Below are 72,089 nucleotides of genomic sequence, written 5' to 3'. Positions count from 1 at the left end.
GATAGGCTACAATCTGACCTTTATCAAAGTCGGAAACGTGATGGTACACACTTCTCCTCCTTACACAAGGCATCACAACAACGTTTCACCAGGCAACGCCGGTCCACTGCTGTTTGTGCATGAGAAATCGGTTGTAAACTTTCCTTATGCCAGCACGTTGTAGGTGTCGCCACTGGCGCCAACCTTGTGTGAATGCTCTGAAAAGCTAATCATTTGCGTATCACAGCATCTTCTTCCTGTCGGTTAAATTTCGCGTCTGTAGCACGTCATCTTCGTGGTGTAGCAATTTTAATGGCCAGTAGTGTAGTTATCAGGAGTAATGTATTTATAGTTTGGTTAATACCTCCAAGTATATGTGGCAAGAGCAAATCATTAATGCTTATTTTCCTCTGGGCAGCACGCCAGGTGTTGAAGTGTGGACGCGTCGATGCAAAACAGTTAGTCTATAGTAACTGATGAAGTCCACTTCGTGGCGAAATTACCACTGTGCATGAAACATCATATAGTAAATTATGTGATGTGTTTGGGTGGAGACTGTTAGGCGCAGAAAAAAACAAGTAACACAGTGAACCAGATCCATATTAAGGTACCAGTGATCACAATATCTGTACTTATAGCCCTAACACCAATTCTCTGCCGGCCGCGGTGGTCTAGCGGTTCTAGGCGCGCAGTCCGGAACCGCGCGACTGCTACGGTCGCAGGTTCGAATCCTGCCTCGGGCATGGATGTGTGTGATGTCCTTAGGTTAGTTTGGTTTAAGTAGTTCTAAGTTCTAGGGGACTGATGACCACAGATGTTAAGTCCCATAGTGCTCAGAGCCATCTGAACCATTTTTGAACCAATTCTCTCTCTCTGTCTCTCTCGTTTTATACACACGCACACCCACCCATCCACCCACCCACCCACCCACCCACCCACACACACACACACACACACACACACACACACACACACACAACATCAAATCACATCACATAAGTTCTTCCCCAGCAGAGAACGGCACAATAGTTCTCACGAAACAATCAAAATTAGCGCCACGCTAAATATATGACAAACGATGAACAAGTGAGCAGCGACATCGACATAGCACCCCTCAATGAGTGGAAAAGGTGAGAGTGAAATTATATAAAATACCGGTGTGCAGTGTTCTCAGTAGCAAGACAAAGAGGTATCCACTAGAGATACGCAACAGGACGGAAAATGTTAAGTTCAGTAACACACATAACCACTACCCACGAAAAAGTACTTCAAAATGCACAAATTTTCCTCGCGAATACTTTGCAGAGGACGTACTGCCAAAACTACAAAGAAAGGGCACAAAAACCGATCTGTAAGAATGCATTTTCACAAGGAATGTAATTTTTGGGTGAGTATTCGAAACAAACCAAACGAAATGCACGTGTTGTAATTTTTGGGCATACAGTAAGTAATGGATTAAAAATTTGTATTATACTTTACGGAAATCAATTTGACTCACATAAGATGACACATAAATGTCGAAATCTGTCTGGGTGAATAGAAAGAAATAAACAGCGTTTTGCCCAAGGTGGATTTTTAAAAAACCCAGATTTTAAATCGCAAACATAGCAAAGCGTCTAGAGGAGCTTCCAACCTGAGCAAGATGATTCTTTCAACCAAGTATTGTTGGTAAGCTTAGCGAAGTAGGATTCTTAAGGCGGTCAGTAAGACCTGCACACTTTAAAACTCGAATATCGTGCTCTGTCTGTTGTTAGTCATAGAATAATTTTCTGGGGAAATAGCTGTGGATCTCACTCCATTTTAAATCACTCAAGCAACCAGTGACAATTTTATCATTTTAGAAAAAATATGAACACTGTAAGCCACTACTCAAACAATTTAAATTTTCACCCTAGTGTGCATCGCAATGGAGCATTTACAGACCTAACACAGAAACTCTGATCACCAATTCTCTAACAGAGAAAAGCCAATTAGACGTCTCACTGGGCAACAACATTTTAAAGTGCTTTGGAATCAAAATGTACAATAATGTGATAGTTCCATTAATGAAAAACACATCGTAATACTGTCATTCATGCAATGGCAATTATACGGTCCACCACTCCTTTTTAAATTTACGATAGTTGCGATCCAGAAAAGACTATTAAATGCGAAGAAAATCTTTTAAAAAAATCTGGAACTGAACCTCAAGTGGGATTAATATTGTTAGTAAAATAACAATAAAATGTCTCATACAACTTTTTCTCGTTAAGGCCGACTGATAAAAGAAGCTTGTGAAAGTCTTAAATCTCGCATCAACTTTAACAGAGATCGAGTTTACCGAGTGGAGCAACGAAGTGCACTATCTGATCAAAAGTGTCAGCACACACCTTTAGTGAACATTAATATAGAAAGTGCCCACCATTCTCATTTATGGCGGCTTTAATTCTGCTGCAGGCATTTTCAGTGAGGTGTCCGAATGTCTGAGGAATGGTAGCCCGTACTTCCTCAAGAACCGAAATAAGAGAATCTAGTGATGGATGCTGAGGCCTAAGGCGAAGTCGACGTTCCAACTCATGCCAGAAGTGTTTCGCTGGGCTCAGGTTGGGACTCTGAGGAGGCTAGTCCATTTCAGTTATGTTATTGCCCACACACTATTGCCTCAGAGATGCTGCGTTATGAAAGTACACTTTTTATACTGAAACGATCATCGTGTCCGAATGAGGCGTACAGTACACTGTACACAATGCTTTAAAACGTGTCCGTATCCTTCCACATTTAGCGTTTTCTTAAACACGGGAACACACACTAACCACGGAAAACAGCCCCATACTGTAAAACCACCTCCTCCGTACTTCACTGCTGGCGCTACCTGACGAAACGCAACATTTCAGGGCATTCGTCAGACCCAAACACAAACTCTTCCATAGAATTTCCACATGGTATAGCGTGATTCATAACTCCAAACAACTCATTTCCAGTCATCCACTGTCCATTGGAGCCGTTCTTTGCACCATTTCAAGCATCACTTAGTACTGACTACAGAAATGTGTGGCTTATGAGGCGCAGTTCGACCATCGTACCCCATTCTTTTTAACGCATTATGTACAGCGCTCTTAGAAAAAAGTGTTCCGAGACTGTTACCTGAAATGCTCCTCCATGATACTGACAAGAGGGAGATTGAGTTAATAATTAAATCACTAAAGACCAAGAACTCTCATGGATATGACGGGGTATTTAGCAGAATACTGAAGTATTGTTCTATGTATGTTAGCCCAGTACTTAGCCATATCTGTAACTTTTCCTTTAGGAGTGGTCGGTTTCCTGACCGATTAAAGTACTCGATAGTGAAGCCACTTTATAAAAAGGGAGACAGGGATAATGTTGACAATTTTAGACCTATTTCTATGCCATCGGTGTTTGCTAAAGTTATCGAGAAGGTTGTATATACAAGGTTACTGGAGAATTTAAATTCACATAATTTGCTGTCAAATGTTCAGTTTGGGTTTAGAAATGGTTTAACAACTGAAAATGCTATATTCTCTTTTCTCTGTGAGGTTTTGGACGAATGAAATAAAAGGTTGCGAACGCTAGGTGTTTTCTTTGATTTAACGAAGGCTTTTGACTGTGTTGACCACAAAATATTACTGCAGAAGTTGGACCATTATGGAGTAGGGGGAGTAGCTTACAATTGGTTCGCCTCTTACTTTAAGAACAGAAAGCAGAAGGTAATTCTCCGCAATATTGAGAGTGGTAGTGATGTTCAGTCCCAATAGGGCACTGTTAAGTGGGTCGTTCCCCAAGGGTCGGTGCTGGGGCCACTGCTGTTTCTTATTTATATAAATGATGTGCCTTCTAGTATTACAGGTGATTCAAAAATATTTCTGTTTGCTGATGACACCAGCTTGGTAGTGAAGGATCTTGTGTGTAATATTGAAATAGTATCAAATAATGTAGTTCATGAAATAAGTTCGTGGCTTGTGGAAAATAATTTGATGCTAAATCACAGTAAGACTCAGTTTTTACAGTTTCTAACTCACAATTCAACACGAACCGATATTTTGATCAGACAGAATGGGCATATTATAAGCGAGACGGAACAGTTCAAGTTCCTAGGCGTTCGGATAGATAGTAAGCTGTTGTGGAAAGCCCATGTCCAGGTTCTTGTTCAGAAACTAAATGCTGCTTTATTTACCATTAGAACAGTATCTGAAATAAGTGACAGTTCTACGCGAAAAGTAGTCTACCTCGCATATTTTCATACGCTTATGTCGTATGGTATTATTTTTTGGGGTAATTCTTCTGATTCAAAAAGGGTATTATTGGCTCAAAAACGGGCAGTTAGAGCTATATGTGGTTCGAGAACCTCTTGTCGACCCCTATTCAATAGTCTGGGAATTTGACATTACCCTCACAGTATATATTTTCTTTAATGTCGTTTGTTGTTAGCAATATTAGCCTATTCCCAAGAGTTAGCAGCTTTCACTCAGTTAATACTAGGCAAAAATCAAATCTGCGCGTGGAATGCACTTTCTTGGCTCTTGTGCAGAAGTATTCTGCTGCATTCATTTTCAATAAGCTACCACAAGAACTCAAAAATCTTAGCAGTAGCCCAAACTCTTTTAAGTCCAAACTGAAGAGCTTCCTCATGGCTCACTCCTTCTATTCTGTCGAGGAGCTCCTGGAAGAACTAAAAAATTTAACAAATTCCAGTGTTACATTGTTGATTTTCTTTATTTAAACTTACGACTTGTCGCCTCAATATGTTTTTTATATTTCATTTTATATTTCATTTTATATTTCATTTTATAACTCGTGTTATAATTTCATGTATTGACTCGTTCCATGACCATGCAGACTAGTCCTTAATTTGGTCCCATGGAACAATAAATAAATAAATAAATAAACAGCTACTGTGGGCAACGGCTTTGCCGCAGTGGATAGACCGGTTTCCGTGAGATCACCGAAGTTAAGCGCTGTCGGGCATGGCCCTCGTAATGCCAACTGAGGAACTACTCGACCTATTAGTAGCGGCTCCGGTCAAAGAGAACCATGATAACGACCGGGAGAGCGGTGTGCTGACCACACGCCCCTCCTATCCGCATCCTCATCTGAGGATGACACGGCGGTCGGATGGTCCCGATGGGCTACTTGTGGCCTGAAGACGGAGTGCTTGCTTATGTACAGTCACTGTGCTAGCTGGACTACTGGTAGCACTTTGGAACTCACGAATGGTTCCCTCCGCTGGTTTCATGCAATTTTTTGCAACCATTCTCTGCAATGCTCGATTTTACCTGTCTGCCAGTACGTGAAGTCTGTCTGGCATTGAGCGAGCGAGATGGCGCAGTGGTTAGCACACTGGACTCGCATTCAAGAGGACTACAGGCTCAATCCCACGTCCTGTCATCCTGATTTAGGTTTTCCGTGATTTCCATAAATCGCTCCATGCAAATGCCAGGATGGTTCCGTTGAAAGGGCACGGCCGAATTCCTTCCCCATCCTTCCCTAATCCGATGAGACCCATGACCTCGCTGTCTGGTCTCCTCTCCCAAACAACCCAACTCTGCCTGACGCTGGCTTAACTGAAGTTGTTCCTCCGCATTTCCCCCTCACAATCACATCACTAACAGTCGACTTGGCAGCTTTAGAAGGGTAGAAATAACGCTGATGGGTTTTGTGGTGACTATACTTCGTTCATCGTAAGAATTAACCGGGTGTAAACAAACACAAACGGGATGATTTGTCAGAAGCCGTAGCACACGTTCACTGCTGTTGTTATGCTCTTGGAAGTAGGTCCTACTTATGTGCCGTCGGAAGTAGATTACTGGAAATTGTGTACATATCTAGAGGTATTAACTGCTGAGTCAATACCACAGACAATATAAGCTTATTTAGTGTAAATCTGAGTCAACTGAGACACTGATGGCCTTCTCAGGTATTCAGCGATGGGTCTCGCTTTTGTTTGTAGCGGTCAAATCGACGCCAACAAGCCTGTAGATGTGTAAGATCACAGGAAGCAGCAATTCTCGAGCCCCTCCACATGCTGCGTTCTGTTTGCTAGAATCTCTTCAGTCCAGTCGCACAGTTGGTCTGATATTCCACACACTCGCATTTCATTCATTAGGCGGCAGTGCGGAACTGTATCGAACTTCTTTCGTAAGACAAGAAACACGGTACCTGCGCCTGTATCTACTGCTCTCTGTGTCTTGTGGACGAGCAGAGCGAACTGGCTTCCACACGATCGCTGCTTTCAGGACTTATGTTGGTTCCTACAGGGCAAATTTTCGGTCTCCAGAAACGTCATAATACGCATGAAACACGTTCCAAATTCTACAACAGACCGAGGTCAGAGGTATAGACCTATCTCGACGACGCTTCCACTTACACATAGTGTTACAATCGATAAATTCGCGCTAACATGATGAAGTACCGAGTGTCGTTCGTACCGCGCGCCATCCACAATTCCCTGCACCAAGCGTCGGTCATCTGCAGGTCTTCCTTCATTGCGCTATAATTTTCTAACGTTGCAACTCCTCTGTATCACCAGCAAAAGGCCTGATGGAACTTCTGTCGTTATCTACTAGGTCACGTCTGCTAGGGAATGGGAAAGGTGGTGTACAATGATATTCGTACATTATGTACTATCCTGTAGGCATTATACGAGGCATTTTCAGAAAGTAAGTATACTAGATTTTTATATTCTTTAAAAGAAGTGTACCTAAAAAAAAGAACTGTAAGATATTGTTAGTACACTTACTGACTATTTTTCCACATAATCAGCATCCCGTTCAGTGCACGATGTGAGCCGTTCCACAGGCTTTTTTATGCCCTCCTCGAGGACCCTCCCGCAGGCTCCTTCCCCCACTTCAGAACCTCTATCTGCATTTGCGCGTCAAGTGCATATTTAATTCCACTCATGTGTGCCTTCAGAGAAGTGTAAAGATGATAACTGAAGGCACTAGCTCAGGGGAATGCGGGGCGTGGTTCAAAACATCTGAACCAAACGAGTCCAAGAGCTTTTTGGTGGCTAAGCCTGTGTGAGGACGAGCTTTGTCGTCCAACAAACATGCTCCTCTCTTCAGCATACCTCTCCTTTTGTTTTGAATGGCCGTTTAGGAGGCAGAAATTCGACCAAAATGATATCTTTTGGATCCCAAACCACTGAAGCCATGACCATTTTGCGCGAAACTGTGCTTCTGAATTTTTTGGCCGATGGAGAATTGGTGTGATGCCACTGCGACGACTGTCTTTTTGTCTCAGGTGTGTAATGAGCCACCATGTTTCATCTCCAGTCACAGCAGAGCTCAGAAAGTCCTGACTGTCGAGTTCAAGTAGCTCAAGAAACATGCGGGTGCTACTGACTCAAAAAAAAAAAAAAGTTCAAATGTGTGTGAAATCTTATGGGACTTAACTGCTAAGGTCATCAGTCCCGAAGTTTACAAACTACTTAACCTAAATTATCCTACGGACAAACACACACGTCCATGCCCGAGGGAGGACTCGAACCTCCGCCGGGACCAGCCGCACAGTCCATGACTGCAGCGCTGAGATCGCTCGGCTAATCCCGCACGGCGCTACTGACTCGACTTTTCTTGTGCTGCTCTGTCAGATGTTTCGGAACCCATCTTACCCACAGTTTCCAGTATCCCAGCGTCTCTGTGAGTGCATCGTGAGGGAATTCTGGAGAGTTGTGAAAATATCGCAGAAATTTCATCCACTATCAATCATCGGTCTTCACGAACAGTTTCCTCTATTTTTTGCACCAATTCATGAGTGAAAATGGAAGGTCTTCCACGTCTCAGTTCGTAATGAAATTTGTTCGGCCTCCACTTAACTTCTTACACCATTTAAGCACAACCGTTCTGTTGATAACACCTTCGCTGTAAACAGTTTTGATTCTCCAAAAAATGTGGTAAGTGTTGCTCCTTCTGCGAGTAGAAAGCGGATCCCAGCAAATGGCTTGTTCTTGGTGGGATTTCTCACTGACATCTTTCAGGCATTTGGACAGCACAACGAGTGTTTATGTACTATCGTGTTCCTGCGATGCTCACTCTGGTCAGGGGATCCACCTCTACCATCCGTTGCTGCCAACCTTCAAAAAATTAGAAACCATAGCCCATTATGGTCACAGTACACTTACTTTCTGAATGTGCCTCGTACTGTGGTTGCGGCGAAAGATTTGTACGAGGGTTGAAACTTTAAGAGTGGCAACTATTTATTTACAGTTCGTACAAAATATATACTTGTTTCAAAGTTTTACTAACCTTCAAAGTAGTCAACAATAGTGTGTAAAACCTGTTGCCAGCGATGTGGAAGTCGTAGGATACTCTTAGCAGTGCCAGTTGTGTTGACTGTTCGAGTGGCGCGGTCTAGTGCCCGAGGAACTTGTAGCAGCTCTGAAGCGAATGCCGTGAAGTGTTTCCTTCAGTTTAACAATAGAGTTGAATTTACGAGGGCTTACGTCAGGAGAGTACAGTAGGTGGTATAGCACTTAGCAGTCCCATGAGTGAAACAAATCAGTAACAGCTCGCACTGTACGTGCTTGAGCATTGTCCTGCAAAATGATGGTCAGGTCCTGCAGAAAGTGTCATCACTTCTGTCTCTGTGCTGTTCATTTTTGGAACACAACCTACGACCAGCTTAGAGACAAAAGTGGCGACACTTTCTGCAGGACCTGACCATCATTTTGCAGGACAATGCTGAAGCACGTACAGTGCAATCTGTTACTGATTTGTTTGACTGATGGGGCTGCTAAGTGCTGTACCACCTATTGCACTCTCCTGACTTAAGCCCTCGTAAGTTCAACTCTATTTTTAAGCTGAAGGAAACACTTCACGACATTCGCTTCAGAGCTGCTACAAATTCCTCGGGCACTAGACCGCGCCGCTCGAACTGCCAACACAACTGCTAAGAGTACCCTACGACTTTCACATAGCTGGCAATGGGTTATACACAATGCTGGTGACTACTTTGAAGGTCAGTAAAACTTTTAAATACGTATCTATTTTGTACGAGCTGTAAATAAATAGTTGCCACTATTAAAGTTCCAACCCTCTTATATGAATGCTGCTAAGTGGCAAGGCTTGTCTCACTAGGGGTAAGATAGATACTGCCTACAGGAAAATTGGAGAGACCTTTGGAGAGAAGAGAACCACTTGTATGAATATCAAGAGCTCAGATCGAAACCCAGTTCTAAGCAAAGAAGGGAAATCAGAGAGGTGGAAGGAGTATATAGAGGATCTATACAAGGGCGATGTACTTGAGGACAATATTATGGAAATGGAAGAGGATGTAGATGAAGATGAAATGGGCGATACGATACTGCGTGAAGAGTTTGACAGAGCACTGAAAGACCTGAGTCGAAACAAGGCCCCGGGAGTAGACAACATTCCATTAGAACTACTGACGGCCATGGGAGAGCCAGTCCTGACAAAACTCTACCATCTGGTGAGTAAGATGTATGATACAGGAGAAATACCCTCAGACTTCAAGAAGAATGTAATAATTCCAGTCCCAAAGCAAGTAGGTGTTGAAAGATGTGAAAATTACCGAACCATCAGTTTAATAAGTCACAGCTGCAAAATACTAACACGAATTCTTTACAGACGAATGGAAAAACTGGTAGAAGCCGACCTCGGCGAAGATCAGTTTGGATTCCGTAGAAATATTGGAACACGTGAGACAATACTGACCTTACGACTTATCTTAGAAGAAAGATTAAGGAAAGGCAAACCTACGTTTCCAGCATTTGAAGACTTAAAGAAAGCTTTTGACAATGTTGACTGGAATACTCTCTTTCAAATTCTAAAGGTGGCAGGGGTAAAATATAGGGAGCGAAAGGCTACTTACAATTTGTACAGAAACCAGATGGCAGTTATAAAAGTCGAGGGGCACGAAAGGGAAGCAGTGGTTGGGAAGGGAGTGAGACAGGGTTGTAGCCTCTCCCAGATGTTATTCAATCTGTATATTGAGCAAGAAGTAAAGGGAACAAAAGAAAAATTAGGAGTAGGTATTAAAATCCATGGAGAAGAAATAAAAACTTTGAGGTTCGCCGATGACATTGTAATTCTATCAGAGACAGCAAAGGACTTGGAAGAGCAGCTGAATGGAATGGATAGTGTCTTGAAAGGAGGACTTAAGATGAACATCAACAAAAGCAAAACGAGGATAATGGAATGTAGTCGAATTAAGTCGGGTGATGCTGAGGGAATTAGATTAGGAAATGAGACGCTTAAAGTAGTAAAGGAGTTTTGCTATTTGGGGAGGAAAATAACTGATGATGGTGGAAGTAGAGAAGGTATAAAATGTAGACTGGCAATGGCAAGGAAAGCGTTTCTGAAGAAGAGAAATTTGTTAACATCGAGTATAGATTTAAGTGTCAGGAAGTCGTTTCTGAAAGTATTTGTATGGAGTGTAACCATGTATGGAGGTGAAACATGGACGATAAATAGTTTGGACAAGAAGAGAATAGAAGCTTTCGAAATGTGGTGCTACGGAAGAATGCTGAAGATTAGATGGGTAGATCACATAACTAATGAGGAGGTATTGAATAGAATTGGGGAGAAGAGGAGTTTGTGGCACAACTTGACGAGGAGATGGGACCGGTTGGTAGGACGTGTTCTGAGGCATTAAGGGATCACAAATTTAGCATTGGAGGGCGGCGTGGAGGGAGACCAAGTGATGAATAAACTAAGCAGATTCAGAAGGATGTAGGTTGCAGCAAGTACTGGGAGATGAAGAAGTTTGGACAGGATAGTGTAGCATGGAGAGTTGCATCAAATCAGTCTGAGGACTGAAGACCACAACAACAACAACAACAAGCGGCAAAATGATCTTCACTGTTATATGTCCCACAGCGCTCGTCTAATGAGCCGGCCGGTGTGGCCGTGCGGTTCTAGGCGCTTCAGTCTGGAACCGCGTGACCGCTACGGTTGCAGGTTCGAATCCTGCCTCGGGCATGGATGTGTGTGATGTCCTTACGTTAGTTAGGTTTAAGTAGTTCTAAGTTCTAGGGGACTGATGATCACAGATCTTTAAGTCCCATAGTGCTCAGAGCCATTTGAACCACTTCGTCTATTGATGTGCAAGTGGAAAATATGTGTATCTCATGCACAGTGAATAGCCATAGGGCGAGGATTGAGCGTGGCTCATGAAGGCATGACGTGAGAGAGCATAGTGGAGCCACTGCACGTTGCAGGTCGGCCTCGACCGGTCTATCCGCAACGCTCGCGTAGCCGCCGAGAAATGCGGGTGGGCGCGTGGCCGGGCTGCCTTCCTTAGCGAGCTAGCTGGAGGGTCCCAAGGCGGCCCACACCTGTCTACTTTCTCCTGGCACGCCCGCCGATTAACGAACAGACCACGGCCGGCCTGGCGGTAGGTCACAAACCGTTGATTAGTTCAACCTCGAGCGTTCAACGAGAACTCTTTACGCTCGCTATTTAGATTGATCAAAAGAATCAGGGGAAGATGACTCCGCCACACTCCACTGAGCAGTAATTGAGGACAAGATACATTTGTCGGATTACACTTTTGTCTTTCAAAAATGAAGTACACGACAAAACACGATTACATCTTCGATCGGTTATATAAAAAAACTGAAAACAAGGTGCAAAGAATCATACATCCCGCCGTCCTGGGTGCTTTTCATTGGAGCTTCTATAACGTGTATGCCCTCCGTGAGCGTTTGTCACTGCCTGACACCTACGTCATGTACTCTGTAAATGTCTGCGGAAGTCACCCTGTGTGAGAGCCAATAAGAGTTCTAGGGGAGCCTGTGGTGGAACAAGACGACCCCAAACACGTCTGTCACGCTTGTCCCACAAATGCGCTATGGGGTTTAGGTCGGGAATCACCGCCGGGCATTCTATTACTTCTATGTCCAGGCTTCGCAAGACATTCTTACTGACGCCTGCCACAAAGAGGTTGGCATTAGAAGTAATTCAGGTCCATCACCGTATGCAGCAGCCAGTACAAGGTCCAACAGGATCTGTTCGTTGTACTGGCTGGTGGTAAGACGACCCTGGACTACTAAAAGCCGGCCGAAGTGGCCGTGCGGTTAAAGGCGCTGCAGTCTGGAACCGCAAGACCGCTACGGTCGCAGGTTCGAATCCTGCCTCGGGCATGGATGTTTGTGATGTCCTTAGGTTAGTTAGGTTTAACTAGTTCTAAGTTCTAGGGGTCTAATGACCTCAGCAGTTGAGTCCCATAGTACTCAGAGCCATTTGAACCATTTGACTACTAAAAGATCCGTATGGCTGTCAAAACTAAAGCCTCCCGACAAAATCAAAGAACCTTGGAAATCGATTTCCTGGACGACATTTGGCTGGTACTCTCACCATGAGTCTCCTCACACGAACACAGCCATCGCCTTCCGTCACATGATATCTGGACTCGTCTGTGAATAACACGTATCGTCAGTGGTGAAGTTGCCAGTTGTAATGGGAATGGCAGAATTGAAGACGGCTACAAGATGTTGTCATGTCAAGTGAGGCACTCGAACAGGACATCTGGGTCTTAAGGTCCTTTCCCGTAATCTGTTCATTACAGTCCGATCGGCCATAGCGGCTCCAGTGGCCCTTCTGAGATCTTCTTGCAGTGATCTGGTGGTGTCGGTATGAGGCTGCAACCTAGATATGGCGAGATATCGGTCTTCACGTGGGATTTCAATGTTTCAACAACCTTGTCCATCTCGCCTTGTGTACTGACTTGTCTCCCTGTAACATCTCCACATCCTATGTATGCAGCAACACGACCGTGTTCATCCATTTTGAAGCAAACAGACTGCCCTTGCAACTTGCATTGCATTAAGATGTCGCACTGCATGTGCTTGGTTGGTTGAGTTGAGGGGAGGGGACCAAACAGTGAGGCCATCGGTCCCATCGGTTTAGGGAAGGATGGGGTGTGAAGTCGACCGTACCCTTTCAAAAGAGCCATCCCGGCATTTGCCTGAAGCGATTTAGGGAAATCACGGAAAACCTAAATCAGGATGGCCGGACGGGGGTTTGAACCATCGTCCTCCCACTGCGCCACCTCGCTCGGTGAGTGTGCTTGACTGAATACAATACGAAGTCCACACTGGAACACCAACAATCACTTCCTTCCGAGGGATCACCCAACGCTGTAATGCACAAGACAGCCAATAGATGGTGAATGATTTTAATTGCTGCCTACATTGAAAGCGTGTATCTCAAGCCACGTAATAAGACCATCCCCTGTATCAAAATAGATTTAACATACCGGACGGCGATACTTCTGTTCCCGCAATTCTTTTGAACATCGTACGGGCATATTACTAAGTGGCTATTCCGAGAGACTGAATTCATACCCAGTTGCAGGTATCTAGCAACAAAAATTTGATTTTCGAGATTTCATATAAATAGTGACAGAAGTAAAAAGTGTAAAACGTTGTCAGACTTTACTCATTAAGAAGTACAAACTTGTCTGAAAGCATCGGCATAGTAAGACAAGTATTACCGATAAAAACTGTGTGTATGCATTGAGGTAGCGTAACTCACTGCACGCGAATACGCAGACTGTATTCAGCAAGTAATTGAGAATGAGAGCACTTAGTGACTTCCAACAAACTTTACACATAATTTCTATTTTTTGCGAAACTTTTACTCGCTAACAACCCCCACAAACTGACTAAAGGGAAAAAGTTAATCACTTACCGTATTTTCGTTGTTCGACAATGAAACTGCCGCATCAGCCATTACTTTCCAATTTATTCTTTATTCTAATTTATTGCTTCTTTACAACACAATGCTGGTGTACGCACAAGTGGTCCAGAGCACACCGTTCATTGTACATTGTTGAACATCGGGTCCGCAGGAACCACCCCTACATGTTCACATTTTGACCCAATGACATTGTCAATTACGACTGCAGTGGGCACAGGACCATCGGGTTTCGACCGTCGATCAATGGAAACGTGTCAGTTCTTCGGGTGGATCACATTTTTGTCACACTAGGTCGATGGTCATTTACACAAACGCCGTCATCGAAGTGAACGGCGCTTCGAAACGTGCATCTTGCCGCGGACACTGACTGGTGGGAGCAGTATTATGCTGTGGGAGACATTCTCTTGTGCTTACGTTGAACCTGTGGTAGTAATCGAAGACACGTTGACAGCTGCGAACAACCTGCATCTCTTTACGCCTGATGTCTTCCCTGACTGCGATGTCATTTTTCAGCAGTGTAATTGTTCCAGTATCGGAGCCTGAACCGGGCTACAGTGGTTTGAGGAGCATTATAGTGAACTCACGTTGATGTATCGGCCACCAAATCCGCCTGATGTAAATGCTCTGGAATCCATCTGGGTCGCTAACAGGCGGCGTCACCGTTCACGCAAATCAGCGGCCCGTTATTTACGCAAATTACGTGACCTATACGTAGATACCTAATGCCACAAACCTCCACAAACCTGCCTTGCGAGTTCAGTGATGTATTTCGATCCAAAGACGGCCAGACAAGCTATTAAGCAGGTTCAGATCCAAATGGCTCCACGCACTATGAAACTTAACAGCTGAGGTCATCAGTCTCCTAAACTTAGAACTACTTAAACCTAACTAACCTAAGGACATCACGCACATCCATGCCCGAGGCGGGATTCGAACCTGCGACCGTAGCACTAGCGCGGTTCCGGACTGAAGCGCCTAGAAACGCTCGTCCACAGGGGCCAGCTATATTTAGCAGATGGTCATCATGTTTTAGCTCATCAGTGTATAACATATTAACTCATTTGCAAAGACGTCAGAAAGTTGAAGCTCTTTTACACAAGGGGTCCGATTCTTTAAATAATCGAGAGCTGCTGGCGTAGGCATAATGTGTTATCAAAATAAACTGCTATTCTGCCGCTATTCATGACGAGAATCTGCAGAGGAAATGTATAAGATAGGAGGATAGGATTTAACGTTAAGTCGACATCGTTATAATTTTATAGGTGTTATTATCAGGTGCGACTGTACCCCACTCGATAGCGAAAAGATCTCATTTTTTCTCCATGTGTTCTTTCTTTCTTCAGTCTATTTTGGTCCGGTGTCTTCGCAGTATTGACTTGCCAGTGTGTCAAATCTGGTCTGTACGAGTTTCTGTCTAAGATTTTTGAGGAATTTGGTGTCTTCCAAAATATTTTTTGACTTCTTGAATCCAGATACCATTTTCGCTCGTTCACTGTATATTAACATTTCTTGAGGGGGTCTTGTTGCTGGGAGTCAGTAGGTGTAGCAATAGTACTATCATGTCAGATGCCTGCCGCAAGGTTGGATAATTCTTATGTTGTTTTCTGGGATTTTAGTCAGTAGTCATCTTCCATTTACTGCGAAAATCTTTCTCAGAATTTTGTGTTACCTTTTCAGGATGTCTGTCTGCCGCGAGGCTGTTGTTTTCAGGAAATTAAGTCTGAGCCGTCTTTTGTTTTCTTTGAGGAGAAAACCTTTGCTGTTATATTGCGTTCCTCTTTCAGGATGTTTTACATGTCACCTTTTATGTAAAGTGTGAATGTTTTGCTGGCGGACAAGCTTTTGATCTGATAACCTTGTTATAGTATCTCATTTTTACTTTTTCAGAGAGACATTTTTTGTTGTAGATGTGGTGAGTTCTTCCACAAGCTCTCTTGAGTTTCCATAGGTGAATTCTCCATTCTGTTTTTTCATCCAGTAGACCTGAGATCAAGCCTAGGTACTTAAAGTGAATGACTCTCTCGAGTGAACCATGTCCGACGGAATAGACGCACATATACATAGCACAATTATCTGTAAGCTTGACTGCTATGATATCTTCTGTGCAGATGCACAACAGGGTACGTGACTCTTGCGGGGATACAAGAAACGCTGCGAGAAAATGCGGTAAATGGACAGTGGATGCTTCTAGTCTGTGACGAGTTTAGAATTTTTGTGTGGATGGCCGAGGGGGTTAAGGCGACTGCTCACGTAAAGTTTCGAGACCCAGTCCGGCACAGTTTTCAACTTTCACCATTGGATTATTTCAAATAATAAGGAAATATTTATTTTATTTAGTGTATTTAGTTTGCTATAGAATACGGAGTTTTCATTGGGTTACACCTTCATCAAATGGTTCAAATGGTTCTGAGCACTATGGGACTCAACTGCTGTGGTCATCAGTCCCCTAGAACTTAGAACTAATTAAACCTAACTAACCTAAGGACATCACACACATCCATGCCCGAGGCAGGATTCGAACCTGCGACCGTAGCAGCAGCGCGGCTCCGGACTGGAGCGCCTAGAACCGCACGACCACCGCGGCCGGCACACCTTCATCCTAAGCAGGGAGGGATTCATGATAATTCTTTTCTCCTTGGTAGAATCGAAAATGGTATTAAAAGATGTTATTATGAGCATCGTGGTCTTAGACGTATGTGAAGAAAGAGGTAATTAAGACTCAACGAGTGGAAAATGAAATCTTATTCTCACAGCAACCGCACATTCTTCTCACGAACCAGAGGTCGCTAAAACTCACAGCTGACGTCTGGGAGGCAAGAAATGAAGTTCGCCGATTACATGGTATGTTCATAGACTTAAATACTGAAGCAATCAAAGAGGAATTCTAATGGATATACAGACTGAATATAAGGAATTGAAGTTTTCCTACGAGAAACTAAGCGCTCAATTGCAACTACTGACAGGGATGATTCCTGAGTCACTAGTGCGAAAGAAGAGATGTTATTTAGACGCTGGTGGAAATGGTTCAAATGGCTCTGAGCACTATGCGACTTAACTTCTGAGGTCATCAGTCGCCTAGAACTTAGAACTAATTAAAGTAATTAACCTAAGGACATCACATACATCCATGCCCGAGGCAGGATTCGAACCTGCGACCGTAGCGGTCGCTCGGCTCCAGACTGTAGCGCCTAGAACCACACGGCCACTCCGCTGGTGGAAAGCTGTTGAAAATAATATTTGGGACATCAGATAATAAGGATGTCGTGAATTCAAATAATTTGGACAGTTAAGTATAACAGTATTAATACTACAGCAGTTTTTACTAGGATTACACCAAGCAGAAAAAGAATTTCCGTCAGGGTAATGACATGTTGTACCTCTAGTAAAAAGTAATACAGCATTTTCCTATCACGTTTATTCGGTTAAGGTTTACTCAGATCGGATTAGAGCATACATTAACATACAATTTCGAGTAGCGGGTTTAATCTCTCGATGCGAGTGTTTAACGAGTGAAGCGTAACCAATGAAATGGATGCGTATTAATAAGCGGTTATAGGTTACTAGCGATGTATTACTTGTTTCTGAATAGAGGAATATGCGTGTTGTTACGTCAATAAGACAGCAGTTGTATCAAGGTGTCAGTCAGTATTCGTCCAGCTTAGGTGTTGCGAACCGACAAGCGATCGTGTGAAACTCAGTTAGTCCTAGGAAAAATGGAAGCACCAGAATGCAGTAGGATAGTCTCAATGCGAGAACCACACTTTCAGCCGTTTGGCAATCATTGTACTTATTCCACGTTCTCGCCACAGACAGTAGTTGTTAACTGCAATATCAATAGAACATTTAAGGGTATGATAAAATTAGAACTGCGACTGTGTGGCTTACTGAATAACTGAAACACAGTTTTATCTTCCTGCTACAATTAGAGGCATAACGGTAACTACAAGAAATCGACGAATGTTGTATCGGCTGGAGAAATCTCGAAGCGTGTTACCCATGCTAAACCTAACCTTGCTGAAAAGTACCTTGGATCTCACTTTGCTTCAGGCGATAGGTGAATTAATTATTTCAGAAAAAGGAGAAATTTCGATAGATAAAATGATACAGAATGTAACGCAATATCAAGAGAAACGTAGACGGAATATCATCATGTTCAACGTATCAACCACTAGTGCTATCGGGATACTAGCATACCTGAGCAGTTTACTTTTGTCTAAGACGGAAAATCACTGTTCATGAGATTCCCATGGAACGGGTTCTTACTAGAAAGTAAGTCATTCTGGAATACGTAATGTACAAAGAAACAAATTAGGAAGATAATGTTAAACTAGGGCAAGATCTCTGTTACGATTAAAACAACCAAAGATTCAGAGTAAACGTTAATATGCGAGACAGGTAACCACAGGACAAAAGCAGTGTGTCTTCAAGCCACAAGTGGCCCATCGGGACCATCCGACCGCCGTGTCATCCTCAGTGAGGATGCGGATAGGAGGGGCGTGTGGTCAGCACACCGCTCTCCCGGCCCTTACGATGGTTTCCTTTGACGACTACCGGACAACATAAGAGTAAAATTCAGGACGAATTTTATTAAAGTGGGGGAGAGTATTACGCGTCAAGATAGCAAGGGAACGGAAGAAAGAAAATTTTTTTAACTCCCTACCTCCATTATTCAAACACACAGAAGTATCAACACAAGCCAGGCACTAGGCGTAAACAATTCGACATGGTTGGTTGGTCACCAAGGGTGCGACACCAACATTTTTGTGTGCGAGCAACTCCAACAGGAAAATGTAAGACTAGTGCAGACCAACTTGTTCCCGTTACTCTCGTAACATTTTGTAAGAAGCACTAGGTAGGACGCAACAACATCTATTATGGATTTGACAAAGCAATTATGATACTGAAACAAACTGACTAAACGAATACAGAAAAACCGTAGACGCCGACAACTCGTAACGAGCGAGACCGATTTGTCCATTGCAAGTGACGTTGCACAACAAAATCGCTCCTTCAAGCTAAATACTGCACCACGCTTGCCTAGGGGCAATCGATAACATAACGTTATGCGTATGTAGGCGAGCGATTTGGCCACTGGAAGTGGCATGACGGAAGATGAAATTGTTGTCTAGCTGAACGCTAGCCATCCCAAGGCTCAGGGCACCCCATGGCAAGTTCGGCTAGATGACCAGTACGGGCGGGCCCAGGTACAAAGACGAGCAGCGTCGCCAGAAATGCGTAAATCCCAAAGCTGGGAACCTGGACGGCTGTTGTTTTCATGGACTTTGTGCAGAAGATGCACCAGGAAATGGCGGAGCGTCAGACAAGCTGAAAGATGGCTTCTTGCAGCTCTTTGAGAATCTATAATAATTTATAGTCAAATATTAAAGCAAATTTTCGATCTCAGAAAAATGAGGTGCATCCAGTGACACGACAATGTTTTCAATATTTTTAAAACTACAGAAGTTAAATTTCATAGTGGCTAAACATTGTCAGGATGAACCTCAGAATTAACGACATTTAAACGTTTCATGCGATTTCAACAAATGATATCTCAGATGATAACATTGCACTGTAGCTATCATCCCTGAAACACAATCTCCTCTATTTGTTTTATTTATTGACTTACAACGCCTTTTATATCTTTTTTATTACGCAAATGTTTGTAAGAACATCGTGTCCTCCACCATTGCACAGCAAATAAATACAGTATGATTACCTCACATGTTGTCATACTTCTGTAATCATTTAATGAACTGTTTACTATTTTTCCAGTAACTTTCCCGGCGGGGTCAGGAATTTTCACCTGCCTCGAGATGACTGGGTGTTTGTGTTGTCCTCATCATTTCATCATCATCCAGGAAAGTGGCGAAATTGGGCTGAGCAAAGGTTGGGAAATTGTACGGGCGCTGATAACCGCGCAGTTGAGCGCCCTCCAAACCAAACATCATCATCATCATCATCCAGTAACTTTATTTAAATGATGATTCTAAGTGCTATTAAAAACTCATGGTAATTTAAGAAGAGGTCAATTGCATGTGTTAGGTGACACCACTATTGAAAAGAGTAACAAAAGACGCTTCTAACAAGCTGGCCAAAATAATTATTTGAATAACATTTGATCACAATACGTTGTCATTTAAAGTGAGTTCACTTGTGTATGAATACTAGCTTATTTATTTATGAACAAACGTTTATTAGCAATTATTCTGAATAAACTGAGTGTGTGTGGATATTTATAGCATTATATGGGATGGCGTTTTGAAGAGCAATTACACTAGCAGTAACCGCCAGGTATTGACATAATCAGTCAAATAAATGGCATTCATGCATTTCACTTCGATTCTCTGATTATCATTTTGTTACATCTTGTGTGATATTGACCCAATTTTGGGCATACTCTTGCTACCTGATGTGATGACCACCAGTCTATAGCCACATATGAATATGAACCAGCTTCAAGTACTGAAGCTGCCACTGATGGGTAGTCTACAAGACTACCAACACCGTTATAGTTCAGGGCACCATCTGATCTGAATTTTTAGCATAGTTCAGGTCAGATGGCCTACCAAAGGGATAGCCCAGGATCAACATTCATCACGACATCAGTCTAATGGAAAACACGGGCAGTGACGTGAGAGGGACAGAGTACTCTCAGGGGTGTCGTGGGGTTTCCTACCGTGGTGTCGTGGGGTTTCCTTCCGTGGAGTTTCCTACGCTTAGTGTCGCACTAACCTGTCAGAGGGCCCGGCCGTCAAAACAAATTGAGGCTCCCCTTGCTGCCCCCTCCCACCCTCCTAACCACACAGGAGTTCTCCGAGAGTTTCAAACGCAAACGGAAGGTAGTCCCACATTACTTATCTCCTTCATTTTGTGTCGTGATAATTTACAAGGTATAACGTTACTTCACGTAACACTGAAAGCGACTGCTCTCGTAATCTCGTTGCTATTATTTTATAGCTATGTTGCCCCTTATACGACAGAAATCATTACATGATTCGAACAACAGAGTGCACGTAGTACATGGACATGTTTAAATTTTTTTTATTTTTTATTTTATTTATTTTTATTTATTCTTTGTTGTTATTGTTGTTGTTCAACATTACAGAAGCAAATTGATAACCTTTTTTTCTTATCAATCGTAATTTCTTATTCAATTGTTTGTAAAATGGCTAGAGATTTGAAACACCTTTTCAAGTCTCCAGAGCCTTTCATGTTTTCATAATGTCTTTTAATCTTTTGTCAAGATCTATGTACCGTATCTTTCTGTTTTGAAGAGCTAGGCCAATGGAATCTTTTTTAATTTCAAAAACAGCATTGACTGCCTCCTCCTTCAGCTTTGGAATCAGAAAGTACACATTTGGATGTTTCTGATTTATTGAGGAGTTCAGTTTTCTATGCCAACCTTCGACAGCATTCGTCGTTCTGTGTCGTTGGTTAAAAACATTCCACATTTCAATAGGTATATTAGGATTTTCCATCCACTGATCAACCATATAGTTTGCAAATGCTGTGATCCTCTCTCCACTGGGCATTTGTTCCATTATTAAAATCCATGCTTCATCGACAGTGTTAAGTGGAAGATGTCCCACTGCAGCACACATGCGACAGAACAATCGGACTTCATCCCTATGCCTGTTGTCTTCCATTGATCCAAGTTCCTGTATCTTCTTCCAGAGACATTGGTTAAAGTGAAAATTACAACAGGAAAGTTGTGTTTCAGGGAACACTGAATTCATTGTTTTTATTTTAGCCATTTCAAAATCTAGCACTGCAGTTATGGTGACCACCCAGCCATCTTAGATTTCAATCCAGAAAAAAAGTCTTTTATATGAATTTTGGCTTTTGTCTGGCAGCAAAGCAAATAAAACAAGAAATATCTTAGTTGCCTCTTCTGTACTTCCGATGTTGACATGGATTGTGTACAATTGTTTGAACTGTTTCGAACAGCTTTCAAATGTCCCATCCATAAGCCAGTTCCATTGTCACAAAGGATTTTCTCTGCTTCTTCACAAGCAAACACAAGAAGTCTCTAGCCTGGAACACAGCCATCATCAGTCTTCAAAAACTATTACCTTCCGTTAATTTCAAAACGTCTTCGCTAAGGTGAATTTCCGAACTAGAGCCAGGGTTCTGGGTTGTCCCAATAGTTCCTCTTCTTGCCTTACACAATTGAGTCTTGGAGCTGTAATAATTCGGAATATATGCCACGAATTCTAATCTGTTATCTTACAAATCTTGAAATTCCTGCTTAAAAATTTGGGTTACAGGCACTGTCTTTTCTTCACGAACTATTGAAAGGTGGCTACACTGAGCCACAGCGCCAGAGATCGCGCCAGAGAGTATTATTCAGCCGCCTCCACTGGCAGTACTTGTCGAGAAGTCGTAGAGGGCAGTGTTTTGTTGAGATGTGGTAGTAGGCAGTGCTTGTTGAGATGTAGCAGTGGTGAGTCGTTGTTGAGAAGTTCCCATGGAGAGTGCTTGTTCAGATGTTGTCATATTGTTTTGATGGGCTAGACACCAGATATTGTTGGATTGGGGATGCTGTAATAATCAGAGTGTGCTTTTCGTCAATATATATGAAGGTAAAAAAATTCCTTTTTTTTTCATTATTTTAATGTCTTAAACAATAATGCCTCTTGGTCACAGGTTCAGTCAACAAAGCATCTGGCTCGTGTTCTTGTATTAGACTGTATTTCTGGTTTCTATGTGCAATTATAGTGTACGTTGAATCACACTTCCACACACAGAACAGCTACACTTGTGTTTTGTTGTTTCCTAGGTTTTATAGTTGCTGGGGACTTAATTAATGAATTGTGTTAACGGAAATTTTCTTTCATTCTTTGTTGTTGTTCTATGCAGTCAGATTGCGTACAAATACTAATCAGGGCCAACCGTTTACGAGACTGCGTAACCGGACAGACAGCGACTAAAATTAAAAAGTATTTGCATTCTAAAAAGATAATTAAGCTCCCATGCACTATTTTTCTGCAATTATGTAGTTTTTTCCTTAATCTCCACATCTGTTTTGTCAGGTGGATAAGAATGTTGCTGTTGAGCAACGATTTCACAATTTGCAATTTTTAAACGGTCTTTGCGCCAACTCGGATCGTATTTGACGCACATCTAGTTCGTATATTCTTTCATTTTTTCCTATAAATCCTTGAAAAGACACGGCCTCCGTTTCGTTGTTGTTATCACTTCCATTGTGTACATTGCATAGAACAGAAGTCGTTTAGGAAAACACACGGAACGAAAACTATCGACGACGATACTGTCTGAGAAACGGTGACAACACTTGCACTGAGAGTGAGCGACTGGGATAGACAAGCAAAATGGCTCTGAGCACTATGCGACTTAACTTCTGAGTTCATCAGTCGCCTAGAGCTTAGAACTAATTAAACCTAACTAACCTAAGGACATCACACACATCCATGTCTGAGGCAGGATTCGAACCTGCGACCGTAGCGGTCGCTCGGTTCCAGACTGTTGCGCCCAGAACCGCACGGCCAATTCGGTCGGCATAGACAAGCAGTGGGGGAGGCTCAATTCGCAAACACATCATTAGGGAACCGGTTGCTCGGGACAGCTTCGATACCTGCTGCACCCTTCTAGGAAACCTCACGATAGGAAACCCCACGAAGCTCGAGCAACTGGCTAGTTACAATACACCAGTCACTACTCTTGATGAACTGTGGTATCTTGTTGAAGCTGAATGGGCAGCTCTACATCTACACACCATCCAAGCTCTGTTTGACTCAATGCCCAGGCATATCAAGGCCGTTATTACGGCTAGAGGTGGTTGTTCTGTGTACTGATTTCTCAAGGTCTATGGACCCAAATTGCATGAAAATGTTATCACATGTCAGTTCTAGTGTAATATCTTTGTCCAATGAATACCTGTTTATCATCTGCATTTCTTCTTGGTGTAGCAATTTTAATGGCCAGTAGTGTATAATTATTAGCCTGGAAATGACTTGCTCTTGCCACATATACTTGGAGGTATTAAACAAACCATAAACACACTACTCCTGATAACTATAATTATTAGTCTGGAAATGAAGTAAACACCGATTTATTGTCGTTCAGTACACTGTCCTCAGCCACCAATAAAAACATCTGCACTTAGGGTGTTAGGACACCCCGTATATACTCTGTACAGGGTAAGGCACCTAAGACAGGCCACCCAAAATATATCCAGAATGCACTTATGGGCCTGACACCCTCTATATACTAGGTAGACGGCGTGGAAACTAAGACAGGCCACCCCAAATACACTGAAGAGCCAAAAAAAACTGGTACACCTGCCGAGCACGCCGAAATGCCGCAACACGACATGGCATGGACTCGACTAATGCCTGAAGTAGTGCTGGAGGGAGCTGTCCATAAATCCCTAAGAGTTCGAGGGAGTGGAGATCTCTTCTGAACAACATGTTGCAAGGCAACCCAGGTATGCGCAATGAAGTTCATGTGTACGGAGTTTGGTGGCCAGCAGAAGTGTTTAAACTCAGAATAATGTTCCTGGAGCCACTCAGTAGCAATTCTGGACGTGCGCGGCGCCGCATTTTCCTGCTGGAATTCCCAAAGTCCGTTGGAACACACAATCTCCATGAATGGATGCAGGTGATGGGATAGGATGCTTACGTACGTGTCTCCTGTCAGAGTCGTATCTAGGCGTATCAGGGATCCCATATCACACCAACTGCTCTCGCCACACACCATTACAGAGCCTCCACCAGCTTGAACAGTCTCCTGTTGACATGGCAGGGTCCATGACGTTGTCTCCATATCTGTACATGTCCACCCGCTCAATATCATTTGAAACAAGACTCGTCCGACCAGGCAACATGTTTCTAGTCATCAACAGTCCAGTGTCGGTGTTGACGGGCCCAGGCGAGGCATAAAGCCTTGTGTCGTGCAGTCATCAAGGGTACACGAGTGGGCCTCCGGCTCCGAAAGCCCATATGGACGATGTTTCGTTGAATGATTCGCACGCTGATACTTGTTGATGGCCCAGCATGGAAATCTGCAGTAATTTGCGGAAGGGTTGCACTTGTGTCACGATGAACCATTCTCTTCAGTCGTCGTTGGTCCCGTTTTTGCAAGATCTTTTTCGTGCCGCTGCGATGTCGGAGATTTTACGTTTTACCGGATTCCTGATATTCAGGTTACACTCGTGAAATGGTCAAATGGAAAAATCCGCACTTCATCTCTACCTCCCAGATGCTGTGTCCCATCACTCGTGAGCAGACTATAGCACCACGTTTAAACTGACATAAATCTTTGTAACCTGCCATTGTAGCAGCAGTAACGGATCTAACAACTGCAGCAGACACTTTTTGTCTTATATAGGCGTTACCGACCGCTTTGTGTGTTTACTTATCTCTGTATTTGAATACACATGCCTATACCAGTTTCTCTGGCGCTTCAGTGTATATCCAGAATGAATAAATATATTGGTGTGCGGTTTTCGGTAAGCTATTGCTGGCAATATTGTGAATTTCCTGACGTTCACAGGTATTTTTCATCGTTTACAGTCACCTAATTACAACATGGACTTCGTTTTTCCAATGGAACTATGTTCTTTTTTCCGTGGCATTTGAAAGAACTTTCTAAGAGACCTCCAGTGACATAACATGTGTGTGCCTTGATCAAATAGTATCAAGACAACAGCGCCACAAACCACTGCCCTACTGTCAGGAGAAAAGGTTCCACAAACAGGGCCCTACCAAATGTAAGCAAGCATGCAACTCAGATACGGTTCCTTTGTTTATTATCACGGCTGTCATACCATGCACTCAGAGTGTTCACCTTGCATTGCTACACGCTAAAAAGTGGCTCTGGAGAGACGGTACTGGACGTTGAATTTCATCTGGAGTTAACATAACGGCAGCACAGGCCTGTGTTGCAAGGCATTTCATACCCTAGAGAGTCGTCGCTGTTTCCTAACAGGCCTTTTGTTTCAGTTTTCGCCAAAGGAAAAAGTACAGAATTGTTAGGTTTGCTGAGTGTGCAGACCCTTTTGCGTTTCAACAACGGCCGTTCCTGTGCTCTCCAAATGTTTTCTTAAGAGGGTCTTTTGATACAGGTGCGGCATGTGAGGGACATCCGTCAGGTTGTTGCCACACTGTTTGCATTATGTCCAGTGGGATGTCTTCCAATAACTGCAACAGCAGCATACCGTAGGAACTCGAGACACTTCAGTGTATCTAGATTCCCATCAGTAAAACAGGGACCAATGATGCGAGTCTTCAAAAACACGCACCAAACGTTGATAGCGGAAGAGTGTTGTTTTTATCCACTTCTCTGAGCCAATTTGGATTACCAACTGAAGATTAATGCATGTTTCGAGAATTGATTTGCCCATGGTTTGTAAACGATGCCTCTTCCTCAGATAAAATTTAGCATAGATATACCGCATCACTTTGTACTTTTCGTAGATATTCGGATAACTGTAACCAATTTTGGAAGTCACTATCATGAGGCTATAGATGCACTGAAATGTGAAGAGGATGAAATGCTATGGAATGTAGCGTTCGAAATGGTTCAAATGGCTCTGAGCACTATGGGACTTAACGTCGGAAGTCATCAGTCCCCTAGACTTAGAACTACTTAAACCTAACTAACATAAGGACATCACACACACATCCATGCCTTAGGCAGGATTCGAAGCTGTGACCGTAGCAGCAGCGCGGTTCTGGACTGAAGCGTCTAGAACCGCTCATCCACAACGGCCGGCTGTAGCGTTCGGGGAACACTCGTTTTGTTGGTCCCTCTCGTACTTCCGCGATGTCTCTTAGTGGAATTTGCATCACGTGTAACTACTGAATCCCATCGCTCGTGCGCCGACTATAACACCACGGTCAAACTCACTTATGATAGCCTGCCATTGTAGCAGCAGTAACCGATCTAACAACTGCACCAGACACTTGTCTCATATAGGCGTCGACGACCGCAGTGCCGGCTTTGCCTGTTTACATATCTCTGTGTTTGAATACGCATGCCCATACCAGTTTCTTTGGGTCTTCAGTATATTTGATCAAGCCCCATACATATGTCGCTGAAGTTGTCGTAGAAGCTTCTTTCAAAAACTACAGAAAAAGTATACAGTGCCATTAGAAACTACAATTCAATGTCGTAATTCGACGACTATGAACGATAAAAATTACTTGCGACCGTTAGGAAATTCATCGTATTGCCCGCTATAACTTGGCGAAAACCGCACCTCAATATGTTTACTCATTCTGGATGTATTCGAAGTGCCCTGTGTTAGCTGCCTTAACCTGTATGAAATTTAATTCAGAATGCACAATTTACATTGACATGGAATGATTATGCCGATTTTCCTCTGTCCATTCGACTAGTGATAAATTTTTACGGTGACCTGTATAGATCACTCAGCTTAACTTTCAAACAACTCGCGAATCTACGAAATGTTTAGTCAGTTCGGTGGTCCTGTTTCTCCTTCAAGTATTCAGAGTCGTTCATACAGCAGCTTCCTACTGTCAAGGGGCATCGGCTAAGAGAGAGTAATAATGCAAATTGACGCAATACACTCAAATTTCGAATGGTACAGTTTACACATCATTTATTAGCGTGCCCAAACGTTTTTGTGTATCCTCAATATTTTAAGTAATGTGTCTGAAGATTCATTATACTTGCAGTGGCAGTATCAAGCTTGCCTGTTGAAAGGCCTTTACAAGTTGATTTGAAGTGCTTCGATAGCAGTTATCTACATGCAATAACGCACAAAGCAAATGACGACCTGTGTATATGTTCTCATCATTGTATTTCCCCTAACATGTGAACACCTCTTTAGCACTAGGTCAATACTTTTTCAGTCGCTAGAGAACTGTAAAACGGCTAGTAAAGTAACACCGTGGGAGTTCGTTAAACAGCTGTTATTCGATGTTTTTGGTCGCCGAGACATGCCGTCACACTCGGATGCGGAAGCTTACGTCAGTATTCCTCCCCTCCGCTTTGCGCAGCCAAGCACGTGCGAACAGAGACCGTTGTCCATCTGGACACGCGTCAGCTTCTGCATTTGGGAACAATAAACTCCATTCCTCAGAACTTGACGCCTGCTGAAATATGCATAACGAAAAGACAGTCGAAACAGTAATGTTGCCTCCGCGTTTTATTACGTAGTGTGACGAGCCGTCACTCAAACCGTTAACACTTCAATTTGAGAAGACGAACATATACTTTTCCACAGCACTTACTGACAATTAGGTTATCGGAACGTAAGAGATGCTGGGAACTAGTAAAACCATAATCAACGTTTGCGGAACATTTTTGAACAGAAGCCATCCATACGGTGTAGATCGTGGTATTTTACATACTGTTCAGCAAAGTTGAAAGATGACACTGCTGGAAATACGTGAAATCAATAATAATATGCTACAGAATTCCAGTTTAGCTATAAATGAGCAAAACAATTTTCTTTCTCCCTTCTCTGTTAAATTAAGTTTCCGTCAGGCAACTGGTAGATTACAATAGTAATCTATATTTCACATCCTTTTTGCAAATATGATGATTTTCACATACAACAAATAACTTTATTTTAAATTTTTTCTTAAATGCAACGATTTCTATGTAATATAAAAAAGCACTTTTCATTGTAAACACTTTTTATCTCATCATCTGTGTATCTTCTGTATCTGCATCAGTAATATCTGTGTGCGTCGTTCGTCATTCTATCTGTAGTTGCGATATTCAGTTGTCACCTGAGGATGGCTTAAAATGGCGAATGGCAGTTTGTAATCAAATATATAGCATTTTGTACCTCACCAGGAAACTGGTTCCTAATTAATACTGGTATACCTCTGTTTCAAACCAACAGCTCAGTTTACCGAATCAGTACTAGGAATAAAAACAATCTTAGTAGCTGTCTAAAGCAACATGGGCATAGGGACATATAATGAGAGCTGGTATACCTCTGTTTCAAACCAACAGCTCAGTTTACCGAATCAGTACTAGGAATTAAAACAATCTTAGTAGCTGTTTAAAGCAACATGGGCATAGGGACATATACTGAGAGCTGGTGACAGAATGGTTATGAAGATATTTAAAGCAGTGCTTGAAGGAGCCAGCAGATTTGCAAGAATAAAGCTAAGGTGGGAGAAAGGTATCTGAGAGGACATAAGGAAAACTGGAATCCAGTGTTCTGTTCAAATGGATTGCCATTTTAGCTCTTCAGCGATCTGGTTAACCATAAATTAATCGACACGATATCCAAGGCCAAGTTCAGAGGAACATTTCCGAAGTCCCTCATGAAAAAATCTGAGGTCAGACGGGGAGACAGACTCTCCTTTCTGCTCTTTAGCTGTGTTCTTAGTAAGGTGATCAGGGAATGGTCACGAAAACATAAAAGAGTGGATAGAACACGACTGGAATGTAAGAAAAAAGGAGTACAAATAAACTGCTTGGTTTTCACCAACGATATTATGTTATTATCGGAGTCATGAGAAGAAGCAATTATTCAAACCGTTTTCCAGAGACAAGCGGCTTCTTTATAGAAGTACACAGTGTATGACGAACTTCTAGACACTGTTACACGGACGACATCAGGAGGAAAAATTCAAAAAGGCTAAATTCGTAGGAAAATCGACAGAAACTTATCTGAGAGAAGAAAAATTACAACATCACGGACAAATAAGAGAAATTTAGAATACAAATACACAATGAACATCTAGAACAAGAAAAATCTGTAAAAGTGTGACATTACCAGACAGTGAAACCCTGAAGCCTTACTCGCTATAGCACGTTCGAGCTTTGTAGAAGCACGATTACTTAGGATGCTATAGATTGTGGAACGAAGGATTCTCAGGTGGATATTGTGGCCTCGGAGATGTACGCGGACAGACATCCGACATCATTAGGAAAGGAAGATCCATGCTCATCAGATCGTAGAATGGACTGGGAAAGGCGGACACATCAGATATTGCAGTTTATTGTGAACAACAGGACCAAAGTACGCCGGATCCAAGAACAGCAAAGGACTGAATTAGACCCAGGACAAAAACATGATGTACAGGAGAGCGGAGAACGCAGTAAAGAATAAGAATGAAAGAATATTGGACAAGGATAAAGACCAGAACAAAAGACGCTGATCTGAGTTAACGTAGTCTTCAAATGATCAGGAAAGACGAAATACGAATGTCATACTTCTACCAAATTCTGGCGGAAACTCATCCAAAGTTGGTGAAGATTTATAAGGAGTATGCTTCTCCATTATCAACAGTTGAGAAATAGGCTCACCAGGGAAGGTACTAGTAACCCCCTTAAAAGAGTACAGTGGTCACATTGGAGCGATCTAGAGGGTGCTGAATTGTTACCAGCTGGTCATTGACGCTTCACCGTTGACGTAAGTCATGCTAGTAAAGAGGTGTGTGTATGTGCCAGTGGGCTGTATGGATTGGATGGGTCAACGTGGAGAAAAGAAGAAAAATGAACTCTCATATTTGGACGCTTACGCCACCATACCGTGAATGGAAGTGCCCGATTTGTTTTTATACCAACGCGGGCTGTCCACTGTATCTACAAGGAATGGGGTCCCGCTGGTATCCATTTAACACGGCGTAATAACAGTGGTCGTAGAAAGATCCTAACCGACAAAGACTGGAGACGAGTCCCACGTCTTGGCAATGAGAGTCGGGTTCAAAGCCGACAGGAATTTTTCTGCCAGTGAATGTATGTGCATTTGAACCAGTTTCTGAGCGAACATTGCGAAGGGAATACATGCAATGGACATTTGGCGTCGGGTACTTTTGCTCGCAACGACACATATGGCTTCACTTGTACAGTGGCCGAAATACCACATAAACTGGACAGTAGCTGACGAGTAGGGTGATGTAGCACGACGAGTAGCGATTTTGCCTCTTTCCAAGTGAAGTAAGGTGTCGATTGAAGTGTGACCTGCAGCGTCTAAAGGGTGTACTTCAGATCGAAGATGTTTCCGTGACATTTTCAGGGTGTTTTTCGTATCATGATTTGCACACACTGATTTACTTTAGCTGAATCTGAACCGAGACGTTTATTTCAACAGCCTAGTTTACCAAATATTGGCCTCTCCTTTATATCTTCATGATGAATATACTGTGGACAATGCCGTCTTTCAAGAAGATAACACACGTGTTCACAGGCGTTGCACGCACACATTCTTGGTTTGACGAACACCCAGGCCTTCAATGGCACCACGACCACCTCGACTGGGCCACCCATTAAGAGTCAGGATTCTGTTCAGCCAGTTATCAGACAGGCTGATTGGGCTAGGGGGGGGGGGGGGGGGGGGCAAATGGAGGATCCCAATTGGGAATAAAAGGGAAAGGCTTACCAGTTCCAGCATACACCTTAGCACCAAGGGAAACCCCCCAAAACCTTGGTCGGAACTGGGGATTGGAAACACATTAATTTATCATGGTACATCATCCTTCGTTGAGGACGTTATCCCAAACAGAAATTAAACTGTTGTGTATGTGTAACACATTCTTTGTTTGACGAACACCCAGGCCCTCAATGGCACCACGACCACCTCGACTGGGCCACCCATTAAGAGTCAGGATTCTGTTCAGCCAGTTATCAGACAGGCTGATTGGGGGAGGGGGGGGGGCAAATGGAGGATCCCAATTGGGGATAAAAGGGAAAGGCTTACCAGTTCCAGCATACACCTTAGAACCAAGGGAAACCCCCCAAAAACCTTGGTCGGAACTGGGGATTGGAAACACATTAATTTATACATGGTACATCATCCTTCGTTGAGGACGTTATCCCAAACAGAAATTAAACTGTTGTGTATGTGTAAGGTGTGTATGTACGAGTTTTACTGAACAGAGTGATATAAATTCCATACAAAACGCCTGGGACTATTTCTGACTGCAGGAGAAACGTAACGATCAACAGGTCCGCAATTTGGTTGCTCTACGGGATCAAATTATCAATGAGTGGCTTGAGCCTACCTGAAGCAACTTGCGGAATTTCTACCTCTTCGAACAGCCTTCATCATCCATGCTAGAGATGGACTTCAACGGCATTAGCTTCAGATACCCTGGAAGCTGACTATTTTTTTCCGGAGCGCTGTAGCTTCATTCAAATAAGGTCGGACTACTCTTGAACATGGTACACTGAATGAACGTTCCAAGAATGCAGAAACTTGTAAAACCATCTATAATTTGTGCAAATACGGTATTGGATGGTTGGCCATAGGCAAATCAGAGAAAGACTATGTTACATTTTGCTTGTAGTATTTACTGTAATTTTGCCAATGTGAATGTCGTATTGCTTGAGTGCTGACAGAAAGGAAATTTGGAAACCCACATCCCGATCATTTATGAACTGTTTAAAAAAGATTCCAACAAACTTTGTTCGCCGATATGTGACTGTGGATGAGATGTGGTGCTGGCTCACGTCAAAAATGAACGGCAATCAAAGCACTGATGGAAGCCACTAGAACTGCACGAGAGAAGATAAATATCGATTTCGAGCTGTTGGTTTAGGAACACCAAAGGCAATATCGATTTCATTTACCTGAAATACAAGTGTTTTTCCAACTATACAAAAGGGGCTCTAGTTACACACCACCTCACAAAGTAGAGGCCTGTAACTGGCGGATATTACCGCACAATAAATGCCCGAGAATAGGAATTGACTTTTAGAAAAATAATTTATCGAGATAACGCAACTGGTCACTTAGCAATGGAATAACTGAGGAATTTTAGGTACTAGTTGTTGTAATACACATCTGCTCGAATTTGCCCCTGTGTGACTTCTATCCATTCCCATCTCAAACTTCTTTTTTCAGCTGAAAACATTTCGACTAATCAAGAGTTTCTGGCAACTGAAGATGGGAATTTTTGCAGACCCTATCGAATCGAATCGCAATTATGTGATGTGACCTTCTTACTGGGAGAACGTTGGACAAGAAGCAGTAACCTAAAAGTGCACTTTTGGTCTAAAATTCTCGATCATTATAGTAAGCTCGCCGTAAGGGCCCATTTCCTTACATGTGTCTTGTAAGAAACTGTGTCGTCTCAGACACTTGCTTTTTTTAGTATAAAAAGAAGGTATGGAAAAGTGTTGCGAACTGATACACAGTATGGTAAGCAACCTAAGAAATTTAATTTCTTAGTTTTTTATGTCACTGATTGCGGAATATTATCTAAGACGTCGTTGTACTGAAACAATATTTTCTTTTGTTCCCTTCATGTGAAGCACTGTGAGTCATGGGAGAGATGAACACTCTCACAACTGAAGGCGAAGATGTGGTGCAAGGAGAACTTTCGCGGCGAAATCACCTTATTTCTTCATTTTGGCAACAGATGACTCCAATGTTTCTACCCACACAAAAATTTAAACGTTCATTCAAACAAAAAAGAACTGTATAATAATGTATTGATTTAATGTAACTAAATGTTTCATTGTAAAAAAAGAGAAATTGTAAATATTTTATATGACAGAGAGACCATACACACTATGTGATCAAAAGTATCTGGACACCTGGCTGAAAATTACTTACAAGTTCGTGGCGCCCTCCATCGGTACTGCTAGAATTCAATATGGTGTTGGCCCAATCTTAGCCTTGATGACAGCTTCCATTCTCGCAGTCATACGTTCAATCAGGCGCTGGAATGTTTCTTGGGGAATGGCAGCCCATTCTTCACGGAGTGCTGCACTGAGAAGAGGCATCGATGTCGCTCGATGAGGTCTGGCACGAAGTCGGAGTTCCAAAACATAGGATTGAGGTCAGGACTGTGTGCGGGCCAGTCCATTACAGGGATGTTTTTGTCATGTAACCACTTCGCCACAGGTCGTGCATTATGAACAGGTGCTCGATCCTGTTGAAAGATACAATCGCCACCCCCGAATTGCTCTTCGATGGTGGGAAGCAAGAAGGTGCTCAAAACATCAATGTAGGGCTGTGCTGTAATAGTGCCACGCAAAACAACAAGGGTTGCAAGCCCCTCCATGAGAAACATGACCACACCATAATACCACCGCCTCCGAATTTTACTGTTGGCACTGAACACGCTGGCAGATGACGTTCACCGCGCATTCCCCATACCCACGCCTCGCCTTCGGATGGCCACTCTGTGCACCGTGATTTGTCACTCCACACAACGTTTTTACACTGTTCAGTGGTCCAATGTGTACGCTCCTTACTCCGCGGAAAGCGTCGTTTGATATTTACCGACGTGATGTGTGGCTTATGAACAGCCGATCGTCCACGAAATCCAAGTTTTCTCACCTCCCGCCCAACTGTCGTAGTACTTGCAGTGGATCCTGATGCAGTTTGGAATTCCTGTGTGATGATCTGTACAGATGTCTGCCTATTACACATTACGACCCTCTTCAACTGTTGGCGGTCCCTGTCAGTCAACAGACGAGGTCGGTCTGTACGCTTTTGTGCTGTACGTGTCCCTTCACGTTTTCATTTCACTATCACATCGGAAACAGTGGACCTAGGAATGTTTAGGAGTGTGGCAATCTCACGTACAGAAGTATGACACAAGTGACACCCAATCACCTGACCACGTTCGAAGACCGTGAGTTCCGCGGAGCGCCCCATTCTGCTCTCTCAAGATATCTAAGGAGTACAGAGGTCGCTGATATGGAGTACCTGGCAGTAGGTGGCAGCACAATGCACCTAATATGAAAAACGTATCTTTTTGGGGGTATCCGGATACTTTTGATCACATAGTGTACCATAACTGTTAAGAAAACTGTATCTATGTGATCTATGATCACTGTTTTTTGAGTCTGTCGAACTGAAATATAGCTCGTTCTTCGCTTGTTGTTTTGAGTGACTAAATGTAATGTAATGGTTATCCGCGTAAGAAATTTTATTGAGTATTTTGTAGTAAAAAGCTGTTAAATGAATGCCAACTGGACTTCTGTGCAGCAGTATGAGGGAACACTTTGATTAGGAAGATCAAGGGTATTAGTGGTTTTATCTGTGAAGGATGTAATTGTAAATGTGGTTCTGTGCAGTTCCAAACTGGCGTGTCTCACAGATCTAATTTGTCGTTTCCGTTTGTATTGAACTTAAAGTTTTAATTGTAATGAGGTATTTATTGCCGTTTATGCTTCTTATTACTCTAAAAAGTGTGCAAAATATGATAATATAAGTGATTAGAACTGAAAAAGTTAATCTGTTAAAAACTCAGAAATCATGGTTTTTTTTTTTTTTTTTTTTTTTTTTTACAAACGACAAGAAAAGTAATGATCCGGTATAAAGAAAATAAAGGCAAAACCGTTTTATTTTAGTCTGTGAAGAGAAGTACGTGGGCTGTCAAGATAATAAATACTTTTGCACTCTTATACACAATATCTATACAGCCCTATTTAGACAACGAAGAAACCTGTGAGTGATCGGAGAGGCGTAGTATCTGAACGCTGAAACAGGGGTGTAAACCGGCCAATTCATATGAGGAAACAGTATCATCCGGGATAATCTGTGCTCTGGGTTTCATTCAACGGCTTTTGTTTAAGGGTTACGGTCATGTCGAGATTCTCAGAGGATCCCTCGGGATCGACCCAGAGTGATATTATTCCTGCCTTAGCTCGAATACCCTTGCGCGGCGATCAACCACAAACTTGGAACTACCTCCAGGTTTTCCGACTGAATTTTGCACCATGACTCTATTATAACAGTTACACCTGATTATGTAAAACATACCGCTCTATCAACAAAACGCTATTTTTTCGGTTTTGTAACGATAATTAGCAAAATTCAGCAGACACAGCGTGAGGTTTAAGATGATGAATGTCATGGCAAGTCATGTCAGATTTGGTGACGGTTACGCGAGCGAGACAAACTGAAAATTACTGAACTAAAGATTACAGCAAATGAAATTCATCTTTGCCACAATACCTTATTAAAGACTACAAATATCGGAAGATAAATCCTTTGTCTTTAGGCACCTGTTAAAAGTGACTATATTATTAATCAATCGAACAAAACGTAAATGAAAATAATGAAGAACATATGCTGAACCGCCAAAGAAACTAGTATAAGCTTGCGTATTCAAATGCAGAGATATGTAAACAGGCAGAATACGGCGCTGCGGACGGCAACGCCTATATAAAACAAGTGTCTAGGGCAGTTGTTAGATCGGTTACCGCTGCCACAATGGCAGGTTATCAAGATTTAAGTAAGTCTGACTGTGGGGTTACAGTCGGCGCACGAGCGGTGGGACAGAGCATCTCCGAGATAGCGATGAAGTGCGGATTTTCCCGTACGACCATTTCACGAGTGTATCCTGAATATCAGGAATCCGATAAAAACATAAAATCTCCGACATCGCTGCGGCTGGAAAAAGACCCGGCAAGAAGAGAATCGTACAACGTGACAGAAGTGCAACCCTTCCCCAAATTGCTGCAGATTTCAATGTTGGGCCATCAACAAGTGTCAACGTGTGAACCATTCAACGGAACATCGTCGATATGGGCTTTCGGAGGCGAAGACCCACTCGTGTACCGTTGTTGACTGCACAACACAAAGCTTTACACCTCGCCTGGGCCCGTCAACAAATATGATGTACTGTTGATGACTGGAAGCATGTTGCCTGGTCGGACGAGTCTAGTTTCAGATTATATTGAGCGAGTGGACGTGTACGGTTGTGGAGACAACGTCATGAAACCATGAACCCTGCCATGTCAGCAGGAGACTGTTCAAGTTGGTGGAGGCTCTGTAATGGTGTGGAGTGCGTGCAGTTCGAGTGATATGGGAACCCCGATACATCTAGATACGACTCCGACAAGTGACGCGTATGTAAGTATCCCATCTGATCACCTGCATCCATTCATGTCCATTGTGCGTTCCGACGGACTTGGAAAATTCCAGCAGGAAAATGCGGCACCGCGCACGTCCAGAATTGCTACAGAGTGGCTCCAGGAACACACTTATGAGTTTAAACACTTCTTCTGGCCACAAAACTCCCCAGGCATGAACATTATTAAGCATATCTGGGAAGCATTGTAACGTGCTGTTCAGAAGAGATCCCCACCCCTTCGTACTTTTTCGGATATATGGACAGCTCTGCAGGATTCATGCTGTCAGTTCCCTCCAGCACTACTTCAGACATCAGTCGAGTCCATGCCACGTCGTGTTGCGGGACGTTTGCGTGCTCGAGGGGGTCCTAAACGATATTAGGCAGGTGTACTAGTTTCTTTGGCTCTTCAGTGCCTTAATACTACAATATTAAAATATTTTTGGTCGATTTGTAGCTTACTTGACGTGAGTAATTATAATCACTTGGCATATGATGGAGTACTTTTACAGTATCGCTTTCAGTCTTATTTTCCTTTAGCTCATAGTAATAATTAGTCATTTTTAACCGACGGCTGAAGGTGTAGGATTAATTCCGAAACCGGTAGCCTTTAATTAGGGAAATTATACCAGAACCGAATTTTATTCCTTGCAATTAATATATGATAAGTCAGAAGTGGATAAGTTTATGATCTGCAGATATTATGTGCAAATATCGCTCTCCTGGCCACTACCAAGTACGCACCACGTTTGTTACTTAAACAGTTCTCTTAATGCGTAAATAGGTGTTTAAGTGAAATGGAGACATCACATGAGTAACAGAGAGAAATGGCATAAACTGAAAAGAAACACTGCTTCTGTACACGTTCGGCGAGAAAAATCCGTTCGAGGAATTCCGCATGCCTCACTGGAGTGGGCCAAGGGTAGATGCGTTATTGATTAAGGTCACAATAGAGCAATAAAGCCAGTGGTACCACTACAGTTCGACTCCACTTCGCTGTTGTATGTCAGTTTTAACTCGAAGCGCAGGAGTTCGTCGGCACTCAATAACAGCAGATATATTTGGAAGAGGTTGCAGCTTTTACTCTAAATGTCATAAAGACGTCAAGATCACAAGAATAGGAAATAAAAATTCGGAACATCGCCTTTAGCCGCAGACAGCGATCGTGCAGGCGCAAGGAAACGGTTTTAGGGCCGAGGTCTTTTCCTTGAGAGAGCTCGCTGGCACGTCAGAAGCGAAGCGGTCTCCGAGCAGGCAAGCCGAACAACTACAGGTACGTGTCTTGTCAGTGTAAACAGTGTGAGATAAGTGAGGGCTTTTTCGGTATAGGAGCGTGCACTATGTTCACTGCTTAAAGTATAATTGTCGCTGACGGTAAGAGTCAGTACAGGACTTAACGGTTCCGACGAATGACATGGAAAGACGATACGCCAAACGCTGAAGATTATTGCGGGTGTGCTCGTTTGCGAACAACGTGGTAAGCAATAGAGAAACGTCAACAGTAGGATGTATTGTCTCAATACTAAATAAGATGTATTACGAAAAGAAGGGATTACTAAGTCGATCGCTTTTACTGCTCTTCTGAGTGTTTGTAAGTTGCGTAATTAGGTGTGCTAAACATGCCAAGCCGGTTTGGAGTACACTCGAGCTGAAGGGCTGCTTTCGTTTATCTTAATTAATATAATTATATAGTTGTGCCTGTTAGCTAATGTACCGTTATTTTATGATAGACGAAGCAAGTAAAAGTTATGCTTCTACGAAACTTTTTCATTTTATTTTTATGTTTTATTCTATAAGACCATTACAACATTGTCATACGAATGTACAGCATGCCACCACATTAAATGAATACTTTTCAAAGTAAAACTGTTGAAGTAAGGATTAGTAGCCGCCCCCTACCCGATTCTTTAAAGAATGAATGAAACAGCTTCAAACACTGGAATGGAATGGTCTTTGTAGTCTGCCTCCGTTTTAAGAAATTCTAGTTTTTCACGCTTATCAATATTTTTGACGTCATATCTCCTGAATTGTGTGCAGTACATTGATATAATTTTGCAGGTTCTTTCAATACTATATGTGGATGGTTTCTATAAAATGTGTTGCGAATAGATTTACTAGTAAAGAAGAAACAAATGATAGCGTTATACCTGATGCTCTAATTTTACTGAATGAACAGCGAAAATGTAGCAAGCAATAAACTTTTTACTTTTCATTATTTTGTGGGTAGTATAGAGACAAATAGTTTAGAATAGGTTCGAAATGTTTTCTAAAGTTTATTGGAAGTCGCTAAGTGCTCTCATTATCAAATAATGGATGACTTTAATCTAGGTTATTTGCGAGCCGTCAGTTGGCTGTATCAAGATCCCTAGACAGTTACCAATTTTAATACTTAACTTACTGTGTTAAACTTTTAACGCAGGATTATACCACTTAATGAGTAAATTATGACATTTCCAGATTCGGTGAATAATATTATGCAACAGCGAAAATCAAACTTTTGTTGTCTTTGGAAGTCGTTATGCAAATTAAAATTGTTAGTATTCGTCATGAGTGTGAAGATAACGTCCACGGCATGATATTCGAAGCCATATTCGTAAAATGTAATATCTACATCTGCACATAAGCCACTGTAGGATGTGTGGTGGAGTGCCAATATCATCGATTTTCTTTCCTGTTTCATTCGCTGCTGAGTGAGGGAAAAGTGACAGTCTAAATGCCTGTGTACGGGCCCCAATCTCTTCTATCTTTTTCTCATTATTCCTAAGCGAGCTATGCGATGCTGGCAGCGTAATGGTGGCACTATCTTCAGTAGACGTACTCTAACTTTACCCACAGGGTTTCGCGAGAACTACAGCCCCTTTCTTGCATGTGTTCCCATGTAAGCGCACCGAGCTTTTCTGTTACACTTTCGTATTGTACCTTATATGATGCGACGTTCTCGATATGTTTACCGCTAATCTTGTAATTAGATACTACAGGGTTCTTTCTCTTTGTTCTAGGCATCGTAACCTGTTTACCCACATTTAAAGAGAACTGCCATTCATTACACCTTGCAGCAAATTTGCCCTAATCTTTCTGCAGTGCCTTACGATGGTCCAAAGAGGATGTTTTGCTGTACGCAACAGTACCGTTAGCGATCAATCTTCTTGTGCCTTTGATCTTTTTTGACAGATCGTTTGTACAGGGTGTATCATAATTAATGGCGTAAACGCATACAGTTGAAAGTACACGATATTAGAAGCAAAAGAGTCTCAGCAAACATAGGGTCGAAAATGCATACCTTAAGAGCTACGAGCAATTTTTCATCTTCGATACTGCGAAAAAATCTCTTCTACTGCAAGTTCTTTGCTTTCCATATTTTGGGAACTGGTAGTATGGACCAAAACAAGAAAAAAATGTCCAACAAATATGTGCTCTAAAACGCATACCTTAAAAGTTACGAGCACTTGATCATTAGAAGACTTGTGTTTCAAAGTAGCAAAGATGAACAAGCGCTCATAGCTCTTGTGGAATGCATTTTAGAGCACATGTTTACTGGACTTGGTGAGGGTAATTTATTATTGCGGATATTTTATCACCGATATCCATAACTTGCTTACAAACATTTAGCGGTAAGTCCAATTTTTATTTTCCTAAAATCATCCAATCTCAAGTTAGGGTCAAGCCTTTCTAATTCAATTGTATTTTAATGTAGGCCAATCTGAAGATGCCTTGAATTAGGCGAAAAGCGCGTCAGTGTTGAATTAATAAAAGCAATGCAACATCGTAAGCAGGTCTATTTTCTTCTCCTGACATTATTAGGTTGGTGCGTAAGTTCGTAGCGTTTTTGTTTTGCATGCTGCTATTCCGCTTGCTATGGGTTTATTTATCGATTGTGATCTTTATTTGAAGCTCACTGTTGCTATTTGAATTTACATAGTATCATTTTGTTATTGGAGATAGTGAACGGAGATGTGGACACCAGAAAATGAAGTGCCAAGTGGAGAAATCGGAATATTTCGACATATTTTTCTTTTTGAGTTCTATAGTGGGATGACAGCAGCGGAGGCAGCCACAAACATTTTCACCATGTATGGGGATAATCTGATTGGATAGAACACGGCAAGAAAATAGTTTTCTCGTTTTAAGGAGGATCGTTTTGACATTAGTGACTCTCCATGTTTAGGAATACCTTCGGGATTTGATGACGATCTTTAAGTGATTTTATCCACAGTGAACTACGCCAGTATACTCGACAATTGGCGAATGTGATGAACTGTGATCATTCCACCATCGCGCGACATGTGCCGACGATTGGGAGGTTCAAAACGGTACGAAATTGTGCACCACCCAATATTATTAAGATCTGTTACATAAAGATTATGTGATTAGTGACTGATGGGTTTGCAGTGCTGGGACTGTAATATTCTGCTTACGTACTGCAGTAGTACATTGTCAGTTTGTCACAGCCAAATCACTTCAGGGAACGTCTATTAGTAGAACCTATTTTATCATTAGGTCACTAGTGCTACCGCAAGTGCTCAAGAGGACTGTGTTAATTTGGTTTATATGTCTAGTGACGAGTGCCGCCAAGTTCTACTACCACAGTTTTCCTCGACGGTTATGATCTGGCGCAGTACATAACAGCAAGGACTGTTACGACCTTACTGTTTTTCTCTGTCCTACGCATTGTGTGTAGAACGTAGTTTATGATAACTGATACTAACGATGACGCAGAGGCCGATGAAACAAACGGTGATTCCTGTGGTCGATGACAGCGGAGTTCACGAAGTGAACGGCTAAAAGTCCAGAGCGTTGCGAAAGTCGTATGCGTGCCACGAACAGTCCAGGAAGTGATCCGAATCGACAAACGTAAACACATACAAGGTCAATCACACTATCAATGGCACGTATCGAAGGTTTCAGAGAATAGCGAGAAGTATCGAACTAGTACGGGCCGCGATATTTACGTAGAATGTCACGTCCATGGGAGCGATCTGCGGCCGTGATATGAAGCTGGAGTATCTCCGTCCTTTCTTCCACATCGATACCCGGGTTGGTGGGCAACCCCAATCACCGTCAGATACAAAAATATGTTTCAGTTAAGACCCGATGCTCGAGCCAATCACACGTTTGCGAAGAAGGATCGTACACTGCTGGAAAAAAAAATTTAGTACACCAGGAAAAACGACGTCTACGTTGATCCGATGACGACACATGCCACCTGGGAGATAGTAGACGTATTCTTAGAGTCCCAACGTCGTCCACCAACAGATAGCGTAGTGGCGTAGCTACCAGAGCGCCATCTGTGTTTACCCTTTAACAGGGAGTGCTCACAGCCAGAAGGCTATGTGTGGTGCAAACGTCTGAAGCAAGCAGTCAGCCGCGCCACGAAGACGCACTCGTGCTTCCTACAGCCAACTTAGCGAGTTTGAAAGGGGTCAAATTGTGGCCTTTCGAGTGGCGGGATGGTCCTTTCGGGGGACTGCCGCACTAGTTGGACGTGCTGCGTCAGTTGTGCAACGATGATGGCATCAGTGATCACGTGAACAGTTTCACACTTGTAGACGGGGTTCTGGACGTCCAAGCAGCACAGACGTCCGCCAGGATCGTCTTATTGTAAGGGCAGCAGTTGCAGACTGTACATCTATCACAGCAAAGATAATAGGGCTTGTGAGCACAGACGTGTTAACAGGAACTGTTGCGAGCCGGTTATTAGCAGTGGGACTACCGGCACGCACATCTCCAGCTCGTCTTCTACTCATGCCACAGCATCGACGTACACGGCTCGACTGGTGCCATCAGAGCATCACTTGGAAGATAGAATGGCATGAAGTGATCTTCCGCGATGGAAACAGATTCTGCCTGCACACAAGTGATGGTCGTTTGTGCGTGCGACATAGACCTGGTCTCCTACAGCGCATTTGTCCAAGACACACTGGCCCCAGCCGATGCCTCATGGTCTAGGGTGCCATAAGCTACAAATCTCGTTCACCTTTGGTGTTTCTGGAGGGCACGCTAGCCAGTGGTCGGTGCGTGCATAATGTTGTTAGACTCATTCATTTGCCGTTCTTGCAAAGGGAAGATGATGTGTTGCTCCAACAGAATAATGCTCGCCCACACACTGCCCGTTTAGATTAGATTAGTTTTTCGTTCCATAGATCCGTGCTGAGGAGATCCTCGTAGATGTGAAACATATCAATTTTTTTTCAAGCTGAAATAACAATACTAATAGTATGAGTGTATACAATACATCATTTGTTTCTATTAAAAAAATCGTCATTGGAGTAGAAGGAGTTGGCCACTAGTAAGTCTTTCAGGCTCCTTTCAAACTGATCTTTATTTGTAACTAGATTTTTTATGTTTGCTGGCAAATTATTGAAGATGAGTGTTCCTGAGTGGTGAACCCCTTTTTGAACTAAAGTAAGTGCTTTTAAGTCCTTGTGCATTTTTTTTTTCCTGGCATTGTATGTATGAACAGAGCTGTTTGTTGGAAAAAGAGATATATTATTTAGGACAAATTTCATTAAGGAGTAAATATACTGAGAGGCAGAACTTAGTATACCCAGTTCTGTGAAGAGGTTTCTACAGGACGTCCGTGAATTTACTCCACAAATAATACATATTACACGCTTTTGGACTATGAAAACTTTTGTTTGACCTGAGGAGTTACCCCAAAATATTATACCATATGCCATTATGGAATGAAAGTAGGCAAAGTATGCAAGCTTTTTCATTTTTATGTGGTCTATGTCTACTAGCACTCAAATTGCAAATACAGATTCGTTAAGGCGTTTCTGCACTTCTGTGGTGTGCTCCTCCCAACTGAGTTTATTATTAAGTTGTAATCCCAGGAATTTAAGACTGTCAACCTCTTCTATCTGCTCTTCTCCATACTTTATGCATATGCTGGATCGAAACCTCTTACAGGTTCTGAATTGGATATAGTGAGCCTTTTCGGAGTTTAATGTCCAGTGAGTTGGCTTTAAACCATCTATTAATATCCATGAAAATATCATTATCAGATCTTTCTAAAACTACACTCGACATACTATTTATTGTAATACTTGTGTCATCTGCAAACAAAACGAACTCTGCTTCTGGCAGTGAAACTCAACGTGCTCTGCAAGATGTGCAGCAACTTCCTTGTCCAGCACGATCTCCAGGCTTGTCTCCAGTCGAGCACGTGTGGAATACGATGGGACATGAAGTGACTCGTCAACCAATAGCTCTTACAGAACTACGTGAACAGGTCGAGCAGACGGGGCATAATGTACCCCAGGACAGTATTCGCCATCTGTACCATCGACTGGATACCAGAGTCATTGCCTGCATTGCCACTCATGGAGGCTACATAACGTACTAATGTGTGTGTTTCATCATGGATCTGTAGTGTTGGCAGAAGAGCCAACGCCGTGTTACTAGTGGAGGCCGAAATGCACGCGTTTTAGCTCACGCAGGCTAGCGTGAGGAGGGAAAAACTATACTGACGTGAGGTCTGGAACATGACAAGGAACTAGAATTCAGAAAGCGGACGTAATTAGTTTGATACTTAACTTTAATACATTAATGAGGAACGTCGCTCTTGACGGTACATGATTCACAATCTTATCTGTTCAGAAGACATATAGTAACTGAATTGGGGCCTTGCTAGGTCGTAGCAAATGACGTAGCTGAAGGCTATGCTAAACTGTCGTCTCTGCAAATGAGAGCGTATGTAGTCAGTGAACCATCTCTAGCAAAGTCGGCTGTACAACTGGGGCGAGTGCTAGGGAGTGTCTCTAGACTAGACCTGCCGTGTGGCGGCGCTCGGTCTGCAATCACTGATAGTGGCGACACGTGGGTCCGACGTATACTAACGGACCGCGGCCGATTTAAAGGCTCCCACCTAGCAAATGTGGTGTCTGGCAGAGACACCACAGGATCGATACCTGGCACCTCAGAGCCGCTTGTGCATTCATCTATAAATGTAATCATTTCACGAACTCCATATGCACTATTGCAACAACAAATCTTAAATGAACTGGAAATCTCTGAAAAAGCGTACCAGTTTTTTTCCGGCAGTGTATTTTGATTACTAGTCGACGATGTGGCACAGTGTTGAAGAAGATGAAATCTACTTGTTCACATGCATCCATTGTTTGGAAGATGTCTCGCATCAGTGAAGAAAACTAGCGCTTTTCCTGAATGTTGTATGATACTGATGGGTATAATATCCCCTAGGGGTTCAGTAATCTAACTCGGGAATGCATTCATTATTCGCACCGAATTTTGTGTCTTGAGAGTGACTGTTTCGCTGTAGATGACTGTGACGTGTGCTTGTTATGAGGAGTCTCGTATTTGTATTGCAAATGACGAGAGAGAAGAAAGAGGGTGAACCTTGGTGCTGGTAAATAGACTACTCCCCTCGAAAAATACAAAAGGGAGACGAGCACGAAGTACTCATCCAACGGATGGATCACCCTTAACAATGTCACATATCCTCTCTACGTGACAAACTGCGGAGAGGTATTAAATGTAATTCGAGACTTAGCTGCAAATTATAGTGATTAGGAGGTTTACGCCACCACCAGTCCTACCATTGCCGGCTAAATATTGTAGGCAAAAGTTTCTACTACCAGTTTTCACAGCAGCTAACCTCTGAGTCTAGCGCACTACATGTCACACTTGTGTAGATATGTACCTCTACATTTCACAAGCCACCTTATGGTGTGTGGCATAGCATACATGGTATTCCATTGTCACTTCCTTCTTTCCTGTTCCATTCACCAAAGGCCAGCGGAAAGGAACATTGAAGAGTGGAGATGGAAAACGTTGTAACTGCCAAATCTGACATTTGTCAGGAAGATAATAAACCAACGTATCTCTATTGAGATCTGTATCCAAAAAATTGATACCACAGAATTATGCTGCTCACCGCATCACCAGAGAATATAATGAGACAAATTACAAAGTAAATACTTTATTAAGAAAGTAGAATTTGCCGTGCCAGGAAACTGACTGGTCCTAAATATCAATAGAACAGTTTTTGCAAGTTGATTCTTGCAGAGAAGAAAATAGCAACCAGTTTACTGTTTTATTTTCCAGCAACTAATGAAAGCAACGAAAAATGTAATGTAAACGTGAACAGCCGTCTCAAAATGAACCTGTCAGTTCGAAACCGATAACGGAGGTATTTAGTAAATGAACAGCGTCATTAATAGTGGCTGATTGCTGTTATCTTCTTTGCAAGATCAACTTCTATTTTGTACACAGCCACGAGCTAAGAAATGTCAGTTATCGACAAAAGAGCAGGAAGAAAGTTTTCGTTTAAAGTACCATTAATACTGAGACATTACGTTTTGTTTGTGACATAAGAGTACAGAAATACAGCATTAGGTTTCTGACTAGTAGAACTGTAGTCAACAAAAATCACTTCTCATACCTTTTAAATTTTGGAACTCCTGAGGGAAGCACAACGTGACACAAAGATAAGCTAGAATCTCTCTAATTTTCCCTACATGACATTTTCGCGAGATATACGCATGAGGAAGCAAATATATTGGTTAACTTTTCTACAAACTTTTCGTGTTTTCTGAACAAAACATCATGTTCACTGAATGAACCTTTCATGCTTACTGAATTAACCCTTCTCATTTATCAAATGAACCTTTTGCATTTACTGAATGACCCTTTTGTGCTGACTGAACGAACCTTTAAAATTTACTGAACGAGCCATTCACATTTACTGAACGAACCTTTCGCTTTTACTAAACAAACCTATCGCATTTACAGAACGAACGTTTGACGCTTACTGAACAAACCTTCAGCATTTATTGATCGAGAATTTCACGTTTTCCAAACAAATTTTTCGTGCTTATTGAACGAACTTCCACGTTTACTGAACGAACCTTTTGTGCTGACAGAACAGATCTTTTGCATTTACTGAATGAACCTTTCACATATACTGCATGAACCTTTTGTGCTTACTGAACGAAACTTTTGTGTTTGCTGAACGAACCTTTCATGCTTACTGAATGAACCTTTCGTGCTTACAGAAGAAATATTTTGTGTTTATGGGACAAACCTTTCATGCTTACTGAATTAACCTTTCACTTCGGCAAAACAAATTTTTGCGCTTACTTAACGAAACTTTGACATTTACTGTACGAACCTTTCGATTTAATGAATGAACCTTTCGTGCTTACTGAATGAACCGTCTTCATTTACTAAACAAACCTTTCACATTTACTAAACAAACCTTTCACATTTACTGAATGAACCTTTCATGCTTACTGAACGGACCTTCCACATTTACTGAACAAAAATTTTGTATTTAGTGAAAGAACCTTTTTCGTTTACTGGACGAATCTTTCACGTTTACTGAATGAACCTTTTGTTCTTACTGAACCAATATTTTGCATTTACTGAATGAACCTTTCATCTTTATTGAATGATCCTTTCACAGTTACTGAATGAACTTTTCGAGCTTACTGAACAAGTCTTTCGCATTTACAAAACTAACCATTTGCATTTACCAATTAAACCTTTAATGCTTACTGAATAAAACCTTTCACACTTGCTGAATGAACCTTTTGTGCTTAGTGAAAGAACCTTTCTTGTTTTCTCAAGGAGCCTGTAACAAAACACGCTGCTCCCCTTTAGATTTTCTCTACTCCTCTATCATTTCTATCTGATGCGGGTCCCAGAGAGGAGAGCAATACACAAGTATCAGTTAAGGTTTCCACAGGTTCCTGTTGTCTAAATCGTCTGCCATATTGCAGCTAGGCAATAACCTTTTATCGATTTGTGCTCACTTACATATTTCTGGTTATAAACATTATCTCACTGATATCAACAGTATCTAAAGTAGGGAACTGTCACATCGATACACTATTCTAATTTTTCATTAGCTGAACCTCACATAACTATAATAATTCCTGCCTTCAGACAAGCTAACAGTTTTCTAAGTCTCTTGTGGTTTTGTTTCTGTAAAAGATAACAAACATTATGACTAACTTATTACATTAATATTGTGGAGACGTTTTTACTACTTACATACTGCAGGAAACTGCCAATCATTTACAAAGCTGTTCTCAAAATATATTATCCGGAACGTTGTAAACATTTCTATGTTGCAGAAGTAGACATATGAAGTATCCAAAAGTGCAGATTATCTTCCAGAAAACTTTACGCTCAATATATTATTGAGAAAAATAAATTATCAGGTGTTCAGTACGTGTCTCTGTGACACCGAATGGTAATATACATAATATACATGCTGGTACCCAACGCATCACTTGAGATACACAGTACCTAAAAATTTACTTGCCTTAGATTGAGAAGTGCCCTTGCACATGTCAACATGTCTGACGGCGCACAAATTAGATAATATTTATCCAATATTTGAGAATGAGAGCACTCAGCAACTTCCAACAAACTTTGGACATAATTTCAAACCTTTTCCTCACTGACACCCGCTACAAAATAATGAAAGGAAGAAAGTTTATTGCTTACTACATTTTCGCTGTTCATGCAGCAAAATTTCAGCATCAGGCATCTCATTTTCACTTATTTGTTCTTTGCTGCTAAATCTATTGGCAGCAGATTTTGCGGACAATATCTACTTATATCACTGCAATCAGTGTACTAACCACAGCTCAGGAGATATGACGTCATAAATATTGGTATGCGTGGAAAATTAGCTTTTCTTAAAATGGAACGCCAAGTACCCAGGCTCCACTCATCATCTGTAGAATAACCACAGGTTTGAAGTTGTTTTATACTCGTATACAATTATTTTGCAATAATTTTGAAACAGTTTATTCTGGTCTTCTCCAGAAATTATGGAGTATCCAATATAACAGATTTATGAGGACTTTGAATCTTAAAGTATTTTCTTCCATGCTCTGTTGACATTTCGTGGCTGCCATCCGGTAGATGGCTAAGGAACAAAATACTGTGATATATATCCGGCACACGCAGACGGCTACAGTCTGCCATCCAGTTTAGGTAAAGATCAATGGGTAGAGGTTATCAGCTGGCACGTTCAGACAGCTACAAAGACAGAATTATTTAAAATACGCAATCATCTGCCTCATACAGTGTCACTTGACAGAGATGCATACAAGTGAACAATATTTCATAGCTATCAGTACGCTTGTATTGACTTGGATGATACAGAATTCTGGAGATGAATAAAGTGAGTTACTCGAAGGTAATGCAAAAAACCGTAGTAATTCTGGTGTATCATTTCAAAACTCCCGTGTCATCTGGACATTGACAGTCTGATTGCAGAATGATTCTACGTTATTTTCACTTTTACTTTACTCAGTAATCCTTGTGTCGCGGAAAATAATGCCAAGGGAGGAAGTAAAATGGATAAATTAGATACTGTATGGCATATTGTCAAACGGGAGAAAGGACATCCAGTCAGTTTACAAGTTAACATAACAGTTAAACTAAATGACTATGTTGTGACTGATAATTCACAAGTATTTTTTGCCCTGACTTTGTAAATGTAGGAGCAAAAATAGGAATAAACGGTTCAGTTGAAGAAGCAAGAGAATATATTAAAAACATGAGTCCGCAAAACTTTAAGCAGCTACATGTAACATCAACATCACATAGCAATTAACAGAATATTAACGTTTCTAAAAAACAAAAGCACTTATGGTGTGGACTTAATTTCAAACAGAGCACTGTAAAGTTGTGCTAACTGAACAAGTAGTAGCCTCAGTGATATAGGTAATGCTTCACTGACAGAGGGAGTTTTTCCAAACTGATTAAAATATGCAATTGTTAAACCTCTTTCTAAGTAAGGTGTCAAGAGAGACTTGAATAATTATTGTCACATTTCCTTAATAATATATTTTTCCAAAATATTGGAAAAAGTAATTTACTTAAGAGTAATCTCACGTTGAAGTAGAAACGATTTACTTAGCATATCACAGTTTGAATTGCAGGGTGGTTTCTCGACTTAGAATGCTCTTTATATCAAAAACTAAAAGCCCTAAAACCGTCAATTTTTTTTTGCCCATTTGATCATGTAGATCATGTTACTCTCTTAGAAGAACTTTATCTTTTTATGGAACTGATGGATTTAAACACAAGTGGTTTGAGTCATAATCAACAAACAGAACACGAAAGTCTGGGAAGGGTGAAAAATTTTAGTGATTGGAGAGAAACTATGAAGGGTACTGCACAGGGGTCACACCTATTCCTTATGTAAGTGAATGGCCATCCATATACCACTGAACAAGCAGAATTGGTGCTTACTACTAGTATTATAATAAACTCCACTAGAGAGAAAGCAAGAGAATGTTTTTCAAAGAATTATTAACTGTGTCCCTAAATTTTGAAAAAACAACATTTTATTCATTTCTGCACAACAAATAGAGTCATACCAACAATTGATGCAGCACGTGATCAGGGATCAGGAAATAAAGCACAATACTCCAAATTCTTCGGTGTACTTGCCGATAAAAACTTGAAACAGAAGAAGCGTATTAGTGAGCTACTCAAACAATTAAGTTCAGCCACTTTTGCTCTTCGTGTAATTGCTAGTCTCGGAAACAAACGAATCAATCTCCTGGCATATTTTGCGTATTTTCATTCAACAAAGTCTTATGGAATAATTGTTTTGGGGTGGTTAGTGTGCTACGATGAATACAGGCATGCATCAGTGCAAGAGGACGTGCTACTGGGTATTAGAGGTACCGGTGTGTACAGCAATCTGGACCACCACCTCTAAAGGACTCCCCGTATGGCGGTACAACATGCAATGTGTGGTTTTCATGAGCAATAAAAAAGGCGGAAAGTTTCTGTACAAATTCCGGAACTCTCGGAACGGAGGTGACGCAGAACCTTTTTTTTGATGGGTGTATAAGCCATAAATCGGTTGACAAAATACATTAACACTGAATAATATACTAAATACTTTGCTTTTAATTTGTGGTATCAAAAGACGAAATTTCGATGTACTAATGAAAAATGATTACCTCTAAGGTATGAGGTGTGGCTAAAATAACGGGGCTAATGCCGTCACAGAGTTAAATAGGCATGCTCCAAAGAAGAACGACCAATAACTGTGAAGCGTCAAGCCTTCGAATGCGGCATCTCTGGTTCTGTACAGAAATCAGTGTGGCCATGTCCTCCGTTGGTACAAAAATATTTACTTTGTTTTGACTGAAAAATTGTAAGTGCAATAATTGATCAAAGAACTGTCGTGAAGTTTCACATGAAACTGCTCTTGAAACCTATCTTTTACTAAAAGGAGTTTATAGGGAAGAGAGTTTATCACGTATGCGAATTTTTGAGTGGTTCAAGCGTTTCCAAGACGGCCGAGATGATGTCGAAGGTGGCTCAGATCGGAGGCGCCCTTCAACATAAAAAAATAGATGAAAATATGAAAAAAATAGATGATCTGATTCGATCTGACCGTCGGTTGAGTATTCCATCGATTGCTAAAACTGTAGGAATTGACAAAGAATGCATAAAGCAAATTGTACGTAACCAATTTAACATGAGAAAAGTGTGCGGGGAAACTGTTCCGAAAATACTCAAGATAGAACAAAAAGGAACTCGTGAAAATGTTTGTACTGACACTTTGGATACCACTGAAAATGATCCTCATTTCTTGGTTTTTCACTTTTGATCAGGAATCGAAGCGCCGATCGATGCATTGGTAGGACCCACCTTCACCGAGAGCGAAAAAAACCTTGAATGAGGGCATTAAGATACAAAGCGATGATGATTTTTTTTCTACATGCAAGAAATTGTGGATCTTCACTGGGTTCTGAATGACAAACTGTTGATCAACATTACTTCCTTAAGGGTCTAGCCAAACTCCGTGAGAAAATAAGAAAAAAAGGACCCGAGCTGTGAAAGATTAAGTCATGGGTTCTGCATCAAGACAATGCATCTGCTCGTACCGCACTGTCTGTTAGAAGGTTTTTAGCGAAGCACAGCATCCCATTGTGAAACCAACTACCTTATACACGAGATCTAGCACCATGTGACTTTTATCTAGCCCCCAAGGTCAAATCTGCAACAAAAGGAACAAGATTTCAGCCGTTGAAGCGGTGAAAGAAATTGTGGCATGCGTCATCAAGGAGTTCACAGAGGAAAACTTCATGCAGTGTTTCCATCAACGTAAAATTCGCATGGAGCGTTGTAGGGATAAAGGAGGGGGGTGCTAATAGCTAAACTTGTAGGTTTTTTTTAAAAAAAGTTTTGCAGCAACACTCCCGTTATTTTACAGCCACAACTCGTATAACAGTAATCTACCTTCAATAAAATATTGACGGGGTAATTTCCAGACGTTTATGATGCTGTAGTTTTTGTGAACTTCTTGTCAAATTTATTTCTTGGGGCACAACACGATATGAAACTCAACTAATCAGCTGCTGAGTATAAAACTTGGCACTTTTTGAATCCTGCCCCTTCGATGCCCATGTTTGTATCAAAAAGTTGTTTTTCTTTCGCTGTTTTTGTAAAAAAAAAAATGGTATTCCTCGTACTTGACTTTGGAGAGCGAAATACGCGATGCTGAAGACGCGACGGCTTGCAAACTAACGCCCGCTGGTCTGCGACTGCGACTTGCCGTGGCGGTGACCTTAACGTTCGCGGAATGATGTCACCGCCGTTGGTTGCTACTCCACGCCAACGCAAGCGCGCGCTCTCTCTCTCTCTCTCTCTCTCTCTCTCACTCTTCCCTGAGCCACGGTTCGTTTTAATTTTTAGCCTCAGTCATTACTATTCGCCACCTGCCTCCGAACAATGGACACTAGCTGGTTACGAGCATGAGCGGAAGGGACTATTAGTTTTAGGCTGCCATCTTTAATCTGAGTAGGAGGACGCTGGAAAACGAGCTACTTGTATTGCATTCAGCAATATTTTTACGGAAACCGAAGGTTATCTGAGATGTGCAGGCAAAAACGTTACTCCTGTTTCGAAGTATATCTGTTGTCCGTACGTCGTCAGGAGACAGCAGTCAGACACAAATGGAATATGGGCGCCGGAGAGATGACCGTTGGTTTTGCGCGCCGGTTAATCTGGGCGGGGTCGTTTAGGTCTCCTCACCCGTCTAGCCGATTCCTCGGCTGATTTCCTACGTGTACCTGGCACAGTAGCTTTCTTTTTATTTTTTTCTACCTGTGTAGCTTTCTAATGGAGTCTTTTGTTTCTCGTCACCCTTCATTACTGATTTCCTATTTCAGGCAATAACTACTTCATAGCCCTGTGTTGCTCTTCCCGTCGTGTGGTTCTAGGCGCTTCAGGCCTAGGCGCTACGGTCGCAGGTTCGAATCCTGCCTCGGGCATGGTGTGTGTGATGTCTTTAGGTTAGTTAGGTTTAATAGTTCTAAGTCTAGGGGACTGATGACTTCAGATGTTAAGTCGCAGAGCCATTTGAACGATTTTGAAGCTCTTCCCGTACTATCCTTAGCAGTTTGATTAACTCAGCTCATATATTGAAGTCTTTCTCTGCTGTACTATTCTTGATGATGATGAAGTCCCATACTCCATGACGGAGCGTAGTGGAACGATGCGGGAGACCCGCACCGCCGTAGGCAAGGTCCTAGTGGAGGTGGTTTGCCATTGCCTTCCTCCGACCGTAATGGGAATGAATGATGATGATGAAGACGACACAACAACACCCAGTCATCTCGAGGCAGGAAAAATCCCTGACCCCGCCGGGAATCGAACCCGGGACCCCGTGCTCGAGAAGCGAGAACGCTACCGCGAGACCACGAGCAGCGGACTATTCTTAGCAATCTGATTATCGCAGCACGCATTTCGAAGACAACAGCTTACTGTAGCCAGCAATTTATGCTACGTTACGTCCAAAACAGAGTTTTAATCGCAGCCAGTATTTTCATTGTTTCTAAAGTTTCCGGTACTTTGAATATTACTTTGTTGACAATCTTGTGGCAACATCGGAAATGAAACGCGAAGGAAACAAATTAAAAGATTATACAGTGCTACAGCGAACACCTAAACTGGATGCAACCAATTAATTCTTACCAGTTCCACTGTGCTGATAACTACCATCACAAACAAAATTGAAATTTCGGTCTGATGTTACGAAGTTTTTTATCCATAAAGGAAAACAGAAGAAATTCACTGTCAAAATAACTCTTACATATGACAAGAATGAAAGAATATAATAAAATATTTTCAGCATTCAAGACATAACAGTTCAGTACCTTATTACAGTTAGTAATGCAGGTGGTAGTGATTGTAATTGGTCCTTCTGTTTTGTTCCAAGGCGATTTTTAAACAACTAACGAAATATTTTGCTAGGGAAATAAATCATGAAGTATATCTTGTGGCCGAAAGATTCGAGGGCTTTTCAAAGACAAGCAGTTGGTGATATTTTACTTGGTGATGAGAAGGCTGAATTTGAAAGTCTTAAAAATATTGACTGCTTACTACTATAAAGCTTTTAACACATACACCGTAAGTACACTCTAAGGTAAGACAAAGAAAACCACGCACCACGAAGGAATTATCCGAATGGGATGGAAATCAGTACATGTGATTTACGTGTACAGAGAAACAAATGATCACAATTTCAGAAAAATTACGCCTTCTATGCCCATGTTTGTATCAAAAAGTTCTTTTTCTTTCGCTGTTTTTGAGAAACCGCGCATCCCTTGATGCACAAAATGTGTCCTACCAACTAATCTATTCTTCTACTCACGTTGAGCCACAAGTTTCTTCTCTCCCCAATTCCATCCAGTACCTCCTTTACTTTGGTAAAGGATGTGTGATGGGTACACTGTATTCTTACGTCGTGATGGTTCACTTTTCCAATTGAACTGAGTGGAGCGCATCATTAAACATCACATGTGAAAGGAAACGATCGCATTCCATTTCTACGTTCAAAATGATTTCACAACTCTATACATTGCTGCTCATCACCATCGTGAAGGGCTTGAAACAACTGAATCATGTACTATTTGAAACTCACAAGGGCTGAGTGTACCCCACTTGCCAACAGCACTCGGCAGACCGGATGGTCACCCATCCAAGTGCTAGCTCAGCCCGACAGCGCTTAACTTCGGTGATCTGACGGGAACCGGTGTTACCACTGGGGGAAGGCTCAATAACGCGTTTGTCCACCTCTGGCTCTCATGCAAGAAGTTATTTGGCGTGGCACTGCTTAACAGAGTTGTTCACTGTCCCACTATTGGTATCCCACCACTGTCTGGGACGTCTCCAGACATTTCTTCATTGGTCATCGGGGCTCAGTTAGAGGCGGGAATCATCACTCTAGCCAACGATATCCTATGCCGAAGACATGTCAGGAAACACACTGGACAGCGGCGGGATACCAACCTGACTGTCGCCCGCCATACTGCCCGAAAACCAGGAGTATTGGTCTGGGGTGGCATTTCGTTTCGTAGCAAGACCTCCTTGGTTTCCACCTGCTGCACCGTTACAGTGCAGCGGTACGTCGGCCATGTTCCACGCCCCGTTTTGTTGCCCTTCATTTCAACAAGATAATGCCCCACCCGCGCACTGCTTTTCTTCGTGCTTGCCAAACCCTACCTTGGCCAGCGATGTCGCCGATTGCTCCCCAGCCGAGAACGTTTGAAGCAGGGAGCTCTAACCAACTCTGGATTTTAACGATCTGATGCGCCAGATGGAGGGAATTTCGCACGATACCCCACAGGATGACATTCGACGACTCTATCAATCAATGCTACGCCGTATAATTGCTTGCATACGAGGGGCGTTTGAAAAGTCCGTGCAAAGTCCGAGAGATGGCACCACCGGCGTGTATCGACGTCATGTTTAGTTAGTAACATCTTTGGAAAGAACGCACACCAAGTTTCAGCCATATTGGTCTATTTCTTTGTGTTTGGCATTCGTGTGAATCAAGGATGTCGAGTGATTGTCAAAAAATGGACGAAAAAGAATTTCGTGTGGTGATTAAACATTACTTTATGAAAGGCAAAACGCCTCAATAGACTAAATAGAAGCTTGATAAACATTAGGGTGACTCTGCACCTTCGATTAGAGCAGTTTATAATTGGTTTCAAAATTTTCGGAGTGGCCATAAGGGCACAATTGATGCTGGACGTTCTAGACGCCCTGTGGAGGTTACGACTCCAGAAATCATTGATAAAATCCATGATATGGTGACGGATGACCGAAGAGTTAAGGTGCGTGAGATTGCTAGTGCTGTGGGCGTCTCGAATGAACGGGTACATAATATTTCGCATAAACATTTGGACATGAGAAAGCTATCCGCAAGATGGGATCCGCGATTACTCACGCTTGACCAAAAACGGAATCGTATGAAGTGTTGCAAGGATGGTTTGCAGCTGTTCAGGAAGAATGCGCAGGACTTTGAGCGTCATTTCGTCACTGTGGATGAAACATGGATACATTACTATGCTCCTGAGACCAAACAACAATCTAAACAATGGGTTACCAAGGGAAAATCTGCACCAAAAAAGGCGAAGACCATTCCTTTGGCCGGAAAGGTTATGGCGACTGTCTTTTGGGATTCGCGAGGGATAATCCTCATCGACTATCTGGAAGAGGGTAAAACCGAGCTGCAAGAAAAACGACGGCGATTGGACCGCAAAAAAGTCCTTTTCCATCACACCAATGCACCAGCACACACATCAGCAGTTGTGGTCGCAAAATTAATAGAAATAGGATTCCAACTCGTTTGACATCCCCTCTATTCTCCAGACTTGGCTCCCTCGGACTAATGTTTGTTTCCCAATTTGAAGAAATGGCTGGCGGGACAAAGATTTTATTCAAACAAGGAGGTAATTGCAGCAACTAATAGCTATTTTGCAGACTTGGGCAGTTCCTATAATTCGGAAGGGATCAACAAATTAGAACAGCGTTGGACGAAGTGTATAAGTCTAAAAGGAGACTATGTCGAAAATTAAAGAAGTTTTACCCCAAACATGTAAGTAGTTTTTATTTTTGCACGGACTTTTCAAACGCCCCTCGTAAGGGCCAGAGTTGGATCAACGCTTATTGAATTGCTCAATTTGTGAAGCTCTTTTTCTTGAATAAAACTTCCAGTTTTTCTGAAATTGTAATCATTTGTTTGTCCGTACATGTACATCTAAAACTAAAAAACAAAACTCCGCCCAAACAGGCCATGAAGGCCCAACGGTACGGACGGGCCGGCGTGTCATCCTGAGCCCACAGGCGTAACTGGAAGCTCATATACAGGGTGTTACAAAAAGGTACGGCCAAACTTTCAGCAAACATTCCTCACACACAAATAAAGAAAAGATGTTACGTGGACATGTGTCCGGAAACGCTTAATTTCCATGTTAGAGCTCATTTTAGTTTCCTCGATTCACCGCCAGTTGGCCCAATTGAAGGAAGGTAATGTTGACTTCGGTGCTTGTGTTGACATGCGACTCATTGCTCTACAGTACTAGCATCAAGCACATCAGTACGTAGCATCAACAGGTTAGTGTTCATCACGAACGTGGTTTTGCAGTCAGTGCGATGTTTACAAATGAGGAGTTGGCAGATGCCCATTTGGTGTATGGATTAGCACGGGGCAATAGCGGTGGCGCGGTACGTTTGTATCGAGACAGATTTCCAGAACGAAGGTGTCCCGACAGGAAGACGTTCGAAGCAATTGATCGGCGTCTTAGGGAGCGCGGAACATTCCAGCCTATGACTCGCGACTGGGGAAGACCTAGAACGACGAGGACACCTGCAATGGACGAGGCAATTCTTCGCGCAGTTGACGATAACCCTAATGTCAGCGTCAGAGAAGTTGCTGCTGTACAAGGTAACGTTGACCACGTCACTGTATGGAGAGTGCTACAGGAGAGCCAATTGTTTCCGTACCATGTCTGAATCAGAGCCTCAGACGGTTTTGCGACCGTGTTGGCTGCAGATTCCTTGACTTGCGCCATAGGGTGGTGGGGTTTCGGGTTCCGCTGAATAGGTCAGGAGTTCACTACACTCAGTTGGCGGCTACACGGGTAGCGGAGGCTGTGTGGCGTGAACTGGGCGGTTTTTTAGGTTAGAAGGCCTCGGGAAAGTACGGGGTGGGCTGCAATCTCAAAGGGTGAATGCAAATACAGGACGTGCTTGGATCAAGGAAAAGTCGGAATTGTAGTTGTAAATTGTCGTAGTTGTGCTGGGAAAGTCCCTGAGCTTCAAGCGCTAATAGAAAGCACAGAAGCTGAAATCGTTATAGGCACAGAAAGCTGGCTAAAGCCTGAAATAAGTTCTGCAGAAATTTTTACGAAGTCTCAGACGGTGTTCAGGAAAGATAGGTTAGGCAGAATTGGTGGTGGAGTGTTTGTGTCTGTCAGTAGTGGTTTGTCTTGTAGTGAAGTCGCAGTAGATACTCGGTGCGAATTGGTATGGGTGGAAGTTATACTTAACACCCGAACTAAGTTAATAATTGGCTCCTTCTACCGACCCCCAGACTCCGACGATATAGTTGCTGAACAGTTCAGAGAAAATTTGAGTCTCGTAACAAATAAATACCCCACTCATACGGTTATAGTTGGTGGGGACTTCAACCTTCCCTCGATATGTTGGCAAAAATACTTGTTCAAAACCGGTGGTAGGCAGAAAACTTCATCCGAAATTGTCCTAAATGCTTTCTCCGAAAATTATTTCGAGCAGTTAGTCCACGAACCCACGCGAATTGTAAAAGTTTGCGAAAACACACTTGACCTCTTAGCCACAAACTATCCAGAGCTGATAGAGAGCATCATGACTGACACAGGGATTACTGATCACAAGGTCGTTGTAGCTAGGCTCAGTACCGTTTCTTCCAAATCCACCAGAAACAAAAGCAAAATAATGTTATTTAAAAAAGCGGATAAAGTGTCACTAGAAGCCTTCCTAAGAGACAATCTCCATTCCTTCCGAACTGACTATGCAAATGTAGACGAGATGTGGCTCAAATTCAAAGATATAGTAGCAACAGCAATTGAGAGATTCATACGTCATAAATTGGTAAGAGATGGAACTGATCCCCCGTGGTACACAAAACAGGTCCGAACGCTATTGCAGAGGCAACAGAAAAAGCATGCGAAGTTCAGTAGAACGCGAAATCCCGAAGATTGGCTAAAATTTACAGACGCGCGAAATTTGGCACGGACTTCAATGCGAGATGCCTTTAATAGGTTCGACAACGAAACATTGTCTCGAAATTTGGTAGAAAATCCGAAGAAATTCTGGTCGTATGTGAAGTACACAAGCGGCAAGACACAGTCAATACCTTCGCTGCGCAGTGCCGATGGTACTGTTACCGACGGCTGTGCCGCTAAAGCGGAGTTATTGAACGCAGTTTTCCGAAATTCCTCCACCAGGGAAGACGAATGGAATATTCCAGAATTTGAAACACGAACAGCTGCTAGCATGAGTTTCCTAGAAGTAGATATCTTAGGGGTTGCGAAGCAACTCAAATCGCTTGATACGGGCAAGTCTTCTGGTCCAGATTGTATACCGATTAGGTTCCTTTCAGATTACGCTGATACAGTAGCTCCCTACTTAGCAGTCATTTACAACCGCTCGCTCACCGATAGATCTGTACCTACAGATTGGAAAATTGCGCAGGTCGCACCAGTGTTTAAGGAGGGTAGTAGGAGTAATCCATCGAACTACAGACCTATATCATTGACGTCGGTTTGCAGTAGGGTTTTGGAGCATATACTGTATTCATTATGAATCACCTCGAAGGGAACGATCTCTTGATACGTAATCAGCATGGTTTCAGAAAACATCGTTCTTGTGCAACGCAGCTAGTTCTTTATTCGCACGAAGTAATGGCCGCTATCGACAGGGGATCTCAAGTTGATTCCGTATTTCTAGATTTCCGGAAAGCTTTTGACACCGTTCCTCACAAGCGACTTCTAATCAAGCTGCGGGCCTACCGGGTATCGTCTCAGTTGTGCGACTGGATTCGTGATTTCCTGTCAGGAAGGTCGCAGTTCGTGGTAATAGATGGCAAATCATCGAGTGAAACTGAAGTGATGTCAGGTGTTCCCCAGGGAAGCGTCCTGGTACCTCTGCTGTTCCTGGTCTATATAAATGACCTGGGTTACAATCTGAGCAGTTCTCTTAGGTTGTTCGCAGATGATGCTGTAATTTACCGTCTAGTAAGGTCATCCGAAGACCAGTATCAGTTGGAAAGCGATTTAGAAAAGATTGCTGTATGGTGTGGCAGGTGGCAGTTGACGCTAAATAACGAAAAGTGTGAGGTGATCCACATGAGTTCCCAAAGAAATCCGTTGGAATTCGATTACTCGATAAATAGTACAATTCTCAAGCCTGTCAATTAAACTAAGTACCTGGGTGTTAAAATTACGAACAGCTTCAGTTGGAAAGACCACATAGATAATATTGTGGGGAAGGCGAGCCAAAGGTTGCGTTTCATTGGCAGGACACTTATAAGATGCAACAAGTCCACTGAAGAGACAGCTTACAATACACTCGTTCGTCCTCTGTTAGAATATTGCTGCGCGGTGTGGGATCCTTACCAGGTGGGATTGACGGAGGACATCGAAAGGGTGCAAAAAAGGGCAGCTCGTTTTGTATTATCACGTAATAGGGGAGAGAGTGTGGCAGATATGATACGCGAATTGGGATGGAAGTCATTACAGCAAAGACGTTTTTCGTCGCGACGAGACCTATTTACGAAATGTCAGTCACCAACTTTCTCTTTCGAATGCGAAAATATTTTGTTGAGTCCAACCTACAAAGGTATGAATGATCATCAAAATAAAATAAGAGAAATCAGAGCTCGAACAGAAAGGTTTAGGTGTACGTTTTTCCCGCGCGCTGTTTGGGAGTGGAATGGTAGAGAGATAGTATGATTGTGGTTCGATGAACCCTCTGCCAAGCACTTAAATGTGAATTGCAGAGTAGTCATGTAGATGTAGATGTACAGCGTGTGCAAGCACTATCAGCAGCTGATTGGCCTCCACGGGTACACTTCTGCGAATGGTTCATCCAACAATGTGTCAATCCTCATTTCAGTGCAAATGTTCTCTTTACGGATGAGGCTTCATTCCAACGTGATCAAATTGTAAATTTTCACAATCAACTTGTGTGGGCTGACGAGAATCCGCACGCAATTGTGCAATCACGTCATCAACACAGATTTTCTGTGAACGTTTGGGCAGGCATTGTTGGTGATGTCTTGATTGGGCCCCATGTTCTTCCACCTACGCTCAATGGAGCACGTTATCATGATTTCATACGGGATACTCTACCTGTGCTGCTAGAACATGTGCCTTTACAAGTACGACACAACATGTGGTTCATGCACGATGGAGCTCCTGCACATTTCAGTCGAAGTGTTCGTACGCTTCTCAACAACAGATTCGGTGACCGATGGATTGGTAGAGGTGGACCAATTCATGGCCTCCACGCTCTCCTGATCTCAACCCTCTTGACTTTCATTTATGGGGGCATTTGAAAGCTCTTGTCTACGCAACCCCGGTACCAAATGTAGAGACTCTTCGTGCTCGTATTGTGGACGGCTGTGATACAATACGCCATTGTCCAGGGCTGCATCAGCTCATCAGGGATTCCATGCGACAGAGGGTGGATGCATGTATCCTCGCTAACGGAGGACATTTTGAACATTTCCTGTAACAAAGTGTTTGAAGTCACGCTAGTACGTTCTGTTGCTGTGTGTTTCCATTCCATGATTAATGTGATTTGAAGATAAGTAATAAAATGAGCTCTAACATGGAAAGTAAGCGTTTCCGGACACATGTCCACATAACATATTTTCTTTCTTCGTGTGTGAGGAATGTTTCCTGAAAGTTTGGCCGTACCTTTTTGTAACACCCTGTAGAGGGGCATACGGTCAACACGTCGCTCTCCCGGCCGTGTGCCAGTTTACGAGACCGGAGTCGCTACTTCTCAATCAAGTAGCTCCTCAGTTTGCCTCACAAGGTCTGAGTGCACCCCGCTTGCCAACAGCACTCGGCAGACCGGATGGTCACCCAGTCCGACAGCGCTTAAATTCGGTGATCTGACGGGAACCGGTGTTACCACTGCGGGAAGGCCGTTGGTGTGCGTGTACATCGCAGCTACCGATTTCTGTTCCATCTGGGTAATTCCTTCGTGGTGCTGAAAAATTGTGCTAAGAACTTTTTTATTTTCAAAAGATCTATCCGATTTTACAAGGGAATATCTTTTAGATTCATACACATACAAACTGTACTTTTGCGAGCATCTCTGGAGTTGTTGCATTCACTATTATTGCTATGTGGGAGGCACACGGACAGAACCTCTCACAAAGCCCCACAAAAGAAGAATGGCATACCGCGAGACAGCCGACCTCGGAGACCAGTGGTGCAGCGCGAGATCATACGCCCCTTACAGTTGATCTATCCGTCAGGTAGCTCATCGTTGAAAAATGCTCTTAGATACAGGTCCAAGGCGCGGTGCTCTGTCCTGTTGAAAATCAGTTTTGAGTGTTGTTCTCTTAATGGTGCAAAAAGCCAGATGTCCGACGTATACACGTATGTGGTTCCAATAATCGTCGTTTCTGCACAAAAAGAAGGGACTCGGCGGAAAACACATGAAGATTTGGAGAACCTCTCTCGCGTTCGACTTTCGTACGCGTGTGATGGTTTCCCCATATTATTACGTCGTGGTGGTTCACTTTTCCGATACTGGTTACCTTTGTTGTTGTTGCGATCTCCAGTTTTGGTTTGATGCAGCTCTCTATGCTACTCTATCCTGTGCAAGCTTCTTTAAAAATGGCTCTGAGCACTATGGGACTTAATAGCTATGGTCATCAGTCCCCTAGAACTTAGAACTACTTAAACCTAACTAACCTAAGGACATCACACAACACCCAGTAATCACGCAAGCTTCTTTATCTCCGAATAACTATTTCAGCCTGCATCCTTCTGAATCTGCTTACTGCATTCACCTCCCTCTTCGATTTTTACCTCTCGCCCCCCCCCCCCCCCCCCACACTTCCCTCCAAAACTAACTAGGTGATCCCTCGATGCACAAAATGTGTCCTACTAACCAATCCCTTCTTCTGCTCACGTTGAGCCACAAATTTCTTTTCTCCCCAATTATATTCAGTGCCTCCTCATTAGTTACGTGATCTACCCATCTTATCTTCAGCAATCTTCTGTAGCACCACATTTCAAAAGCTGCTATTCTCTTCTTGTTTAAACTATTTATCGTCCATTTTTCACTTCCATATAAGACTACACTGCGTGCAAATATTTTCAGAAAAGACGTCCTAATACGTAAATCTGTATTCGATTTAACGAATTTCTCTTCTTCAGAAACGCTTTCCTTTCCGTTGCCAGTTTACAGCTTATATCATCTCTACTTCGGCCATCATCAGCTATTTTTCTGCCCAAGTAACAAAACTTTTCTACTACTTTCAGTGTCTCGTTTCTTAATCTAATTGCTCATCGTTGTTTCGCTTTTGGTGATTTTCCTAAACCTACAAATGCTTTAAAAGTATGTCTGCTTTATCTTGACCTATCTTCTAAGATAAGTTGTCCGGTCAATATTGCTGCACGTGTTCCTACATTTCTCCGGAATCCAAGCTGATCACCCCTGAGGTCAGCTTCTGACAGTTTTTCCCTTGTTCCGTAAAGAATTCGTGTTAGTAGTTTGCAACCACGACTTATTAAACAGATAGTTCGGTAATACACTTCTCAGCACACGCTTTCTTTAGAACTGGTTTTGCTATATTCTTCTTGAATATGCATCTTGCACACCAGGTGGAAGAGTTTTATCACGACTGGTCCTCCCGAGGCTGTTAGTAGTTCTGACGAAATGTCGTCTACCCCTGGGGCCTTGACTCGACTCAGGTCTTTCACTACTCTATCATTGCCTCTCCCAGTATCATATTTGCCATCTCATCTTCATCTAGGTCCTCTTCCAGTTCTATAATATTGCCCTCAAGTTCATCTCCCTTGATAGACCCTCTATATAGTCCTTCGATCTTTCAACTTTCCCTTCTTTGCTTAGGACTGGTTTTCCATCTGAGCTCTTGATATTCATAAAACTGCTTCTCTTTTATCCAAAAGCCTCTTTAATTTTCCTGTAGTCGTTACCATTACGTCTCGCTTATTTTTTAATTACGGTTTCCCGTCGATGAGAATCGGTTTCCCGAGAAATCATTTATCCATTGCTTCGGTTTCTCACGTATTTGTGAGCTCGGGTTCTCTTAACTCTGCGAGCGCCACTCGCCGAAGTCTCTGCACTACAGTCTGGGTTGCTCCAGAGCACTATGAAGGCATCACGAACGATTCAGAGCTCACGAAACTACCGAAGCCGTAGTTTGCTGCAGGTCTCTCCCACACAGTGGCCTCCCAGTAGCTTGGCTTACAGGAGTATTCCACGACTTCCAGCCCTTTTCTTGCTTATGAATACATAAAGATGAAACAATCGCACTCGTTCTGCCATTAACTAAAACTAAGTTCTCAGCGCAAACTGCGGAAAACATCAGTGACCTTCAGTGTCGTCACAATACAACTGAGGCAAATACCTCTCAGTAAGCTTATGCCATGGTCGCCCTCACGACTCCTCGTAAGCTGCTTCCGCCACTCGACGGACCGATGACGACATTGTTTGCACCACTCGTGACGTAGTGCATTCGTTCTTCTGGCCAGCGGCGTCCGGGACTATCAGCAGCATTATCAAAACAGCTGCCCATTACCGGTGTTTTACTTATGTTTATGTTCATAATATAGCCTCTTTTCAAGATACTGTCCATTCTGTTTATCTTAATATCCAAGTCCTTCGCCGTCTCTGACAGAATTGGAGCGTCATCTTCAAACGTCAAAGTTTTCATTTCTTCTCCCTGAATTTTCATTCCCTTTCCTAATTTCTCTTTGGCTTCTCTCACTGCTTGCTCAAAGTACAGGCTAACGAGAATTTGGATATGTTACAAACCTGCCTTACGCGTTTCCCAACTACTGCTCCACTATCATGTCCTTCAACACATACAACTGCAGTCTGGTTTCCGTACAAGGTGCTGATGACTTTTCATTCTCTGTATTTTATCTCTGCCATCTTCAGAATTACAAAGAGTGTATTCCAGTCAACATTTTCAAAAGCTTTCTGTCGATCTACAAACGGTAGAAAAGTATATTTGCATGTCCCCAATATATCTGCTAAGATAAGTAGTAGTGTCAATACTGCCTCCCGTATTCCCACTTTTTCCCGTATCAAAAAATTATCTTTCCTGAGATCGGTTTCTGCAATTTTTTTCCATTTTCCTGTAAATAATTCGTGATGTAATTTTACAACCACGACATTTTTATGTGGTCCAGGCACATTAATGTGACCACTGCCTACATTCGACGTTAACGTGCAGTAACCACTCAATAGACAGCAGGTGGCAGCACTAGCAGTGGAGGGTACATGAGGTGCGATGGGGGGACCTGAAAACAGTGCACTCATTGTCATAATGCCAAGTGGAACGATTTATCAGACGTCCAGAATGGTATGATCATTGGCTTCCGGGCCAAGCATGGAAATGTTTCCAAAATGGTTAAGTTTGTAAACTGTTTGTGTGGCACCATGTTTAAATTATATCATGCATGTCAAAATGACGCTACCCAAAACCGGTGCGAGGCAACTGTGGTGCACCACATCCCATAGATGACGAGTGAATGGTGGCTGCAGAGATGTGTATGGGCAAATAGACGTACAACTGCTGAGCAACTGACTGCCCAGATGAACCAACAGGCTGCCAGCAATGTCTCCTCAAAGACTGTTCAGCGAACATTGATGCTGCAGCGGTAACTTCTGCCACCGAATGTATCAGGATGACCAAATATAGCGCGAAGAGGTAGAAGGCACCATATTAAGAGTCGTCCGAGCTTTCCAAGTGATTTATTGTTTCCAACTACAGTGCCATGTTCTCCTTGGTCTGTGTCATGGGGTCCCGCAATGCTGAGGACACCACTTTACAGTCTGCGAAACAGCTTGGCGCGGAATGGCTGCCTCAGTGACGCTGCACGCACTGTGTGTCGGCCTTGTACACCAACGGAGTTGCGTCGTCGTCAGGATGCCGGCAGTTGGCTCAGCGGTCTGCATCCCTGCTGACTCAGCACTGCTCGGTGTGAGCCACAGACAGCCAGCTGCATGCCTCTCGCTGGCATGGCTGAGATCACAGCGGCAATGAGTGCCCGCGATTGGCATCCAAATCTGCGGCCCTCGCTTCGGGATGCCTCTGGCCTTTGTTGGAAGCCAGGACACCTGCCCGTGGTAGCGAGCCATGGAGTGGCCCGCTGCTGGCTGGCTATGGTTCCCGCATTGGCCTCAGATGGTCAAACCAGCGACCCACCGTGGACTCGAACGCTGGCGCTCCATCTGCTGCTGCATGTAGCTGGTGGTGTGACAAGCCCCACATTCCAGGAGAGCTGCCACACTTGAAAGAATATCATTATAAACCCGCACCTATTTATAAGTGGCTGTGCACCTCTGTTTTGCCATATGTGCCACTTCATGTCACGTAGTCATAACACGCTAGGTTGGCCAGTGGGCCCCTTCTGTCTGTGATTTGTGACATGAAAAACCACTACTTATACTCTTTCAGTAATTTGATGGCCCTGTGGCCTCTATTCTACTTCGCAACTGTTGGTATGCATAACTCACTCACAGCAAAATGGTTCAAATGGCTCTGAGCACTATGGGACTTAACATCAGAGGTCATCAGTCCCCTGGAACTTAGAACTACTTAAACCTAACTAACCTAAGGACATCACACACATCCATGCCCGAGGCAGGATTCGAACCTGCGACCGTAGCGGTTGCGCGGTTCCAGACTGAAGCTCCTAGAACCGCTCGGCCACCAGCGGCCGGCTCACTCACAGCAATCCGACCCACACCTGGCTGTAACTTTTGCTCAGAATATTGCACAAAACTAACTTTTCCTATCCTAAACGGTGGTGCTTCTACCGCGTGTATGGTCCTCCATAGCAGGCGCCTGTTTCATGTACCCATGCTGAACGCAATTCATCGGCGTTGGAGGCTGGAATTTGCACGCCAATACCGGATCTGGACGTGCGCTGAGTGGCGACAGGTAGCCTTTTCAGCTGAATTTCGTTTTACGTTCGATCGTCGTGAAACGTCTGAAAATAAATATCCTGCAACAATCGTCGGAGTTTCACACAGAGGAAGGGGCGTTATGGTTTGGGGACTGTTTTCATGGCATTCCCTGAGCGATCTCGTTTTCTGGAAACCGCAATGGATCAACAAAAGTATGCATCTATCCTTGGGGACCATATCCACAGGGTTTATTTTTTTCCTCAGCACGATGGGATCTACCAGCAGGACACGGCAACGTGTCACACAGCTCGCAGTGTATGTATGTGGTTCGAAGAGCACCAGGATGAGTTCACCATAGTTCCCTAGCCATCAAACTCGCCTAATTTAAACCCAATCGAGATTCTGTGGGGCCACCTCGATCGGTCTGTTCGTGACTTGGATCTTCAGTCGAGGAACGTAGTGCAGCTGACCACAGCACTGGAGTCGGCATGGCTCCACATACCTGTTGGTACCTTTCAGAAGCTCACTGATTCTCCTCTATCACGTCTCACAGCGGTCCGTGGTGCAAAAGACGGTTATGCAGGCTTCTGACTGTTCGTCACATTAACACTGGACAGTGTTTCTGTGTCACATAGGATTCCAGACATACTTTTCCAGTTCCTCCATCTTGCTTGTACTGAGTGATCTATCTCAAAACCCAGATTTCCATTACTTGCAATAGATCATTTGACGTATTTGAAGCAATCTATCCTCTACAGGCTCTCCCCATTCATTATGTCTGTGTCACCTTCCTCGTTTCCCAGGCATGAATACTCCGCTTTCTTTCTGCTGATTTTATGACCTCGTTCCTCCAGTGCACGTTCCAGTCTTCCAGTTTGCGCTACACGCCATCTTTGCTGATGCTGCACTACTGGACCTGATCTTCACTGATGAGCCAAAATATCATGACCACTTTCAACCGCGAGACTGAATGCTACCTAGTCGCGCAGCAGGCACGTGATGTGAAAGTATAGAAGCACAGCAGAGACGAATGCGAAATAATTCTAGCGATGATAAAGACCAGAAATTGGAAAATAGACTGATATAAACGACTTTGACAAAAGGCAGACGTGCCTGAGAACGAGCATCTCAGAAACAGCAAAAGTAGTCGGCTGGCCGCGTGCTACCATTGTGACGATCGACGGAAAGTGGTTGAAGCACAGTGAAAGCACGACTAGGCAATGTTGTTGTTGTTGTTGTTGTGGTCTTCAGTCCTGAGACTGGTTTGATGCAGCTTTCAATGTTACTCTAACCTGTGCAAGCCTCTTCATCTCCCAGTACCTACTGCAGCCTACATCCTTCTGAATCTGCTTAGTGTATTCATCTCTTGGTCTCCCTATACGATTTTTACCCTCCACGCTGCCCTCCAGTACTAAATTGGTGATCCCTTGATGCCTCAGAACATGTCCTACCAACCGATCCCTTCTTCTAGTCAAGTTGTGCCACAAACTTCTCTTCTCCCCAATCCTATTCAATACTTCCTCATTAGTTATGTGATCTACCCATCTAATCTTCAGCATTCTTCTGTAGCACCACATTTCAAAAGCTTCTATTCTCTTCTTGTCCAAACTATTTATCGTCCATGTTTCACTTCCATACATGGCTACACTCCATACAAATACTTTCAAAAATGACTTCCTGACACTCAAATCTATACTCGATGTTAACAAATTTCTCTTCTTCAGAAACGCTTTCCTTGCCATTGCCAGCCTACATTTTATATCCTCTCTACTTCTACCGTCATCAGTTATTTTGCTCCCCAAATAGCAAAACTCCTTTACTACTTTAAGCGACTCATTTCCTAATCTAATTCCCTCAGAATCACCCGACTTAATTCGACTACATTCCATTATCCTCGTTTTGCTTTTGTTGATGTTCATCTTATATCCTCCTTTCAAGACACTATCCATTCCGTTCAACTGCTCTTCCAAGTCCTTTGCTGTGTCTGACAGAATTACAATGTTATCAGCGAACCTCAAAGTTTTTATTTCTTCTCCATGGATTCTAATACCTACTCCGAATTTTTCTTTTCTTTCCTTCACTGCTTGCTCAATATACAGATTGAATAACATCGGGGAGAGACTCCAACCCTGTCTCACTCCCTTCCCAACCACTGCTTCCCTTTCATGTCCCTCGACTCTTATAACTGCCATCTGCTTTCTGTACAAATTGTAAATAGCCTTTCGCTCCCTGTAATTTACCCCTGTCACCTTCAGAATTTGAAAGAGAGTATTCCAATCAATATTGTCAAAAGCTTTCTCTAAGCCTACAAATGCTAGAAACGTAGGTTTGCCCTTCCTTAATCTAGCTTCTAAGATAAGTCGCAGGGTCAGTATTGCCTCACGTGTTCCAACATTTCTACGGAATCCAAACTGATCTTCCCCGAGGTCGGCTTCTACTAGTTTTTCCATTCGTCGACTAGGCAATAAGGTTTTGGAATTCCACGCTTCATCGCATAGCGTGGAGGTCGGTTTGTAGCCCGGTCTTTAAAGCAGGATAGGCAGTGAGCATGTAAGCTCCAGAGTACAATGCTGGAGCAGGCACAAGTGTTTCGGGCCACACCGTTCAGCGCACATGGGGCTTAGCAGCGGGCAACCCCTATGTGTACACATAGCGAGCGAACGCCGAACGACATTGCTAATTACGATTGCTGTGGCCGTGGAATATTCGAGATCGTGAAACGTCTCTCCTCGTCTGATGAATCACATTTCTTCTTACATCAGGTAAATGGAAATGAGCATTTGGCGACATTGGCCGTGAGGCCCCTTACGGGCCAGGTCCGGCCGCCTTGGTGCAGGTCTTATTACATTCGACGCCACATTGGGCGACCTGCTCGCCGGATGGGGATGAAATGATGATGAAGACAACACAACACCCAGTCCCTGAGCGGAGAAAATCCCCGACGCAGCAGGGAATCGAACCCGGGCCCCTTAGGACGGTAGCCCGTCACGCTGACCATTCAGCTATCGGGGCAGACCTTACATCAGGTCAATTGTCATGTTCGAAACACGCTCCGCGTCACGGACGCAGAAGTGTGGGGGCTTGCGATAGTACGGGAGACATACACCCGGGTTTCCGTGGGACCTGTGGTAATGTCGAAGGCACCACGCCAGCTGTGGATTACGTGAACATTTTTGCCGATCAGCTAAGTCCCTTCCTGATAGCGATGGCACCTTCCAGCAGCATAACTGTCCGTGTGACAAGGCCAGAGTCGTGCTACTATGGTTTGAGGAGCATGACATTTTATTCACGTTTGTTTCTTGGCCATTGAATTCGCCTAATGTGAACTCTATGGAACACATCTGCGACACTGTCAGACATCTATCGGACATCAGCTCCATGCCCAAAAACCACAAGCCCAAACTGTGCGTAGACATCTGTTGTCACGTATCTATGCAAACCAAGGATTTGTCGAAACTATACTATGCAGAATAGCTGCCGTATTGCGTTCTAAATGTGCACCAACACACTGTTAAGCAGATTGGTCAGACTGTTTTGGGCCATCAGTGTGATTTGTTGGACGAACACATCTACGATGTGACATGGCTGTATTCTTCAGAGCCTTACACAACCGCTATATCGAATGTAGTTTCAACAAGCCTTGATGTATCTTCTTTGTCCTCTGACAAAATTTGAACTCTAACTGTGACTAAGTTGTGTTGTTGGGGAAGGGGTATCCTTTTGCGAATTTGGGACGGATCTCGAGCAAGTACACTGCCGTCATGTTTGTGCCTGGTCTTGTGGAACTAAGCCTTTCTACAGCTCTTTAAGGGATGATGGGGGAAATGACGAAGAAAAGATTAGAGGCTCTTTTTCGGTAATGTTATATAAAGGTTTACGCCGTCATTAATCCAAAACAGCATAGAAACCAACCGCGTGCCGAGAAAATTTACAGTGAACAGTCTGGCGATCAAACAAACCGTTGCTAAGACCATACGTTTCCTGCTACATTCCGCAGCACAGCAGGATCACAGACAATCGTTTCTAGAAATGCATGAGAATTTAGTAATGAATAAGTAATCTGTAACTCAGATTCCAAGAGCTGCAATTTCCTGTGAACAAACAGATGAAAGGGATTGGACTTTTCCAACAGCGAAACTTACGATCCTGAAACGAGATGTAGTGTGTCGGTAAGAATCGCCAGATTGTGCAAAATGTAATACAAATATGAGTGTTACTAATACTGTATGTGATTAATTTGAGTTGCTAACGAGAAAGACAGCAACGAAGTTCCGCAAACCTAAATTGATGGATAGCAAAGCATTAAGCACTGTAAAGTAACTTTTGTTGTTTTGTGTGGTGGAACGTGATGGTATACGAGCCTCGGACATTTGAACTGGATTAACCAAATCGTATTGCAACTTGACACTTTTCACACAAACTTATCATACCTATACATAAAAGTGATAGGAAAAAATGTCACGAAGTTGCTTTACACACTGGCCTTCTTCAGTTATCTTCATAGATACAGAATTTGGTCAGTTCTTAAAAAAATAGCTCCATAAAAATCGCCTTTGAACATCAGAAGACTTCTGAATGCTGTTAAGTTTCCACAGTTATACTAGATTGCCCTATAGCCAAATATGTAATGTATTAATTTTAAAATCGGAAAGTCCCTGGTTCAGTTCTCGATAGTACCAACATGTTTTGGCTTTTATTTAAATGTCATGTTATTTTTATTAATGAAGTATGATTAACGCTTTTGTTAATTAACATTTCCATTTGATAATACATATATAATTTAAATCAGAGAAGGAAGAGTCGAGTGCGGGACCTCATAATTACATGACTTATATGATGTGTGACAAGGCCAGAGGAGCTAACGACTTTGTTAAACTAATCGAAATGTTTTGTACTTGTATTCAGAACTGCGACGTACATACATTAAAGGTACGAGGAAACTGAAGAGGGCCATATCGTGAGATACACTTGTAAGACCAAATGCAGGTTGAACCAAGATTTTTGGATTTGTATCCACGCACTATTTTAGAGAGTATACATGTGTTGACTAGTTCAAGAATTTATCTGCTGTGAATAAAGAAGCAAAAAAAAAAAAAAAAATATTTTAGCTGATGAGCAGTTTGATGAAAAACGGTACTAAGCACACTGATGTAAAAGTGATACCAGAACATGTGGAAACAAGCAAAAAGCGCCATTTTGTGTCTATTACAATACTATAAATTGTTTTTGAACTGCATGAAGGCAACAGCAGATACAAATACATTATTCTGAATCGTTATTTCAAACTCCGATACGTGAAAGGATATTAAACTGAGCCATCGAGCCACACATTACTTTTATCAAACAGTGACTCGAAAGTATGCCTCGGACTTGGTTTTTAAGAACAATTCGTCTATGTCCACTGCCCCATTCGGTGATCACATTGGAGATATAGGCTACTCCTACGTCAAATGTAACAGGGGCATCAGAAGGAAATGTCATATGGATTTTATAATGTAGTTTAAGACTGAATTCAAGAACGTTCTGTTACATAATTCTTTGTACTCCACTGAAGAGTATCTTTACAAAAATTCGTAGATTTATATTCTAATCAATAGTAGCACAGTTATACGATGTTTCCTAGTGTTAAGTAATGTCTTCGTACTGCATTTGAATAAAATGTACATCTCTGACGTCTTTCCATACCTTTTCGCTATATAGATCGAATAAAATTAATGTAATG

This window comes from Schistocerca americana, chromosome 8, assembly GCF_021461395.2.
Source record: "Schistocerca americana isolate TAMUIC-IGC-003095 chromosome 8, iqSchAmer2.1, whole genome shotgun sequence".
Classification (NCBI taxonomy): Eukaryota; Metazoa; Arthropoda; class Insecta; order Orthoptera; family Acrididae; genus Schistocerca; species Schistocerca americana.
This window is presented reverse-complemented; position numbering follows the sequence as displayed.